The sequence below is a fragment of the Nicotiana tabacum genome, chromosome 12, assembly GCF_000715075.1.
Source record: "Nicotiana tabacum cultivar K326 chromosome 12, ASM71507v2, whole genome shotgun sequence".
NCBI lineage: Eukaryota > Viridiplantae > Streptophyta > Magnoliopsida > Solanales > Solanaceae > Nicotiana > Nicotiana tabacum.
The window spans coordinates 62,688,534-62,760,622 of NC_134091.1; positions in this window are offsets into that span (position 1 = coordinate 62,688,534).

A 72,089-nucleotide genomic window follows, 5' to 3' on the forward strand; every position below is an offset into this window, starting at 1 on the left:
CGGGCTCTTACTTTGAACACTTCTCACTTTTAACGTAGTGCTCCAATAACTTTAACTCGTGTTCACTTTTAACATAGATGGATCCATTTTTTTAACCAATACCTACTTTACTTAGTTTGTCAAGAAAATTCAGGCCAAAAGGGGAGAATTCTTAGATTTTATCCTGATTTTCTTTTCATATTTGAATTTTACCTTTTCTTGAAGGAGGAAAAAATAATTTACCATAATTGATTTTACTTTTCCTAAAAGAAAAATATAGATCTCTTTCATATTTGACAGATCCCTTTCTTGGAGGAAAAGGTTGTGGACCTCTGTAAATTGAGGATCCCTCATTTGCATAAAAACAACATAGAATCCACAAGTTCTGTTTAGGGGGAGAATTTATTCCCTCATAAGTTTTTTTTTTGTTTACATTAGTAAATCATATGTAGGTCACCTCACTTGACCAAAATATATCAATTATTTGTGCACATAACGCCTTGTTATTTTCTATCCCAACAAGATTATCCTTGAATTCTATAAGAATCATAATAAGAATCCTTGGCACTCCCCAAAAGCAAGAAAAGTAAGAAATAAGAGCTTTTATTTATTTATTCTTTGAAAATAAAGAAGGATGTTTTGAAAAGAAACCTGAGATGTTTGTTTTTATTGTTGATAAAAAGTTTTTATTTAAAATAAAACATGATCGTGCATGCATACTTCTTCCAAAGTCTCGTTCTAACTTTAGTGGGAGGATTATTTGTCACGATCCGACCGGTAGTTTTGAGAATTTGCATTCAGTCCAGTGGCTTGAGGTCATGATTAGCTTTATATGGTGTATTATGACATGCATGTATCGTCAGTATTGGTTTTCGAGTGGTTCGAGATTGATTTGGAAGAATGATTTTCATTTTGAAGGCTTTAAGTTGGAAGAGTTGACCAAGTTTGACTTTTATGTACTTGATCTCGGATCAGAGTTTTGACAGTTCCGTTAGGCGCGGATGGTGATTTTGGACTTGGGCATATGATTGAATTTGTATTTGGATATTTCTAGAAGGTTTCGACACTATTTGGCGAGAGTTGGTAATTTGAAGGTTGGAAAGTTCAAAAGTTTGACCGGGAGTTGAATTTGATGATGTCGGGTTCGGATTGTTGATCCAAGAGTTGGAATAGGTTTATTATGTCATTTGAGACTTGTGTGCAAATTTTGAGGTCATTCCGAATTGATTTAATATGGTTCGACACGAGTTTAGAATTTAAAAGTTCAAAAATTTATTAAGTTTGATTAGAGGTGCGATCTATGGTTTTGATGTTATTTTGTGTAATTTGATGCCTCGAATAGTTCCGTGCTATATTTTGGGACTTATTGATATGTTCGGATGGGGTCCCGAGGGGCTCGGGTGAGATTCAGATCATTTTGGTACATGTTGGTTAATGCTGGTTTTTGGCTGAGATCTGGTGTGACCACACCTGAAAAACTTTGGGCGCAGGTGCAAAACCGCTGATGCGGAACTCAAAGCGCACAAGCAAAATCTCGAGCTGGGGGCAAGAGACTGAAAATGCGAAAATGTTAGCACATCTACGATAACGCAGATGCGGTCTATTTGGCGTAGAAGCCAGTCGGGCGTAGATGCGGAGCATTCCTTGCACCTCTGATGTCGTAGAAGCAGAGTATTTTCCGCAGGTGCGAGAGGTCGGGGCTTCAGTATGTTTTCACAAAAGCAGAGCTTTGGTCACAGAAGCGACGCTGCAGAAGCGGCTGTTGGTTCGCATATGCGAAAATGCCTGGGCAGAACCCACGAATTGTATTTAATTCGAGGGTTTGTTCATTTTATCACATTTGGAGATCTGGAGCTCGGTTTCGGGCGATTTTGGAGAGGATTTTCACCACATGCATTGGGTAAAGTATTTTTGACTCGGTATTGATCATATTGCATGATTCTATCTTCGATTTTGGTATTTGATTGATGATTTTAAAAGAGGAATTGGGGGTGGGGGTTTGTCTAATCTTTTCTTAATAGAATAATTCAATTTTGAACATCGATTCGGAGTCAGAATTGGATGAAATTAGTATGGTTGGAGTCGTATTTGAATGGATTGTCAGAATTTGTGAGTTTTGTTGGGTTCCAAAGTGTGGGCGTGGGTTGACCTTTTGGTTGACTTTGAGTTTTTGATTAAAGATTCGACCTTTTCCATTTGGGTTTGTTTCCTATGGCATTATTTGATGTTTTTGAGTTAGTTTTTGGTTAGTTTCGAGCTTTTTGGAGGTTGATTCGCGCAAAATGGCATTTCTAGAGTATTATTAGACTTTCTTTGTATTTTATTTGGCTTGTTCGAGGTTAGTAACATATCAAAACTTGGATTGAGGGTAATTACACTTGAGAACTATGATATTTGAGATAGGTTCGGGGTGACACACGTGATAGGTGATAAACGTGTGTTCGTGCACCGAGGTATTCATGATCCGAAAAGTTCTTAGGTCATTATATGCCTCGTTTTGCTATTATGCTTCTTGATATCATGATTCTCCATTTGTATGACTACGTGAATTGCTATTCATGCTAGAAATAATGTCTAGGCTATCTGATTTACTGTTTGAGACCCGATAGGGCTATTTTGCCATGTTGAGCTATTTGCCTTCGCTGTAGTCATACTGTTTCAATCATGATAGTTATAGCCGCATGTTATATAACTTCCTCAGTGCATTCTTGATATGCTATCTCACATTTTATTTGTGTCTTTGCACATGACACAAGTCTGAGCTATATTTGTGGCACATTGTGGTATTCTGTGTTATATGATTGCATTATGTTTCTGTGATGTATTTTCATATAAAGACTTGAGCGAATTAATTACTGATATGGGTCGTAGAGCCATTTTGTGTGTTATGTTTGATTGGGTTATATGATCAAATGGTTATATTGATATTTGGGTGGCACATATGCCACACTCCATATTGGGCTAGGTGTTACAGATTTTGAGGCTACGCGTGCACCACGCCCCACATGTGGGCTATGTAATTATGATAAGTGCTTGGTCAAGATCCGCCCCTACAGAGTCTGACATATCAGTAGTGGGCACATGCACAATGTTTTATATACGTGCTTTGATGAGGGCATTTATGCCAGACACCCATACAATGCTAAGTGTTGATGTGTGTGGTGATTAGGGCCTTATGCCAGGCACCGTGAGCATAATAAGTGTGATTATTCTTGATGGTTTCACTGTGATGGTATTGAGTTGACATGAATATTTGACATGTAGGCATAGAGATGAATATTCCTCATGCTAGACTATTACGCCTCGACCTCGGGGAGTGCAACCGACGCTCAACCGAGTTAACCTGGTTAAGCAAGCCTATACAATGCCTTCTACCCAGACTCACCCATGAATAAAGAGAAGGTATATTTCATTAATTAGATAATGAGAAGGTTACATGAACAATCCAATTTTCATTACCATTATAACTTCATTCAAGATTTCCCCAAAATATTACATTACACGTTTATAGTTTAGAAGTGGAAACATATGATACAAATACAAAATTTCTAATTTGATTTCCCAAAATAAAGGTACCACCCACGCTATGTCGACAGAGCCACTAATAGATATAAAAGAGTTGCATGATGGTGTCGGCAACAAGGCTCCGGCTATACCTCAAAATAATATACACAAAGGACAAGAGATACAACACCCCGAAATGAAATGGGGCTCACCAAGTCAGTTGAGGAGAGGGTGTGTGTCACGACCCAAAACTAACCCCTGTCGTGATGGCGCCTATCGTGGAACTAGTCAAGCCGACTCATTTCCAAAGAAAACCGATATTTTCATTTTAAAGATAATTTCAAGTTTATTTAACATTAAAACCTTCATAAAGGAGTTCCAATCAAAATAAAAGTGCGAAAGGAAAAGCCCGACATCGGGGTGTCACTAGTCATGAACATCTACTATAATCTATCTAACAATATCAAGGCTATCTCAGCCTAGAAAATAGCTAAATAAAAATAGAGGAAGATAAGAGGGAGAAGAGCAGGGGCTGCGATCGCCAAACAACTACCTTGCTATCTCCAAAAAAATCTGCAACCAGAACACTCAATAATCGCTACCATGACCAGCTACACCTGAATATGCACACAAGGTGCAGGGAGTAATGTGAGTATGCCAACTCAGTAAGTAACAACAATAAATAAAGACTGAGCAGTAGTGACAAGCAATAAAGCATATAACATTCATATCGGTAAATCTCAATAAAATACCACATGCTTTTAAAAATAAGGATTTGAATCAAAACATCTCGTTTAACCCAGTTCCAGTAAAAATCATTTAAAGATATTTTTCAACAGTTTTCAGACAGAGGAAAAATGCAAAGGTAAGCAAAAATGATGAAATCATAAACAGCCCCTCGGGCAAACCTCATAGTCACTCGTGCCACTCGGGCATACCTCTCAATCACTCTTGCCACTCGGGCATACCTCACAATCACTCATGCCTCCCAGTTACTCAGCACTCGGTACTCGGTAGGGAGAGCATAGAAACGGGCCTGACCAGCCCCTGATCTTCCTCCCTCTCTAGGGCAACCCCTAGCTGACTCACCTCTACCCCGAGCTGACTGGGCGGGTGGTGAGGAAACTGGTGCTGTAGTCGGAGGCTGACTCTTCTACTGAGATAGACCTCCTTGACGATGAGGACAATGCCTCCATATATGCCCAAGCTCCCTACACTCAAAACAACTCCCTGGTGCTGGCGGCGGAAACTGAAGGGAACCCAGAGCACCGGGATGACTGGTAGAAGAACCTGGTAGGGAAGAGCCCTGAACAGGTGGAGCACGGGATGAACTCTGAACTAGAAGGGAACTAAGTGATGAGTGGCCCTGATGAGAACTGTGAGAACCATGGCCAGATGATGCACCCCGATGAAATGGCCGAGCTGACTGAGCCTGCCTGAAATGACGACCTCTACCATGCTGGAACTGACCCCCAAAAGGAGCACCGCTGAATCCACCCTGACCACAAGGCCTCTTGGCCTCTCTCTCAACCCTCTCCTGACCGTGAACCATCTCAATCTGCCAAGCAATGTCGACAACCTCATCAAAGGTAGCACCCAAAACCCGCTCCCTGGTCATGAGCAACTGTAGCTGATAAGTTAGGCCATCAATAAACCTCATGATCCTCTCTCTGTCCGCGGGAACCAACCAGATAGCATGACGGGCCAACTCAAAGATCCGCATCTCATACTGTGTCACAGACATATCACCCTGGCGAAGCCGCTCAAACTGTCTGCACAGCTCCTCTCTGCGGAATCGAGGCACGAACTTCTCCAAAAAGACCACGAAGAACTGCTGCCAAGTAAGGGGTGTTACACCAACAAGCCTACGCCTTTCGTAAGTCTCCCACCATCTGAGTGCAGCCCCAAAAAACTGAAAGGTAGTGAATGAGACCCCACAAGTCTCTAGAATACTAGCAGTACGGAGTATCCTCTGACACATGTCCAAAAAGTCCTGAGCATCCTCTCTCTCTATGCCACTGAAAGGTGGTGGCTGAAGTCTCCCAAACCTCTCCAACCTACGCTGATCATCCTCAGGTATAGCAGGAACCACATAATCCTGAGCAACAGCAACCGGCTGGGCTGGTGGTACCTCCAGTGTCTGAGTGAGGAGTTTCCTAAAGGTCTACAGCCTCCTGAAGATAAGTACAGACGTCTCCATACCGATCCGCAAGACTCTACTAAACCCGCTCATGAATCGTGAGACCTATGTAACCTAGGCTCTGATACCAATCTGTCACGACCCAAAACTAACCCCTATCGGGATTGCGCCTATCGTGAAACTAGGCAAGCCGAATCATTTACAAAACAAACCGATATTTTCATTTTAAAGATAATTTCAAGGTTATTTAACATAAAAACCTTCGTAAAGGAGTTCCAATCAAAATAAAAGTATGGAAGGAAAAGCCTGACATCAGAGTGTCACTAGTCATAAGCATCTACTACAATCTGTCTAACAATATCAAGGCTAACTCATCCTAAAAAATAGCTAAATACAACTAGAGGAAGATAAGAGGGAGAAGAGCAGGGGCTGCGATTACCAATCAAGTACCTTGCTATCTCCAAGAAAATCTACAACCAGAACACTCAATAACCGCTACCGTGACCAGCTACACATGAATCTGCACACAAGGTGCAGGGAGTAACGTGAGTACGCCAACTCAGTAAGTAACAATAATAAATAAAGACTGAGCAGTAGTGACGAGCAATAAAGCATATAACATTCATATCGGGAAATCTCAGTAAAATACCACATGCTTTTAAAAATCAAGATTTGAATCAAAACATCTCGTTTAACCCAGTTCCAGTAAAAATCATTTAAAGAAAATTTTCAACAGTTTTCAGACAGAGAAAAAATGCAAAGATGAGCAAAAATGATGAAATCATAATTAGCCCCTCGGGCAAAACATCACCCATAAACAGACCCTCGGGCAAACCTCACAGTCACGCATGCCACTCGGGCATACCTCACAATCACTCTTGCCAATCGGGCATACCTCACAATCACTCATGCCTCCCAGTCACTCAGCACTCGGCACTCGCACTCAGTAGGTACCTGCACTCACTGGGGGGGTGTACAGACTCCGGAGGGGCTCCTTCAGCCCAAGCGCTATAATCTGCACGGACAACTCACATGCTGCACAGATAACTCACGTGCCATAATAATAAAGTATGTTGCAGGCGGGCAGCCCCGATCCACACTCATCCTCACAAATTAGGCCCTCGGCCTCACTCAGTCATAAACCTCTCAAGCCACTCGGGCATTTCAGTAAAACAGGCCATTCGGCCCAAAATATTCATATGCATCAAAATAGAGTCATAAAATTGAGTTATGCGGTAAACAAGTATAAACATGACTGAGTATAGATTTTCAATTGAAAACAATGAGAGGATGGTAAGAAACAGCCCCTAAGGGTCCAAACAGCATGTGCGCAAGGCCCAAACATGGCATTCAGCCCAATTTACAGAAATTCTTCCTAAAACATATAAGTATCATATGGTTTCAACAAAGTATGAAACTTTACAGATGCTACGGGATGGACCAAGTCACAAATCCCCAACAGTGCATGCCCACACGCCCGTCACTTAGCATGTGTGTCACTAAAAATAGTAGAATGATACAAAATCCGCGGTTTTATACCCTCAAGACTAGATTTAGAATTGTTACTTACCTCAAACCGGTCAAATCTCAACCCCGCAATGCTCTTACCTCTGGACTCGGCATCCGAATGCTCCAAATCTATTCACAATTAGTACAATACCATCAATATACGCTAATGGAATGAATTCCACAAGAAAAGCTTCAAAATTAGACCAAAATCTGAAATTGGCTCAAACCCGGCCCCCGGGCCCACATATCGAAATCCGACAAAATTTAAAAAACTAGAAAGCTCATTCACTCACGAGTCTAACCATACCAAATTCATCAAAATCCGACATCGTTTGGTCCTTCAAATCCTTAAATTACTTTCCAAAAATTCCAAGCCCTAACCCCTCATTTTCACTAATTACCATGATTAAACAACAGGAAATCACCATATATACAAGTATTAGGGATCAAGGAACTTGCCTCAACAAAACCCCCTTGATTCCCTCTTCAAATCTCTCCCAAAAGCTCCAAAAACTGAATAGAAATGGTGAAGAATGCACCAAAATCGCGAAGGGTTCTATTTATGGTTTCTGCCCAGGTTTTTCGCACCTGCGGCCATTTTCTCGCACCCACACGACCGCACCTGCGGTCCAAGGAGCCGCACCCGCGCAATTCACTTAATCTCCCAGCTTCCGCACCTGAGGACACCTTTCTCGCACCTGCGGACTCGTATCTACGGTCCCTGGTGTGCATCTGCGAAACCAGCCCAAAATTCTCATCTCCCCATCTGCGCTCAAGGCCTCGCGCCTACGGGCTCGCAGATGCGGCCAATTCTTCGCACCTGCCTTCCCAGCCTTGGCCCAGCGTTGCCCGCACCTACGCACTCCCCACATGCACCAGCGGCCTCGCACCTGTGAGGTTTCTTCCGTAGGTGCGAAAATAGCAGTAGCAGCAGCTCCAGCTACAAATTCCAACTTCGACAAATCCGTTAACCACCTGGAATCACCCCGAGGCCCTCGGGACCTCAGCCAAAAATACCAACAAGTCATATATCAATATACAAACTTAGTCGAACCTTCGAATCACTCAAAACAACATCCAATCATCAAATTACCCTCGGATTCAAGCCTAAGAACTTCTAAATTTCCAAATTCGGCAACCGATGCTGAAACCAACCAAACCAGCGTGGTGCGCATCTGCGAAACCAGCCCAAAATTCTCATCTCCGCATCTGCGCTCAAGGCCTCGCACCTGCGGGCTCGTAGATGCGGCCAATTCTTCTCACCTGTATTCCCAGCCTTGGCCCAGCATTGCCCACACCTGCGCACTCCCCACGCGCACCAACGGCCTCACACCTGCGAGGCTTTCTTCCGCAGGTGCAAAAATAGCAGTAGCAGCAGCTCCAGTTGCAAATTCCAACTTTGACAAATCTGTTAACCACCCGAAATCACCCCGAGGCCCTCGGGACCTCAACCAAAAATACCAACAAGTCATATATCAACATACAAACTTAGTTGAACCTTCGAATCACCCAAAACAACATCCAATCATCTAATTGCCCTCGGATTCAAGCCTAAGAACTTCTAAATTTTCAAATTCGGCAACCGATGCCGAAACCAACCAAACCTCGTCTGAATGACCTTAAATTTTGCACACACATCAAAAATGACACTATGAACCTACTCCAACTTCCGGAATTCCATTCTGACCCCGACCGAAATCGCCAAATTTCCAATTTCGCCAATTCAAGTCTAATTCTACCATGGACCTCCAAATCACATTCCGGATGCACTCCTAAGTCCAAAATACCTAACGGAGCTAACAGAACCATCAGAATTCAAATTCGAGATCGTTTACACATATGTCAACATCCGGTTGACTTTTCCAACTTAAATTTCTACTTAAAAGACTAAGTGTCTCAATTCACTCTGAAACCACTTCGGTCCCAAACCAACTAACCCGACATAATAGAATATAGCTGAATAACACAAAAATAAGTAGAAATAGGGAAAACGAGGCTATAACTCTCGAAACGACCAGTCGGGTCATTACAGTGTACTGGTATCACTGATCAATACCACCTGCATCCATTAAATATGCAGCGGCCCCGACAAAGGGGACGTTAGTACATATGGAATAATACTAGTAGGTAAAACTAAACACCCTCTCAATAGAACGAGTAACAGAAAAAGGAGAAGGAAATATAAAATCAATAAGAGCCTCAAATAGTATCAAGGGGTCAAGTTAGGAGAAAAGTAAGTTTCAAGTAAGTTTCAATGTTTTTAAGTTGGGAGATCTTTATTACAGATTTACCATTGTGCTTTTAGCACAGAATCCGATCTCAGCCCGATCGTCTAAGCCATCTCACCGAGAGACATCCACTCACAACACCACCATGTGCGCGACATGGCGTCCGATCGGCTAAGCCATCTCACCACAATGTCGTGTGGGTCGACATCACATCACATATTTCTAGCAGTAATCTCATCCCATTTAAGAGAAAATATCTCAACACATCAATTTCATCCCATATAAGGGAAAACAATCTCATCACATCAACACGGGGGTTTACCCCTCAATCACTCCTACACCGGCACGTGTAGTTTCGGGGTTAGGTAATTTTGTCCTTTCCTCGGTGACTAAACGATACTCACAAAGCATTTATTTTAAAGGATTTACAACTCATTTCATAATCTCTCACACGTCTTTCCATTTTAGTGGCACTAATGGCCACAATTGTAATATCATTCTTGGCACGTCGACCGTATTTCATATTTCATACTCAACCCTATAACTTTCAAACGTTACCATAGATTATCATCAATAAGAGAATTTTTTAAATCAAGACTTTAAGTACGCATATGGGCAAACAAGAGTTTTAAGCACATTGAGTTTCTCTACCACGATTAGGCATGCTAGCTTGTAATTAAAACATGGTTTTTTTTAAATCATAACCCCTTTGATACATTGATCCTACTACATTACATTCTTGGAGGAAATCATGATATGATAGGAACATTTGGAGAACATTTTGGGTGCATACATATTTCAACACAACACTCATTTTAAAACAACCAAATCTATTAGGAAGGGCTCGGAACATGAGACATAAGAAATTCAGCCAATCATGATCGCAACTTACAAGGACATCATGGAAGTCGATTCTACAAGAGGAGTTTAGCCAACATACCTCACTTTAAGCTTCGTTAAATTACTACAATGTTCCAAAAATCTTAGCAACTTCGATCTATTTAGAAACATAACAAAATCAAACACAAATTAGGAGAGTATTCGTGGTTTCAGCTCATTTGAGCATTTTATCAAACACTAGGTGGGCATTATGATTTCAAGGCCCTCCTATGTGGATTCCTTCATCCCGCAAACCAAGTCTACCCATTTGAGTTCAACAACCTTCCCACAAACCCTGATAGTACATACATGCATAAATAACAATCTCACACCCAAAAATCGCACTCCCTATTAAGCATCTTCTACCCCAAATTCGAAATTGAAACTAGGATATGGAACCTTACCTCTTGGATGAAGAACTTGTGAGTTTTACTTGTGGATTCTCTAACTTTTGAGCAAGTATTGATGACAAATTAGCGTAGGAACTCCCCTCTCACTATAGAGCATTTCCTCACTCTAAAATATCATATTTTTACCTTACAAATGGTCCTTAACGTCTATATATTGAAATAGGGCCGGGTTATAAAAACCAGAAAATGGACCCTCCGAACACAGCTCTGTGATCGCATAGTAGACCACAGATCAGGTTTACGGCCCGCAAAATAGACCGCAGAAATAGTCCCAAAACCTGGGCAGGTCTGGTCCAGTCTGCGGCCTGCTTATTAATTGTGCGGCCGTAGAATGGACCACAGAATCTCTCTTCGGAAATATTCATGTTGGTTCTGCGACGGATGTGCGGCCTACGAAATGATTATGCGGTCGCATGTCTTGTTGATTTTGGTGGTAAAATTTGGACGCGACTGTCATATTTGAAAAGCATGTCTATTTTTCGTAACTGTGACTGAGCTGAGCATAATATTTTCCTGAGTTGTTTACTATTTTTGACCTTTATCATATCTCATGTTATTATCGATTATTGATGTTGGACTCCGACTGTCTTCTGAGTTCGTCACTACTTTCAACATGAGGTTAGGTTTGTAACTTATTGAGTACATGGGATCAGTTGCACTCGTACTACACTTCTGCACCTTGCGTGCAGATCTTGGAGCCGATGTTGTTGTGTATGGCAGGAGCTGCCACTTATCCTTGGTAGATTTAGATTTGCAAATCTATTTATGTATATTTTGAATAGATGATGTATTTATTTCGTACTAGCTTTGTAAATTTTAAGTTAGAAACTAATGATTTATACTACCAATCCTTGGGGTTTGTGTAGAAATTCAGTTATTTTACTCATTGACTCTTATTATTTTCATTTGAGTTGTGTTAAATGTTATTTGGCTTACCTAGAGGGTTGGGTTAGGTGCCATCACGAAAAGATGGAATTTTGGGTCGTGACAAGTTGGTATCAGAGCTCTAGGTTTATAGGTTCTACGAGTCATGAGCAAGTGTCTAGTAAAGTCATGCGAATTGGTATGATATTGTCCCTACCCATCTTCGAGAGGCTATAGGGCATCTAGGATAAAGTTCCCACCTTTCTTTCCTTATCGTGCGACATTGATTCAGCTTGAAGCATATCTCTTTGAATTCCTTCCACTCACTCGTATGTTATATGAGCTCTCGGTATCAGCTATTCATCGATAGTTTGTGATTCTGTCACCACCCAAAATCACGTGACTGGCACCCGGCACACTACCAGACTCGAGCGAACCAAACCATATGATGCACCCAAATCATTTGCAAGAAAACCAATTTAACTACGGAAGCTCCTTGAAAATCATATACATTTTCAAGTTAAATGATAAAATATTTTTCAATTCAAAATCATACATGACTCCTTTCATGATAATAACAATGGGACTAGGTAAAATAAATATACTTTCATGTATGTCGTGTACAATCCTGTTACTACAACCTTTCACAACTATCTATGGAGCCTCTATACCAAAGAATAGAACCAACGGTTGTAGTAATTCCAATAAAATAAATAAGGAAGAACATGATAGCTACCACGAAATAAAAGTGGTGCTTCATAATACCTCGGAAAGAGAGTCACCCTAGCCTGACCACATGCCACGCATCATACATCATCCTGAAACATGTAAAGTAAGCAGGGCCCTAGAGGGGGGCCCCTAAGGGCTGAGTACACCACATCAGTACTCAATAAGTGTCATAGACTCTCTCTAACTTAAGTTCTTGGGACAAACTTTATAAAAGCAATGCACCAATATTTGATATAAAACGATAAGAAATTTTATCAATTCACGACCCTTGTTATTTTAAATAACAACCAAGTGAAATATAACACACAATATAAATTTTTAAAAACATTTACATCAATTCAAGATTTTGGATAAACTCATACAAAATCATTCCATTTGCTTTAAGTTTTCGAAATCACTTTCGGCTCCTTAGGCCTAAACATAAGAAAATCATCCTTACCTTTCACTGGGAGTACTATACCATCACCGATATAAGAAGGTTAACTAGGTTATGTACCTAGCGGAAATAATCATATACCCTACTTGCTCAGGTCGTCTCATCGTAGTACTGTACAAATCGACTCAGCCATGCTAATAATAGCACAAAATAGTACTCTCTCGAGGGAGAGCACTCTGTCGTAGTCTATACCACAAAGTGGCCATCTACGCCTACACCGACACGTGTAGTTTCGTGACAACGAACACGATATATCGGAAGCTAATCTCGGTTAACACAAGTAATTCCCAAAACATTTGATACTCCAAAAATAGATTCATAGCATAGTAGCCTCAAAGGATCTATTTTTATCAAATCAAAGCATTTATAGAAAATCTAAATCATTTGAAAAAAATTTAAATAAATAACCTTTTACATACTAAAGCCTTTAGAAATTTAACACCAATATTTAAAAGATACCACAATTACCATTCTGTTAGTCAATTTCCAAAAGAAATAATTTCCACGAAAACTTATCTTTAGCACTCAAATATGTATGCTCTTGTAAATACGTAAGTTTTGATTAAAACTTATAACATTTACCTTGAGTGTCATTTTGCCAACAAGATTTAAAATAAAATTTTATAAAAGAGTATGACACTACATATGCAACATAATATTTTAATACATGGAGACATCCGTACTTGTTTGTCCCCGCAAGCACGAAAGCACATTTGCAAACAGCTTAAGTATTAACTCGAAACATGCTTTTAGAGAAAGTCCCTCAATAAGAGTAAGTTTTAATCAACTTACCTCGCTTTCGCTTTATTAAAATTTACAAGCTTTCAATCCTCCTCCATCATTCCAATGTTGATTAAAATGCTCAACATCACCAACAAGTCGATATCTACAATTAGATATCCTAATTACATCAGAATATGACCTAAGATATTGATCAACATCCATATATGGCTCATAAGTTGGATACAAGCCTCCAACAACTCAAATCGCCAAATAGATTTACAAGCTAGACCATTCAACTTCATTCTTATATTTTAATACCCGTTCGGAATCACTAATGATACTACATCAATTGTCCAATGCCACCAAGTTACTATTCATTGTGTTTCATAATCAACACTTGCAAAATATACAATTCGGGTAATTACTTAGTTGATCACTTCCAACTTTTGCTAACAAATAACTCCATAGGTTCATTGTATTCATCAATTTCATCAACAAGATTACTACTCATCTTCTCTCTTATAATCTCAAAAGTACTATTTATGCCATGAACTAGAGTTTTATAATCCAATCTTTCAACCATTAAAACTTGTAACAAGTGCTTCAAATACTTCTAACTACTCATAATAAATGAGTTGAAGCATTGGAATTACCTCTAGTAAATCAATCTCAAAAAATCACAACTTTGGTGATTTTTGTGTTCTTGAGGATTTGATGATGAAATCTAGCATTTAGATGCAAGAATTATATTAGAACTCATCTATATTAAGTAAGAATCAACCCAAAACATATTTAACAACTTACCTTGGTTGATTGGACTTGATTTGAGCTCATAATCGCCCCTTCACCTCAAGAAACCTAACCCCCAAATACCCAAAATACTCTCCTCCCCCGACTTTGTATTTATAGGCCTAGATTTCTGGGTTTCGGATGCGGCCTCGAATGCTTCGCATCCCCAATTCACTCGTCTTCGAAGCTCGGATGCGGACCTAGATGCTATGGCAGCACTTCACTGCCAGTCTTTTTTTCGGACACGGCCCCGGATGCTTCGCATCCGCAGACTCCTCTGCCAGCCTTTGGTAATTTGATCATAACTTCTTGTAGGAATGTCCAAATGACAAACGGTTTGAAGCGTTAGAAACAAGATCGAAGATCTTTAATTTTATAGCTTTTAAATCACATAACTCCTTATATATATGTAGATATGCTCGTCAAAAATTTGGTCTTGTGCGTACTCATTTGGAACTTTAGCCTACCATGAAATTTCCAACTTGACTTGGACTTAGGGAGATCCTTAGACCCCACATCACTTATAATATGCCTCGTACACTTATTATCATATCCAATTGATATCCATCATATTAATAGTACTCGTCTACATACAAAATAATATAATTGGCGCACAACAACTTTCTTAATAGCACTTAAGTACTTCAAAATTTTCCGGGGTGCTATAGATTCCATGGATGAGGTGCTAGATGTGCTATCGGTGTTGTGGTTATGGGCCAGTCTGGAAGACATGAGGCTCGGTTCAGACCGCAGCTTTGGCTCAGTAGTTTCAGTTGTGTGAGTATGTGCATTTGGATTTATATGTCCGGTATCATCCCTAGAAGTGGGAGTGATGGATCAGTGAGTGGTTGTATAGCTATATGATAAGTATTATATGATTTAGGTATGTGCATAGATAGTTAATATATGACGATAAGAGTTTACTTGGGATGTGAAAGGACTATAGATGCTCGATTTTTGTGGTGATGTGTTGTACAATTTTGAGTTTTAAGTGTTTTGAGAGAATCTTTCATGTTGTTCATTTGTGAAATGAAGTAGATTCTTATGTCTTGATGATGAGTTTAGACTCGGGATGAATTGCTGATTGCATAGTAGTTGTGCCCATGATAGGGTGTGGAGAGATGTCAGTTTGAGGCTAAGCAAATGGGTTATCACCTGCGGGATGTTCTGAGGTTATGTGATCCTTATGATTTTATATGAAGAGTTTTGTTTCTATCAGTGGGTTATATGTGTTTCTATTTGAGTTTGGATCGCTTGAAGAAGTTGTATTGACTGCCACGAGGATGAATGTGAGCTTAGAAGATGATTTGAGGTATTTTATGATTGGTGTTACATGAACTTATGAAGGATTTAGTTAAATTATAGTGCGAAATCATGGCAGTTAGAGAGTAAAGATACTGCGGGTTTTCAGATATTATGTTCTATGGTTTTGATCCAAGTGGGGGAGTCTACTATCGATGATCAGATTGTATGATTATGTGTTGTAATGGTTTTGTACTGAGGCATGTTTGTAGATAAGTTATAGCTTGAAGAGGTTGGTTTTGAGGATGACTCGAGTAAGGAAATTTCTGGATGCATGAAGTATTGCACTTTGCAGATATATGGAAATCTTGGAATGGTTTAGATTTGTGTTTCATGATGGATGTAATATGCTAAGAAAAGGGAGTCACTCAGTTTCGTTAAGGTGGGGTTACTTTTTTGGGTGTTGGTGTGCTAATGGGGCATAAGTCATTTGGATCGTATTGGAGGTACATTTGAGATTAGAACAGAGTGGATGGCTCTCGAGAAGATTCTAATGAGTTCATGATTCATATGTGGTATTTGAGGATTTTTTAGATTATGTATATGGTTAGGATCTGATATTTTCAGTAGGTGGTGTCAAGACTTGCAGTATGTCTATAACATTTGTGATTCTACATGTCAGTATCAGAGAGGTTAAATATATAGCTTCAGATTCACAGAAGGTCTCTTCGGAGTGGGTACTTAAGAGGGAATACAGTGGCTTATGGGCTTTAGGGCGACGTGGTTTCATGCTAGGATCACTTGTGATGAGAGTTAGGTTAAGGGTCGTTGTGTACTAGCAAGGAGAAGTGATAACTTGAAGGCAATTCGGAAGGAACTCGAAGAAATAGGTCAGTTTGATAGTGGTTTGGTATCAGCATGGTAATAGAAATGATCGTTTCTCTTTGTTCTTCAAAGGTTGTGAGGTTTTACCTATGTTTTGTGGCAATACTCCTGGGTTTGGCGATATGCATGATTTTGTAGAGTAAGAGGGATTCAGTCTGATGGTTCGGTTGTGTGCAAATGGATTTCGAAGAGTTCTCGACAGTGTCGACCACAGCTTGGGGCGGATGTCTTCTATAGGCATCAGGAGTGTGTTAGGTGTTGTCATTTTCTTTTGGATTGGGGTTGAGTGGAAGGTTTTTTGGCCGTGAAGTAAGTGTCCTGCTTGTGATTCAGAGTTGATAATGGGATTCTCATATTTTCATATGATGGTATGATATAGGTGGTGCGACGTGTGAGATGTAGATTTGCATGTACAAATTTGTCTTTCAATTTCAAAGGGAAGATCATGAGTTCTAGACAACATGGATGGTTTCTGATGTTTAGAAGAATGCTGGCACTACTTTGATATCACCATAAAAGAGTGTTTATTTTAGAAAGGCGCACTGTGTTTTAACTTGCAGATGCTTGATTGGTATTATGGTAATCGCCTGGTTGATCGGCTACTGATGTTCAGATTTTACTATGTGGCACGAAAGAATTATGAAAATATTTCTCGTGGGATGATTGCATATGAGGGATCTATTATTCATGCGAGTGGTGGAGTTAGGACCGGATATGGTGATTCATGTATTCTAGGGATTTGGAAACTGGGAGTTCTCAAAGGCAGATTGTTTCTTGGTTACGGACTGTGAGTGTATGGCCAAAGTAGACATCTAATAGTATGTGATATGGTTAGGTTATTGTGGACTTTTATAGGGTTATTTATCTACTTGTGGATGGCCGTAGTTGATTTAGGGGCCATTAGTAGGCCTAATGAGGATGTGCATTCTACGTCGTCTCGTATTTATTAACTCAACACTACTATTGTTGAGGGGTATGTCCTTCGGTTAGAGTTGAGCTTGTTCATGTATTGATATGTTTTATGTGTTACTCTTCTAGGCTATGATGGGTTGTCATCTGTTGGTAATTGAGCGTTTTTGTTTGGGCATTGTGGAAAAATTCGAGCAAGATAGTTCTTGGGGTGTTGAATGGGTGATTGCGCCTTGGTTATGGTCTTTCCTGTTTGTGGTATATTGTGTTATTCATTTCTCCATGATTGTGGTCATGCACTTCGTGTGTTTATTGTGGGTTGTATATGGTGGTAGATTTTGAGCATTATGGCTCAAGTTATTCATATGGACCGGTATTTGGTTGGGGTCACGCATCACAGCAATGTTATGTTGGGATGTGGTCCTTTGTGTTGATTCCATGTGTTTTGTTTCTCCTTTGGGTGATGGGTTCATATATTTGTGGTTGTGATGGCATCTTTGAGATTGCGGAACAGTCCTCTCAATTCGTTCTTCTTTCATCATTAAGTATATCCGAGTTGTTTCTTGTTCGGCCGGATTACATGGTATGTGGCTCTAGGTGGTGTTGGCATGGCATGTCGGTTGAGCAGCTTGCACTGGATGAGATGAGATTTTGGACCTGGAATTAGTGCTATCGGATTTGTATATGGTATATTTGGAAGAATAATGTTAGAAGACAACTTATAATTTAGTAGTGGTTCTTGACGGGAAAGAGAGCTCCATGACTTGTTTATCTGATGAGTGGTTATGAGTTTCTGTGTATTTTTCATTATTGGCAGCTTGACAAGTTTTAGAACAAGGTTTCATTTGAGATGAGTTTTGTTGCTGGTACCGAGTTTGTTATTGGGCAGTTGTTGTGGTTGGAAGTTATTACTATGAGCATCTAAGTTATGTGGTATATCATATGGTTACATTTTGGATAATGATTATGGCTTGATTTGGCTTGTTCAGAAACGGGTCTTGTAATGGATTCTAGATATTAGAGATTTGATTATAAGGTTTATGGCTAAGGTTGAAGTAAGGATCTTTAGCTAGGTTGTGTTATCAGGCTTATATGGATTAGGGTGACATGGGATCACCCGCGGGTATGTGCACGGGGAGGTTATATGGTGATTTGATGGCTTTGGAGTGACTCTTGGCACGTTCGAGGATGAATGTATGTTTAAGTGGGGGAGAATGACATGACCCGACCGGTCGTTTTGAGTATTTCCATTCAGTCCGGTGGCTTGAGGTCATTAGTATCTTCATATGGTGCATTATAACTTGCGTGTATCATCGGTTTTAGTTTTCGAGTGGTTCAGGATTGATTTAGAAGAATGGTTCTTATTTTGGAGGCTTTAAGTTGCAAGAGTTAACCAAGTTTGACTTTTGTGTATTTGACATCAGAATAGAGTTTTGACGGTTCGGTTAGGTGCGGATGGTGATTTTGGACTTGGGCGTATGCCCGGATTTGCATTTGGATGTTTCTAGAAGGTTTCATCACTATTTGGTGAAAATTAGCAATTTGAAGGTTTGGAAAGTTCATAAGTTTGACCAGGAGTTCACTTTGAGATGTTGGGTTAGGATTGTTTGTCCGAGAGTTGGAATAGGTTCATTATATCATTTGGGACTTGTGTGCAAAATTTGAGGTCATTCCGAGTTAATTTGATGTAGTTCGGCACGAGTTTAGAAGTTGAAAATTTAAAAGTTCATTAAGTTTGATCTGAGGTGCGATCCGTGATTTTGAAGTTGTTATGTGTGTTTGAGGCCTCGAGTAGGTCTATGCTATGTTCGGATAGGGTCCCGAGGGGCTCAAGTGAGTTTCGGGGAAGATTTGGATCATTTTGGTATATGTTGGTTAATACTAGTTTTTGGCTAAGATCTGGTGTGACCTCACCTACGGAACTTTGATGCGGCACCCGAAGCGCAGAAGCGTAATCTGGAGCTGTGGGAAGGAGACCATAAATGCTGAGATTTCAGCACCCCTACAATAATGCAGAAGCAGTCTATTTGGCGCTAAAGCGAGTTAGGTGCAGATACGGAACATTCCTTGTACCCGCAATGTCGCAGAAGCAGAGTATTTTCCGTAGGTGCTAGAGGTCAGGGCTTTAGTGTTGTTCCGCAAAAGCAGAACTTTTGTCGTAGAAGCGACGCTGTAGAAGCAACTATTGGTTTGCATATGCGAAAATGCCTGGACAGAACCCTCGAATTGTATTTAATTCGAGGGTTTGTTCATTTGATCACATTTGGAGATTTGGAGCTCGGTTTTGGGAGATTTTGGAGAGGATTTTCACCACATGGATTGGGGTAAATATTTTTGACTTTTTACTGATTATATTACATGTTTCTATCTTCGATTTTGGCATTTGATTGATGATTCTAAAAGAGGAATTGTGGGTTTTTGTCTAAACTTTTGTTAAGAGAGTAATTGGGTTATGAACATCGATTCGGAGTCGGACTTAGATGGCATTAGTATGGTTGGACTCGTATTTGAATGGGTTGTCAGGATTTGTGAGTTTTTTGGGTTCCGAGGTGCGGTCCAGGGTTAAAGTTTTGGTTGACTTTGAGTTTTTGAATAAAGATTCGATCTTTTCCATTTGGGTTTCTTTCCTATGGCATTATTTGATGTTTCTGAGTTGCTTTTGGATAGTTTCGAGTCGTTTGGAGGTTGATTCGCATGCGATGGCATTTCTAAAGTATTGTTTCGCTTGCTCTGTAATTGAGTTGACTTGTTCGAGGTGAGTAACATATCTAAACTTGATTGAGGGTAATTACACCTGAGAACTTTGATATTTGAGATGGTTTGGGGGTGACGCACGTGCTAGGTGAGGTGCGTGTGTGCGTGCACTGAGGTATTCATGATCCGGATAGTTCTTAGGCTATTATATGCCTCGTTTTGCTATTATGCTTCTTGATATCATGTGTTCTCCATTTGTATGACTACGTGAGTTGTTATTCATGCGAGAAATCATGTTTAGGCTATCTGATTTACTGTTTGAGACCCGATAGGGCTATTTTTCCATGTTGAGCTATTTGCCTTAGCCGTAGTCATACTGTTTCAGTCATGATAGTTATATCCGCATGTTATATCTCTTCCTCTGTGCATTCTTGATATGCTATCTCTCATGTTATTGGTTTCTTTGTATATGACACGAGTCTGAGTTCTATTTGAGGCACATTGTGGTATTCTGTGTTATATGATTGGGTTATGTTTCTGTGATGTATTTTCATATGGAGACTTGAGCGGATTAATGACTGATATGGGCCATTGAGCCATTTTGTGTGTTGTTATGTTGGATCGGGTTGCACGCTGTAACGATTATATTGATATTGGGGTGGTGCGTATGCCAGGCCCTACATTAGGCTAAGTGTTGCTAATTTTGAGGCTACGCATGCACCACGCCCCATGGTTGGGCTATGTGATTATGATTAGCGCTTGGACAGGATCTGCCCCTCCGGAGTCTGACATATCAGCAGTGGGTGCAGGTACATTATTTGATATAAATGCTTTGATGAGGGCATTTATGGCAGGCACCCGTACAATGCTAAGTGTTGATGTGTGTGCTCGTTAGGGCCTTGTGCCAAGCACAATGAGCATGCTAAGTGTGGTCATTCTTGATGGTTTCAGTGTGCTAATATTGAGTTGACATGAATATTTGACATGTAGGCATAGAGATGCATATTCCTCATGCTAGACGGTAATATGATATTTGATTATTTGACATGTATATTTGATATATAGGCATATAGATGTATCTTCCTCATGCTAGACATTAATATTTTATTTTATGATTTGCTGACATGTATATTTGACATATAGGCATAGAGACGTATATTCCTTATGCTAGATGGTAATATGATATTTGATGATTTGGCATGTATATTTGACATATAGGCATAGAGATATTTATTCTTCATGCTAGATGGCATATGATAATAAATGACTTGACATGTATATTGACATGTAGGATTATAGATGTACTTTCCTCATGCTAATTGGTAAATTGAATTTTTTTGACTATGTTATGTCATTTATTAGTTTTAGTTAATAGTGGATTTGTTTTATTCTGTTAATCTCATCATGTATTAGGCTTACCTAGTCTTAGAGACTAGGTGCCATCACCATTCTTAAGGTGGGATATTGGGTCGTGACAGGCTGGTATCAGAGCTCGAGGTTCATAGGTTCTACGAGTCATAAGCAAGTTTAGTAGGGTCTTGCAGATCGGTATAGAGATGTCTGTACTTATCTTTCGCGAGGCGATACAACTAATAAGAAAATTCCACTTATTTCATTCCATATCATGTGTATTTATTGATTTCAGAATTTGAGCCTTTGTCTTTCTATTCTCTTACATATGGTGAGGACATGAGCTTTAGTTACTGACGATGTTGCCCCTAGTGTCAGTGTTGCTAAAGGCCGGGGCAGAGACCATGCTAAGGCCGCGACCGAGGAGCCACCACTAGCTCTGGTTGGGAAGCAGGCTCTTGTTGCTACTCCTGGACTTCAGGAGACTTTGGCATATTTTCTCAGCATATTTGGTACCTTGGCTCAGGCAGGGTTTATCCTAAATGCACCAGCTACTTCTCAGGCTGGGGGAGGAATTAAGACTCCCGCCGCACGTATTCTAGAGCAATGGGCTCATGTTTATCAGGCTCTAGGAGTTATGCCGGTGCAGAGCGTGATTGCGGTTCAGCATGAGGTTAGGCCAATGGCGTAAGAGGAAGAGCAGAAGAGGTTAGAGAGGTTCAAGAAGTATTTTCCTCCTACTTTTAGTGGTGTAGCTTCTGAGGACGCACAGGGTTTTCTAGACCAGTGTAACTGTATTTTGCGCACTATAGGCATAGTGGAGGTAAGCGGGGTCAACCTCGCTACTTTCCAGCTGACAGCGTTGGCATATAGGTGGTGGCAGGATTATGAGGAGAGTAGGCCAGTTGGCGCAGCGCCACTTACTTGGGCACAATTCATTGATCTATTTTTGAGGGAGTTTATTCCACAGACCCTCAGGGATGCATTGCGCATCGAGTTCAAACAGTTACACCAGAGGACTATGACTGTGTCCGAGTAAGCTATGAGTTTTAGTGAGTTATCATAATAAACTTGCTTTGGTTTTTACTGTTAGAGAGGGAGAGTCTGCAGATTTATTAAGGGACTTGGTTATGTTCTCAGATTTGGGATGGCACGACAGTTGGAGACTGATACTCCATTTCAGCAGGTTGTGGAGATTGCTAGGAGGTTGGAATGCATCCGCAACCAGGAGAGAGGGGATACGGAGACCAAGAGGCCTAGTGAGTTTGGACAATTTAGTGGTTCATGCTCTGTAGTTTTAGCTCGTCATGGCAGAGGTTATATAAGTCGAACATTTTAGTCAGCACTTCAGGTTACTCGCAGTGCTCCAACTATTCAGGGACCTCAGAGTACTTATTTTAGGCAGTCATCTTCCAGTGCACCTCCTGCACGTGGTGCCTACAACGGTTATTCTAGTCGTTTGAGTCAGACAATATTGGACTTTAATGTGATTTTGGGCATGGATTGTTTGTCACCCTATCACGCTATTCAGATATGTCACGCTAAGAATATGACATTTGGTATGCCGGGGTTTCCGAGGTTGGAGTGGAGAGGTATATTGGGTCATGTTCCTAGTAGGGTGGTGTCCTTTCTGAAGGCACAACGGATGGTTGAGAAGAGGTGCTTGGCATACTTAGCTTTTATGAGGGATGTTAGTGCTAACACTCCTACTGTTGAGTTAGTTCCAGTAGTGAGAGAGTTTCTAGATGTGTTCCCAGTAGACCTACCGGGCATGCCACCCGATAGGGATAATGATTTTGGTATTAACTTGGTGTCAAACACTTAGCTCATCTCTATTCTACCATTTCGCATGGCACTAGTGGAGTTGAAGGAATTAAAGGAACAACTTCAGGAGTTGCTTGATAAGGGTTTCATCAGATCGAGTGTCTCACCTTGGGGTGCTCTAGTCCTATTTGTGAAGAAGAAAGATGGCTTTATGAGGATGTATATTGACGACAAGCAGCTGAACAAGGTTATAGTCAAGAACAAGTACCCACTACCACGTATTGATGATTTATTTGATCATCTATAGGGTGCTAGGGTATTCTCGAATATTTCTTTGAGGTCGAGGTACCAACAGTTGATGATCCGGGCTTTAGATATTTCGAAGACGGCTTTCAAGACCCGCAATGGCCACTATGAGTTTTTGGTGATGTCATTTCGGCTGACCAATGCCCCAGCAGCATTGATGCACTTGATAAATAGCATGTTCTAGCCATAACTTGATTCCTTCGTCATTGTGTTCATTGACGATATATTGGTGTATTCTCACAGCTGGGAGGATCATGAGCAGCACTTGAGAATCACGCTAAAGACTTTAAGGGAGAAGAAACTATATACTAAATTCACCAAGTGTATGTTTTGGCTTGTTTCGGTGGCATTTTTGGGCCATGTGGTGTCTAGTGAGGGGATTAAGGTGGACCCAAAGAAAATTGAGGCAGTTCAGAGCTGGCCCCGACCTTCTACCGCTACTGAGATCTGGAGTTTTCTAGTCTTGGTTGGTTATTATCGCCGTTTCGTGGAGGGTTTTTCATCCATCGCAACTCCTATAACTAGATAGACTCAGAAGGATGCCCCATTTAGGTGGTCTAACGAGTGTGAGGAGAGCTTCCAGAAGTTCAAAACTGCCTTAACTAAAACTCTTGTTCTGGTTTTGCTTTCATCATCAGGTTATTTTACAACCTATTGTGATGCTTCATGGATTGGCATTGGGTGTGTGTTTATGCAGGAGGTTAGAGTGATTGCTTATGCTTTGGGTCAGCTGAAGCCCCATGACAAGAACTACCCAGTGCAGGATTTGGAGTGAGCAGCCATTGTTCACGCGCTTAAGATTTGGAGGCACTATCTTTACGGCGTGTCATGTGAGGTATTCACGGATCACAATAATCTACAACACTTATTCAAGCAAAAAGATCTAAACTTAAGGTAACAGAGGTGGTTAGAGCTACTAATGGGCTATGATATCACCATTCTTTATCATCTCGGGAAGGCCAATGTGGTGGCCGATGCTTTGAGCCAGAAGGCTAAGAGCATGGAGAGTCTTTATTTTATTCCATGTTGGGAGATAACATTAGCTTTGGATGTTCAAGCTTTGGCCAACGGGTTTGTGAGGTTGGATGTTTCGGATCCTAGTAGGGTTCTTGCTTGCATGGTTTCATGATCTTCTTTGTTTGGGCGTATCAAGGCACGCCAGTATGATGATCCCTACTTTCTTGTCCTTAAGGACATGGTAAAGCATGGTGATGCCTAGGAGACTATTGCTGATGATGGGGTGTTGAGGCTTCGGTGCCGGATTTGTGTGCCCAATGTTGATGGGTTGCAGGAGTTGATTCTTGAGGAGGCCCATAGTTTGCGGTATTCCATTCATCCGGTCACCGCGAAAATGTACCATGATTTGAAGCAACACTACTGGAGGAGAAGAAAAGAAAGATATTGTGGATTATGTGGCTCGGTATTTGAACTGCAGCAGGTGAAGTACGAGCATAAGAGACTGGGTGGTTTGCTTCAGAGACTTGATATTCCAAAATAGAAGTGCGAGCGTATCACAATGGATTTTGTTGTTCGACTTCCACAGACATGAGGAGGTTTGATGTTGTGTGGGTCATTGTGGACAAAATGACCAAGTTTGCGCACTTCATTCTAGTCATGACTACCTACTCTTCTGAGCAGCTGGCTCGGATTTATCTTGGTGAGATTATTCCCCTTCGTGGTGTGCCGGTATCTATTATCTCGGATTGAGGCAGGAAGTTCATATCACATTTTTGGAGAGTCGTACAGCGTGAGTTTGGCACGCATGTCAAGCTTAGTATGGCATTTTATATATAGACAGACGGGCAGTCAAAGTGCACTATTCAAATTTTGGAGGACATGTTACATGCCTCTGTTATTGATTTCGGGGGTTGATGAATCAATTTCTACCACTAGCAGTGTTCGCCTACAACAACAGCTATCAGTCGAGCATCTAGATGGCTCATTATGAGGCTTATATGGAAGGCGATGTCATTCTCCGGTTGGTTAGTTTGAGCCTGGGGAGCATAGGTTGTTGGGCACTAAGTTGGTTTGAGATGCCTTGGAAAAGCTAAAGTTGATTCAGGATTGACTTTGTACAACGCAGTCCAGGCAGAAGAGTTATGCTGATCGGAGGGCTCGTGATGTGGCCTTCATGGTGGGTGAGAGGGTCCTACTCAGAGTTTCACCCATGAAGGGTTTGAAGAGTTTCGGGAAAAAAGACAAGTTGAGCCCTTGATGTATTGGTCCTTTTGAGATTCTTGAGAGAGTTGGTGAGGTTGCCCACAGACTTGCATTGCCATCCAGCTTATCAGGTGTTCAGTCAGTGTTTCATGTTTCCATTCTCCGAAAGTATTACGGTGATTTATCATATGTGTTAGATTTTAGCTTGGTGCAATTGGGCAATGATTTGATTTATGTTGATGAGCCAGTGGACATCTTTGACAAGAAGGACTGGAGTTGAGGTGAAAGAATATTTTATCAGTGAAGGTTCAATGGAGAGGTCAATCGGTCGAGGAGGTGACTTGGGAGATCGAGTATGATGTGTGGATCTGTTATCCTCATCTTTTTCGCACTTCAGGTATGTTTATATACTTGTTCGAGGATGAATATTTATTTAAGAGGGGGAGAATGTAATGACTCGACTGGTTGTTTTGTGTATTTGAGCCCCATTTCCCTTTATGGATCTTCCCGCATGTGTATTTGAGGTTTTATGACTTGCGGGAACGGTTAGTTTTGTTTCGGGAAGGTTTTGTGTTGAATTGGATCAATTGGTTCTTAGTTTGGAAGTTTAAGTTAGAAATATTGACCGAGGTTTGACTTTAGTGAAAATAACCCCGGAACGGTGTTTTGATAGTTCCAATAGGTTGGTATGGTGATTTTGGGCTTAGGCGTAGATCGAAATTGAATTCGGAAGTTCCTAGGTTGATTTGGCTCTTTTTTCCTGAAGTTGGTAATTTGAAGGTTTTGAAATTTCCTAAATTTGACCATAGGTTGACTTTATGGCTATCGGGTTTGTATTTTTGTTTCGCAACTTGGAATATGTTTGTTTGGTCATTTGGAACTTTTCTTCAAAGTTTGGTGTGATTTTGAGTTGGTTTGATATGAATCGGATGCTTGGTTGTTAGCAATTCTTGAGTTTCATTGTGAATTCTATCGGTTTTGGTGTCTGATTCGTGATTCCGGATGTTACATTGTTTTTTTGAGGACGCGAGCAAGTTCGTATGATATTTATGGACTGGTGTGGATGTTTGATGTAGAGCCCAGGGGCTCGGGTGAGTTTCGGACGCGTTTTAGAGCATTTTGAGAAAGTTCAGATTTTGTTGTTGGAGTGCTGATGTTGCAGGTCTCGCAATTGCGAGATCCTATTCGCATTTGCGCACCTCGCATTTGTGAAGTGGGCTTGGGGGCTGCAGTGTTTGCATTTGCGATCTTTTGATCCCTTTTGCAATTGGGACCTGGGCAGGGGTATCGCTTTTGTGATCATAGGATCGCTTGTGCGAAGGGGCTGTGAAGTCAGGTTCTTATTTGCGACATTTCCTGGGATCAACAGGTGCTGCTTTCACGATGGTCTTTTCGCATTCGAAAGTGTTCGCATTAGTGAACCTCAGGTCACATTTGCTACATTCGCAGCTAAACAAGGTTGGGATTTCGGGACTTAGTCTCATTTTATCTCATTTTGGAGCCCTAGACTAGGTGGGAGGCGATTTTAGGAGGATATTATCATACAAAGCTATTGGGTAAGTGATTTTGACTTAATATTTATTATATAACGTGAATATTTATGAATTTTAACATCTAGATCATGAGAATTTAAGAGAAATTTTGGGGAATTTTGACTATGTTTTGAAAAATAAAAATTTGAGATTTGAGAGTCGAATTGGACTAGGATTTGAAAACCAAATACATATATGGACTCGTGGGGTTATGGGAAGTCGAGACCTACTGTCATACCCCAAACTTGGAAAGCGCGACTGGTGCTCAACCGAGTGAACCCGGTCACGCAAGCCTGTTAGATACTTTCTACCCAACTCACCCATGATCAAGAGAAGACATAGTTTCCTTAATTAGACAGTAGGAAGATCATGTATACAATACTAAATCATTTCATTAATTACATCAATTTTAAGTCTCAAAATACACATATTCTTGTGGTTTGAGTGGACCAAGTGATCAAGCTACAAAATAATTTGTTCGACTTATCTAGCACCTATGTACAACCCACATTGTGTCTATGGAGCCTCTAAAAGATACAAAAGAGTGTTATGATAGTGTCGGCAACAAGGCTCCACCTATACCTCAAAAGGTAATAATAATATAAACAAAAGATACAATACATGTCCCCAGGATGAAGTGGGGCTCACCAAGTCTACTGGGAAGAGGAGGTACCACTATCGCTGATCAACACTGTCTGCTATGGAACCACCTGCATCCATTTAAAGATGCAGCGCCCCCGGCCAAAGGTACGTTAGTACTGTCGAATAGTACTAGTATGTAAAACTAAACACTATCTCAATAGAATGAATAATAATACAAGGGGGAACATTCACGAATTCAATAAGAGCTTAAAATAATACTAAAACATCAAGTTAAGGATCACATAAGTTTTCAAGTCAACTTCCATGTTATTAGGTTGGGTGATCTTTAGTGGCGATATACCATAATTGACAATACCACTGTATTCTTACACGGAGTCCGATAACGACTCGATCGTCTAGGTCGTCTCATTTGAGACATCAACCATAACCACAATTTCAATTATAATTTCCAGCACAGTCACCACCACATGTGCGGCATGGCGTCTGATCGTGGCCCGATCGGCTAGGCTGTCTCACCCGAGAAATTACCTTTTTCAATCAATCATCTCACTTCATACCCCTTTCACCTCTTTTCAATTCATTGGCACAAGTGGCCACAATTATAAAGTCATTCTTGGCACTTGGCCGTATTTCATAATTCCAGTTCCCCTTTCCACATTCAAACATCATTATCATCATCAACAACAATAAGGCTTTCTATTGAAGACATTAGATACACACATGAGCAATTAGGGAATCTTAGGCACATAGAGGCTTTTCATACAATTTGGCATAACATCCTTTATTCGATCTTGACTTGAAGTCTTAACATTGTTAACACATATTCCATATTTTGAACACATATTCAAATGATAAGATTACATGATGAAGCATTTAGAATACATATTGAAAATATATCCTTCAATACAAGCACATTCAGAATAGCCAATACTGTAATGTTAATTTGGGACTTACAACAATCACACGAACACTATGGGAGTCAATTCTAAGAAGAAGGGGTTTAGCCAACATACCTTAATTGAGCTTCCTTTAAACTCTAAAATATTCTGGAATTCTTAGCAACTTAATCTATTTTAGAAATATAACAAATTGAACCAAAATTCGGAAGATGATCATGGTTTAAGCTCGTTTGAGCATTTTATCAAACACTAGGTGTACATTAAGGTTTCAAAATCCTTTTATGGAGGATTCCATCATCCCACAACCCATTCTTTATCATTTTATCTCAACAATCTTCCTATACCCCTTGATAAGACATGCATGCAAAATAAACAACTCCCATACCCAAGAATTGTCTTGCTGATTACCCAATTCTAGGCAAAATTCGAAATGGAGGGTTAGGGTGTAGAATCTTACCTATAGGATGAACACCTTGTCAGTTCTCCTTGTTAATCTTCCAAAATTTGAGCAAAGATTGATGAAAATTAGCCTAGGGTTTCCCCTCTCTCAAAAACATCAAATTGTTTGCTCAAAAATGATCCTTTACGTGTATTTAACGATGTAGGGTCGGGTTATAAAAACCCAAAAATAAAGCTTCGGAACAGGGTATGCGGTCGCATATGCGACTGCAAAATGGATATGCGGTCCGCATATCGGCCGCACAATTTGGTGCCCAAACCTGGGGAAGAATTTGCCTGGGTCTGCGGTAGTTATGCGGCCCGCAAACCTATTTTGCGGTCGCATAATGCACCGCAGAACTGGTATGCGGTCGCATAATGCACTGCAGACTTTCGCCCAAATTGCCTCGCCCCTGCTTCATTCTGCGACCATTATGCGGTCCGCAGAGTGATTCTACGGCCGCATAGCGGGCTGCATAAATGTATTTTTCTGCCCAAATTTTTCCTTCACTCTCATGTGCATTATTCAACCCAAAAACGTCCGAGCCACCTAGTCCGGCACCACGAAACATTATTTTTCCTTTGCGAAATTTTATGAGGCCTTACATTCTCCCCAACTTAGGATCATTCGTCCTCGAATGAAGGTCAAAATCTGTTATTAGCATCAAATGTGGCCCAACAATTAATTCACACTCACCAGTAGTTTTAAAATTTGGCTAACTCCCTAAATTTCCAAAATTTTTGCCAGAGTCTCCCTTGTAACTGGGCCTATCCACCTGTCATAGAATCCCAGAAACACATCCTAACAACATATACATAATCCAAGGATGTAACATAACACAAAACAACACCAACTGTGGCCTCACAAGCAATATATTACCAGGAAAGGAACACCCTTAACATCAGCTGTATAAATGATACATAATTCATAGAAAATATCTCTTAGAATTTTCATAAATCACAATTTTATAAATACATGGCTATTCAAACAAATAAGGATACTTTTTCTTCATTTCTTCCTTGACTTCCCAAGTAGCCTCTTCAACCTATTGGTTTCGCCATAGCACTTTCACGGATGCAATTTCTTTATTTCTCAACTTTCGAACTTGCCGATTAATAATAGAAACTGGAATATCTTCGTAAGTCAATTTCTTATTAACCTTAATAGTCTCAACCGGAACAATGAGTGTCGGGTCTCTAACTACTTTCTTCAACATGGACACATGAAACACCAGGTGCACTAATGACATCTCAGGTGGTAGCTCAAGTTTGTACGCCACCTCACCGATCCTCTGAATGAGTCTGTACGGTCCGACATACCTCGGACTCAATTTTCCTTTCTTACAAAATCACATTACACCTTTCATGGGGGAAACCTTCAAGAATACCCAATCATCTTCTTTGAACTCTAAATCCCTACGACGAACATTTGTATATGACTTCTGATAACTCTGAGCAGTCTTCAACCGCTCCTTGATGATTTTATTTTTTTCCATAGCCTAATGTACGAGGTTTGGACCTATCAACTCTGCTTCCCCAATCTCGAACCACCCAATGGGAGATCTATATCTCCTTCCTTATAAAGCCTCGAACGGTGCCATCTGAATGCTAGCATGATAACTATTAATGTAAAAAAATTCAATAAGTGGCAAATGATTATCCCAGCTACCTTTGAAGTCTAGGACACAAGCGCGCAACATATCCTCGAGCATCTGAATAGTATGCTCTGTCTGCCCGTCTGTCTGCGGGTGAAAGGCTGTACTGAAATTCACCTGAGTACCCAAACCTTGCTGAAATTTCTTCCAAAATTTTGCCGTGAACTGAGCCTCTTGATCGGAAATGATAGAAACTAAAGTGCCATGCAGTCTGACCATTTCCTTGATATACAACTGAGCATACTATTCCACTGTGTCAGTAGATTTAACTAGCAAGAAGTGTGTTGATTTCATGAGCCGATCCACAATTACCCAAATTGAGTCAAACTTGCGCGGTGTGCGTGGTAATCCTAACATAAAATCTATATTAATCATTTCCTACTTCCACATTGGAATTTCTATGTTCTGTGCCAACCCACCAGGCCGCTGGTGTTCGGCCTTCACTTGCTAACAATTCGGACATCTTGCCATAAAGTCCGCCACATTCCTTTTCATGTCACTCCACCAATAGACTTCCTTAAGATCATGATGCATCTTCATAGAACCTGGGTGCACAGAATACCTAGAGGTGTGAGCCTCGGTCATGATTCTTTCCTGTAGACCATCTACATTTGGAACACACAGTCGTCCTTGGTACCTTAGTGTACCATCATCCATGCCAAGAGTAAAAGCCATATTTTTATGTTTTTGAACCCCCTCCTTCAGTTGTACCAACAATGGATCGTCGTATTGCTTCTCTTTGACATCCACGACAAGCAATGATTCAGCCCTATTTTGCACAATTACCCCTCCTTCACTAGAGTCTGCAACACGAACTCCCAAACGAGCTAACTGGTGAACCTCCCTGGCCAACGGCCTTTGACATGCCTCGAAGTGAGCCAAACTACCCATAGATTTCCGGCTGAGATCATCCGCCACAACATTGGCTTTCCCATGGTGATATAGAATATCGATGCCGTAATGCTTGAGTAACTCAAGCCATCTTCTCTGCCTCAGATTCAGCTCCTTTTGTTTGAAAATATAATGAAGACTCTTGTGGTCCGTGAATACATCCACATGGACCCCATACAAATAATGACGCCAAATCTTCAATGCAAAACCCACCGCCGCAAGTTCTAAGTCATGTGTTGGATAATTCTTTTCATGATTCTTGAGTTGCCTAGAAGCATAAGTTATAACCTTTCCGTGTTGCATTAACACACACCCAAGTCCGATTCTCGAAGCATCACAATATACTACAAACCCATCTGTACCGTCTGGTAGAGTCAACACTGGTGCCGTAGTCAATCTCAATTTCAACTCCTGGAAGCTCCTTTCACAAGCATCTGACCATTGGAACTTAATTGCCTTCTGCGTCAATTTAGTCAACAGAGAGGCAAGAGTAGAAACCCCTTCCACAAACTTTCTGTAACACACAGCTAAGCTTAAGAAACTGCGAATCTCTGTTGGAGTTGTAGGCCTCTGCCAATTCTTCACAGCTGCAATTTTTTGAGGATCAACCTCAATTCCTTCACTACAGATGACATGACCCAAGAATGTGACAGACTTGAGCCAAAATTTACATTTTGAAAATTTCGCGTACAATTAGTGTTGATGAAGAGTCTGCAAAACTTCCCTGAGATGATCGGCATGGTCCTCTCGACCTCGTGAATACACAACAATATCGTCAATGAATACTATCACAAAGGAATCGAGAAAAGTCGTGAAAGCCCGATTCATAAGATCCATGAAAGCCGTCGGGGCATTTGTTAGCCCAAAAGACATTACCAGAAATTCAAAGTGCACGTACCGGGTCCTAAAAGCTGTTTTCAGAATATCCTGCTCCCTAATCTTCAATTGGTGGCACCCAGATCGTAAATCAATTTTGGAGAAGTACCTAACGCCATGTAACTGATCAAACAAATCATTTTTTCTTGGTAATGGGTATTTGTTTTTTGTTGTGACTTTGTTGAGCTGCCGGTAGTCAATACACATCCTCAGTGATCCATCTTTCTTCCTCAAAAAGAGAACTGGTACGCCCCATGGTGACACACTCGGTCGGATGAAACCCTTCTCTAACAAATCCTTGAATTGTTCCTTTAGCTCCTTCAATTCTGCTTGTGCCATCCTGTAGGGCAGAATAGATATAGGCTGCGTGCCTGGCATCACATCAACCCCAAAATCAATCTCCCTGTCTGGCGGAATCCCAGGGAGCTCATCAGGAAAAACCTCTGGAAATTCATTCACGGCTGGCACATACTCAAGTGTAGGTGCCTCAGCATCAGTATCTGTAACCCAAACCAAATGATAGATACACCCCTTATTAATCATCTTCGTGGCCTTAAGGTAAGAAATAAACCTACCTTTTGGCATCACATTATCCCCATTGCACTCAACAACTGACTCATTTGGAAATTCAAACCTTACATTTCTAGTTCGGCAATCGAGTTTGGCAAAGCATGAATAAAGCTAATCCATTCCCATAATTACATCAAAATCGACCATTCCCAATTCAATGAGATCGGCCACGGTGTCCCGACCATGCACCGCGACAACACAACCCCAATAAACCCGTGCGGCCATAATAGACTTGCCAACCGGAGTAGATACAGAGAACGGCTCAAGAAGCTGTTCCGGTTCTATCCCAAATTCCATAGCAACATATGGGGTAACATAGGACAAGATGGAACCAGGATCAATAAGAGCATATACATCATGAGATTGGACAGTCAACATACCTGTAACAACATCTGGAGAAGCCTCTGAATTCTGGCAACCACTCATAGCATAGAAACGGCTAGGTCCTCCTGAACTCTACGCACCACCCCTAGCTGCACCACGCCCTGCTGGTGCTGGAGTACCTCAAGCTAGAGGGGGTGCTAAAGATGTAGCATCTGCAGAACTAGATGGCTGTGTTGTGCCCCTGCCCGCACCCTGGTGGGATGATCGACACTCCCTCTGAATATGGCCCCTTAATCCGCACCCGTAACATATAGGTAGGTCCATGTAGCAGATCCCCAAGTGCATCCTCCCACACCTGGGGCATGGGGGCCTCCGCTGCTACTGGAATCTCCCTCCTGATCGGCCTTGCTGGTGGGGTCCCCTGCTGCCCTGATTGGGCCTAAAACGACTCCCCTACTGCTGACTGCGCCCTGCTGGCGGTGTAGTGGCTGAATAATGAGCAAAAGACTGGGATGGCCCTGATAACCCTCCCCTAAAAGCTGATCTTCCCCCAACAATGACTCCCCAAAGTTGCCCGCGGACCGGGCCTTGCTGCTACCCTCTCGCTCCATTTTGTTCTTCAACTTACGTTTCTCTTTAGCTTGAGCAAATATTACCATCTTCCCATAGTTCATTTCAGAATTCAAGGCAGTTGTAGCGGCCTTATTGATAACCAAGGGGATAAGGCCCTGCACGAAATGATGCACTCTAGTCTCCATAGTCGGTAACACGTGAATAGCATATTTTGACAGGCGCGCGAACTCCATGTGATACTCCCACACACTCTTACTACCTTGTTTAAGGTTCTCAAACTCTGTGGCATGGGCTGCCCTAGTCTCGGAAGGCATGAAATGGTCCATAAAAGCGTCAGCAAACTCACTCCACCTCGCTGGAGGGCTCCTTCCTCCCGAGAGTCCTCCCATAGCTCAAACCAAGAATAGGCCACCCCTTTCAGGTGTAGGTGGCCAACTCCATTCCCTCCGTCTCAGTAGCGCGCATAACCCTGAGAGTCATATGAATCTCATCAATGAAGTCTTGTGGGTCCTCTTTGGGATTAGCACCTGTGAACACCAAATGATCCAATTGAAGAAACATGTTCACCCTAGAACCAATAGAATCCCCTTGTTGTCTATAAGAAGTGGATGCAACATTTGATCTCTAGGCCTGAGAAGCCACTATCTGTGTCAGCAACAGGCTGGCTCCCCTAATATCCCCGTTAGAAATACTAGAATCGGAAGCTGAGGCTGGAGGTGGAACCAGAATATCAGTTGGAGGAACCGTTGCACCCTCAGTAGGTGCAGGAACTGGTGTGGCCTGGTCAGGTGTAGTGGAATCAGGCAGTGTAGCAATCGGGGGATAATCATCGCCCCTCGGGTATTCACCCGCATCATCAAATAAAGGGTCAACTCCCACTCCTGAGGAAGCATTGACTCCTTGGCCAGTTCTTGCTCTATTCTTAGGTGCCATGTACTTAAAGTTAAAGGAATGCACAAGTTAGAGGAGGAACAGTTTCACAATCAGTTTCATCGCACGATCCAGAATATCAAAGAAAGGTATTATTCCTAAATGTCCAAGTAGCCTCCAACTTATAGATGTGGTCGATAACACACCGATAAAGAGGACTCTACTAGACATGGCTCCGAGACATCCTAGGACACTTTAAAACATTAGGCTCTGATACCAAGTTTGTCACACCCCAAACCTGGGAGGCGCGACCGGCGCTCAACTGAGTGAACCCGGTCAAGCAAGCATGTTAGATACTTTCTACCCAACTCACCCATGATCAAGAGAAGACATAGTTTACTTAATTAGAAAGTAGGAAGATCATGTATATAATACTAAATCATTTCATTAGTTACATCAATTTTAAGTCTCAAAATACACACATTCTTATGGTTTGAGTGGACCAAGTGATCAAAGCACAACATAACATGTTCGACTTATCTAGCACCTATGTACAACCCACATTGTGTCTACGGAGCCTCTAAAAGATATAAAAGAGTGTTACGATAGTGCAGGCAACAAGGCTCCGGCTATACCTCAAAAGGTGATAATAATATGAATAAAAGATACAATACATGACCCCGGGATGAAGTGGGGCTCACCATGTCTGCTGGAAAGAGGAGGTACCACTATCGCTGATCAACAATGCCTGCTATAGAACCACCTGCATCCATTTAAAGATGCAGCGCCCCCGGCAAAAGGGACGTTAGTATTGTCGAATAGTACTAGTATGTAAAACTAAACACCATCGCAATAGAATGAATAATAATACAAGGGGAAACAGTGGAGAATTCCATGAATTCCATAAGAGCTTCAAATAATACTAAAACATCGAGTTAAGAACCACATAAGTTTTCAAGTCAATTTCCATGTTATCAGGTTGGGTGATCTTTAGTGCCGATATACCACAATTTCCAATACCACTGTATTCTTACACGGAGCCCGATCTCGACCCGATCGGCTAGGTCATCTCATTTTTGACATCAACCATAACCACAATTTCAATTATAATTTTCAGTACAGTCACCACCACATGTGCGGCATGGCGTCCGATCACGGTCCGATCGGCTAGGCTGTCTCACCCGAGACATTACCTTTTTCAATCAATCATCTCACTTCATACCCCTTTCACCTCTTTTCAATTCATTGGCATAAGTGGCCACAATTATAAAGTCATTCTTGGCACTTGGCCGTATTTCATAATTGTAGTTCCCCTTTCCACAATCAAACGTCACTATCATCATCAACAACAATAAGGCTTTCTATTCAAGACATTAAATACACACATGAGCATTTAGGGAATCTTAGGCACATAGAGGCTTTTCATACAATTTGGCATAACATCCTTTATTCGATCTTGACTTGAAGTCTTAACATTGTTAACACATATTCCATATTTTGAACACATCTTCAAATGATAAGCTGACATGATGAAGCATTAGGATACATATTTAACATATATCCTTCAAGACAAGTACATTCGGAATAGCCAATTCTATAATGATCAATTTGGGACTTACACTAATCACACGAACATCGTGGGATTCAATTCTAAGAAGAAGGGGTTTAGCCAACATACCTCAATTGGGCTTCCTTTAAACTCTAAAATGTTCCAAAATTTTTAGCGACTTCAATCTATTTTAGAAATATAACAAATTGAACCAAAATTAGGAAGATAATCATGGTTTTAGCTCATTTGAGCATTTTATCAAACACTAGGTGTGCATTAAGGTTTCAAAGTCCTTTTATGGAGGATTCCATCATCCCACAACCCATGCTTTACCATTTTTAGCTCAACAATCTTCCTACACCCCTTGATAACACATGCATGCAAAATAAACAACTCCCATACCCAAGAATTGTCTTGCTGATTATCGAATTCTAAGCAATATTCAAAATGGAGGGTTAGGGTGTAGAATCTTACCTCTAGGATGAAGACCTTGTGAGTTTTCCTTATTAATCTTCCAAGATTTGAGCAAAGATTAATGAAAATTAGCCTAAGGTTTACTCTCTCTCTAAAACACACTCTCTTCTCTCTAAAACATCAGAATCTTTGCTCAAAAATAGTCCTTTGCGTGTATTTAATGAAGCAGGTTTGGGTTATAAAAACCCAAAAATGAAGCTCCAGAACAGGGTATGCGATCTCATATGCGACCGCAGAATGGATATGTGGTCCGCATATCGGACGCACTATTTGGTTCCCAAAACTGGGGAAGAATCTGTCTGGGTATGCAGTAGTTATGCGGCTCGCAGACCTATTCTGCGGTTGCATAATGCACCACAGACTTTCGCCCAAATTGCCTCGCGCCTGCTTCATTCTGCAACCATTATGCGGTCCGCAGAGTGATTCTGCGGCCGCATAGTGGGCCGCAAAAATGTATTTTTCTGCCCAACTTTTTCCTTCACTTTCCAGTGCATTGTTCAACTCAAAAATGTCCGAGCCGTCTTGTCCGGCACCACAAAAAATTATTTTTCCTTTGCGAAATTTTACGGGGCCTTACACCTACCCTTCGACTCGGGTTTTGACAGGGCGGGCCCAGATTTAACTTTTGTTGACTTTTTGGGAATTGCATAAAGATCCTAACTTTATTAATTGGAATTGGTTTCTCTTGCATTTTTTGATATTATTAAGTCATATTTTGGCTAGATTTGAGCCGAGCGGAGGTGAATTTTAAAGGAAAAGCATTTTTAGATTATTAAATTGGCTTAATTGAGGTAAGTATCTTACCTAACTTTGTGTGGGGGGAGATTCCCCTTAGGATTTGGTCTAATTGCATTAATTGTATTATGTGGAACTACATGTACATAAGGTGACGAGTGTGTACACGGGCGTATGTGTGGTAATTGACTGGATTAGACCTTAGGCTATTAATATGTCTTGAATTGGAATTGTTTGTTATTTAAAGCACTCTTATTTGTTCATTCCCCATACCTTAGTGTTATTATTGTGATTCTTTTACATGTTGTTGTAGATTCATGGGCTATGTGTTGTTAAGGCATTTGTATTGTTGTTTGGTGATGTTGTGGTACATGTGCATGTGTGGTGCGTATTGATTGTTGTGTTGGGAATGACATGAGCATGCAGCGACATAAGGGTGGTGTGTATATTGATGTGCATGCGGCAAGATAAGGGGGCTTATGCGCATGTTGCTAGTAAGGGGGAATACTTCATTGTGATGCACATGCGGTGAGATAAGGGGGATTGTGCACATGAAGCTATTTAGGGAAAATGTTTTAAAATTAAGTCTCACACAACGTCATAAGGGTGATTTGTGATTTGTTATGTGGTACATCAGGGAGATTCTTGTTGTGATTCTCGTGTTGGAACAGTTTGGTGATTTGAACATGTCTTTGCTTTTCTTAAATGATTTCACTTTGTGTTTTGCATGCTCTAGTTAATTTTGTTGTATTTTCACTTGCCTGTTCTTTCTTGCTATTTAATTGGTTATTGTCACGCCCCAATCTTGGGGAGCGCGACCGGCGCTCAATCGAGATAACCCGGCCAAGCATGCTTGTACAATGCCTTCTATCCGAACTCACCCATGAATAAAGAGAAGATACATTTCATTAGTTAGACAGTGAGTAGGATCATGTAAACAACATCAATTCATTTTCTTTAGTCACACCATTTTTAAGTCTCAAAATACAAAAACTTTCATGGTTTGAAGTGGGACATATGGTACAAATACAACATCACTAGTTTGACGTTCCCAACACCAACATACCACCCACACCATGTCTATGGAGCCTCTAATATATACAAAGGAGTACAATGATAGTGCCAGCAACAAGGCCCCGGCTATACCTCAAAACTAAATGCATAAGGAGCAAAAGATATACGACCCCAAAATGAAGTGGGGCTCACCAAGTGAGCTAGGAAGAGGGTGCACCGCTATCACTTATCAAAACCGCTTGCTGAGATACCACCTGCATCCAATAAAGATGTAACACCCCCCTCCCCCCAAAAAAGGGATGTTAGTACTTGTCGAATAGTACTAGTATGAAACCCAAACACCCCCTTCAAGGATTGGAAGAGCAACATGAATGTGACGAATCATGGAAGCAATAAAAGAGCTTAAATAGCCATTAAAAACCATAGCAAATTAATTTAAATCTTTCAATAACATTTATAAATTTCAAGTTGGGAATCCTCTATATGACCTCTACCACAATGCCACAATCTCTACACAAAGCGGCCCTGCCACCTCACCCCAATGTGTACGGGGGAGGTGTATTCACAATCAAAATCTCTACACAAAGCAGCCTCGCCGCCTCACCCCAATGTGTGCGGGTAGAGGTGTATTCACAATCACAATCTCTACACAAAGTGGCCCCGCCGCTTTACCCTAATGTGTGCGGGTGGAGGTATATTCACAATCACAATCTCTATATAAAGTGAGCCCGCCGCCTCACCCCAATGTGTGTGGGTGTAGGTGTATTCACAATCACGCTTCAAATTCCCAAAACGATATAGTTTGCACAAAAGATTTCTTTTCAAATCAACTATTTGGCAACAAGTATAATTCGTAAAATTTCATCATATGAGAAATAAGATTTTGATCACATTGAGTTCGTACAAATTTTTTCTTCCCAAAAAGGGGTATATAACATAATTAAGTCAAAATAAAGAATCATTAACACCTGAGGGTTTGGACACATTATGCAATTTGAGAATCAATTTACTATCTTGAATATCCCACCTTAACAGTGTTTCAAGTTCAAACTACACACGAGGGAGTCTTGTAAGAATACGGGAATTTCGATACTAGAATAAGAGTTTAGCCTTCATACTTCGAAAGAGCCTTCTGTGGTGTAACAATAATGTCCCGACACTCCTAATGATGCCAATCTATAGAGGAGGAGAGAATTACAAGCACGATTAGAGGTATACGTATGGCAAGAGCTTCTACAATGACAACCCAACCTTCCTTCAACCAATTCAACAACAAAACCACCCAAGATTGTCCAACAACTTCCCCATAATCCCTATTAGCTCATGCATGTGATATGTCTACTCTCATCACCCATAAACAACCCAGAATTCAAAATTGGAGAATTGGGGGAAGAAATTATTATCTTTTTGAAACCATTGCAAGTTCCTTTTGATGAAATTCCAAGGCTTAATCCAAGTTGAGTAGTGAAATCCTTGAATCCTCCCCTTTCTCTCTCTAAAATAGCTCTCTCCTCTCTCTAAAATACCATATAACCCCTCAAAAATGACCCATATGGCTAAATAAAATGAAATTGGGTCGGGTTATAAAATGAGAAAAATGAAGCCCCGATGCAGATTTGCGGTCGCATAACACTTATGCGGTCCGCAAAATGGACCTCATAATGGCCCCCTCGGAACTGGGCATTTCTGTACAGGTCTGCGACCGGGCTGCGGTCCGCAGACCAATTCTGCGGTCACATAAAGGACCGCAGAACCTCTTCTGAAATTTCTCATGCTGACTTCTGCAACGGATGTGCGGCCCGCGAAACGGTTATATGGTTGCATAACGGGCCGCAAAATAACTTCCAAAATTTGCCCATTTCTCTACTTCGCTCTGCGGTAGATTTACGGTCCGTAGATCAGCTCTGTAGTCACATAATGGACCGCAGAAATGCCCTGTTCTGCAATAAGTTTTCTTCAAATTCCCAAGTACATTTTCCCACATCGGCACCATGAAATCCTGGGTTTTAGGTGAAGTACTTACGTGGCCTTATAGTTATGCTTCTCATTCTTCTCTTTATATTGAAATTCTGCACAGGTTATTGTCTAGTGAGTAGATTGACTTGAACCTTGTCACTACTCTACCGAGGCTAGTCATGATACTTAATCGGTACCGTTTATGGTGTAATTCTACGCTTCTGCACTTTTTTGTGCAGATCCAGGTAACTCATAATGTGCTAGTCTCTAGAGTATTGATTTGAGTTGTGGAGACTTCAAGGTATACCTGTTGTTTCGCTCGCATGCCTCGGAGTCACCTTCTGTTGTTTCATTGCTATTGTTTATTGTAATTCCAAACAGTGTTGTATTTTGAGATTTCTAGTGTACTCTTAGTAGAGCTTATGATTCCTTACTACCAGTCGCTTTGGGATGTATGACTGTTGATCAATTTTTGACTATGTTATGTCATTTATTAGTTTTATTTAATAGTAAAGTTGTTTTATTCTGTTAATCTCATCATGTGTTAGGCTTACCTAGTCTTAAAGACTAGGTGCCATCACGATCCATAAGGTGAGATTTTGGGTTGTGACAGGAAAGAGGATACAAGTAATAGAACTATCCAAAAAGTTCAACAGATATAACAATAGAAGCACAACGCTATAGATACATCCCATAAGGGAGAAACAAAACACACGAGATAAGCACAAGGAGTCATATCCTAACATAGTGTTGTTATGGTGTGCAACCCAATCCTACATACCAATCCACATGGAATACCCATCGATCCATAATGCTCATAATCAAAAAACACATGTGCATCAACATCAAACACACAAAGTGCATACATATAACCATGGGGGGACGGATTGCATAATGCGCTACGAAAAGGCAACCACAACTACGGTTCGGTAAGCAGGTTAACATCTCATGAGCCATCTCGCTCATATATTGCCACAAGACCTAAACAAGACCACAATAAGAGTGTAATAATCAAGAAATCTTACAACCCATCATAGCATAAGAGAGAAACACGGAAAATAGATCGGGTCATGAATAACATCCATTCTGTCTAATGACACACTCACAGTAAATGTGGCCCATGAATATACAAATACATTCCGGTGTAGAGTACACACTCAAATTATGCCCACCAATAGGATCCCGACCGTTTCAAACCATTCCAAAATAGGTAAGTAGCCTTCTAGAGGTCCATAATGACCTACCCATAACACATAAAATCAGATGTCTGGTCCTGAACACATTTTCATAATCTGCAACCAAAGGAATAGTCTGCCTCTGAGAACATCCAATCTCTAAACTTCAACATTCCGAAATCTCCATACCTGATCACTAAATACCCCACTTACATGAATGACACATCACACATACTCAATTCCATCATGCAAAATACTTCCATAACACTTCCGTATCAAGTAGTAAAATCTAAACATCAATGGTTACCAACCACAAGATTTTTGTAGTACTAGTCAAGAATCTGTAACTCAATACTCAATGTGTTTTCTACAACATATATCCTTCTTAGGAAGTACAAGATAGGGCTAGAATTCTCTTAAATATGTTGATCTCCAATGTTGTCTAGAACTCATGAACTTCCTTCCAAATTGAACCGCAACCTCACCCATTCTGTAACGACCCGACCGGATGTTTTGAACTCTAGCATCTCGTTCGGTGGTTTGAGACTATGAGTAGCTTCACTTCGGGTATTATGACTTGTACGTGTGGTCGGAATTGAATTTTGGGAATTTCGGAGTTGATTTGGAAAGAAAATTCTAATATCGGAAGCCTTAAGTTGGAGGATTTGACTTTGGAGTAAATGACCACAGAATAGGGATTTGATGGTTCAAACAGGTTCGTATGATGATTTTGGACTTGGGCGTATGTTCGGATCGGATTTTGGATGACCCGGGAGCGTTTCGGCGCCTATTGTGGAAATTGGAATTTTGGAAGAAATTCATAAATTTGGGTTGAAGTGCATTTCAATGATATCGATGTCCGTTTGGGATTCCGAGTCTGGGAATAGCTCTGTATGGTGATCCTGGTATTGGGAGAGGGCCCAGATGTGGATTTGGAGCTCCGTAGGTCATTTTAGAGTCGTTTGGCGAAAGTTAGAAATTTGAAGATTTTTGAGAAGTTTGACCGGAAATGGACCTTTTGATATCGGGGTCGTATTTCGATTCCGGAAATTGGAATAGGTCTGTAATGTCGAATGTGACTTGTGTGCAAAATTTGAGGTTAATCGGACGTGATTTAATAGGTTTCGGCCTCGAATGTAGAAGTTTTAAGTTCTTAAGTTCTTTAAGCTTGAATTGGGGTGCGATTCATGAATTCGACGTTGTTTGATGTGATTTAAGGCGTCGAGCAAGTTCGTTTTATTTTTAAACTTGTGTGGGTGTTTGGTTTGGAGCCCCGGGGGCTCGGGTGAGTTTCGGAGAAACTTCGGAGTGTTTTGTAAAGAGGTTGTATTGTTGGTTCTGGTGTGATCGCATTTGCGATGTAATGGTTGCAAATGCAAACATCGCATTTTCGAGGAGGGGTTCGCATTTGCGAAGGGTGGGAATTTTCTGAGGGGTTCGCATTTGCGAATAATTTATCGCTTTGCGGATCTGTCCCCTTCGCATTTGGGAATATCTTTGTCTTAAATGAGACCTGGGCAGGGGCAGCTTGGCTTCGCATTTGCGATGTATTTATCGCAAATGCAACCATCACATTTGCGAGCAAGATGTCACAAATGCGACATCTGCGACTAGAGCCAAGGGCTTTTTATTCCGAGACTTAGCCCATTTCCCTCATTTCCCAATTGAACTTAGGCGATTTATGAGAGCATTTTGAGAGGGGGTTCCATCATCATCAAGAGGTAAGTGATTTCTTCTAGTTGTGAGTTAAATACAAGGTTTATATATGAATTTAGACATGAAAATTGGTAGAAATTTGGGATTTAGAAGAAAAACCTAGAAATTGGTATTTTTGGATATTGACCACGAATATGGGCATGGAATTGGAAATAAATTATATATTTGAGTTCATGGGGTTATGGGTAAAGTTTGTCTTTGAAAATATTTGAAATCCGGGCACGTGGGCCCGAGGGTGATTTTTATCAACTTTTCGAACGGGGTTGGAAATTATTGTAAATAGGATTATAATGAGTATTAAAGTATATATTTATGGAATTGCTCATTTATTGACTAGTTTGGGAACGTTGGGCATCGATTTGAGTTGTTTGAAACGCTTGGGAGCCGGCTATGGAACTTCGGAGCGAGGTAAGTCTCCTTTCTAACCTTGTAAGAGGGAATTAACACTCATAGGTAAAATAATTCAATATGTGCTTCTATTTGTGGGGGCTACGTACGCTCGAGGTAATGAGAGTCCGCAAGTGGGCTCGCAGATACGAGACTTTGCCCGCAGAAGCGGGAAGGGAAGACTTGCGCATGATCCGCATCTGCGAGGCTTGGTCCGCAGAAGCGGATCCACAGATGCGGCCATGGAGCCGCAGAAGCGAATGTGCTGGAGGCAGTGAGGTTCATTTAATACGGGACTTAGTCCATTTTTGACTAATTTTTTCACTTCTTGGGAGATTTTGGAGCTCTTAGAGAGAGGGTTTCACCTAGCTATTGGAGGTAAGTAATTTCTATCCGATGTAAGATAAATACATAGATTATGGCTAGATTTTAACATGAAAAATTGTGAAATTTTGGGTTTAGATGAAAAACCTAGGTTTTGCTAAATATGGGATTTAACCGCGAAAATGGTTATGGAATTGGGTGAAAAATTTATATTTGAGTTCGTGAGGTTATGGGTAACAATTATCTTCGAGAATTTTCGGAATCCAGTCATGTGGGCCCGGGGATAAATTTTAGGAATCTTCCAATTGGGGTTGGATAATCACTCTAATAGTTAGATTATGAACTTTTGAATATGTATTGATTAATTTACAAAATATTTGACTAGTTTCGGATTGTTCGGCACCGAGTTGAGGCTTTAGAGTGAATTTGAGGCCGGAAAGCGATCTTTGAGACAAGGTAAGTCTTATGCCTAACCTTGTAAGAGGGAATTTACCTCATAGTAGATTTAAATTACTATTTGATTCAAATTGTGGGGGGGGCTACGTATGCACGAGATGACGAAAATCCATGCGTAGCTACTAATTATGCTTATGTCCTGGTAGTGTACAACCCAAATCATGAAATATTTGTAAAGTTTGCACCCTACTTGTTAATTAAAGTGCATAAACTATATTGGAACTTGATAAAGGAACTGTAAAAGACCGAATTTCACTTACTTGAGCTTTGGCGAGTTAGTTGACCATTAATAGGAATTGTGCTTCTTCGTGTATTAGCCTTGTAATAGCTTTTAAATTGGATGTTCATAAAGTATCCTCTCTTCTTGTGGAGCGGGCCGAACGCCTCGGCAGTAGAGTAGATGCATCTATGGTTCATGCCGCTCGACACTCGGCAGTGTACACATTATTCTGGATCGGGCCGTATGACCTCGACATAATCGTGCGTGATAATACTCGGAGCTTAATTATAATTGATATTATTTTATGGCCTGAGAGGTTAAAAATTATATATGACAAAAACTGACTTGGGAGTTACCATTTGTGAAAGAATTATTTATTTTCTGCTTGTTATTGAGATATTATTATTATTTACATAAAACATGCTCATTTAGAATTTCTGTATTTTTATTGTTAGCCCATAGTAAGTGTCGATGTCGACCCCTCATCACTACTTATTCGAGGTTAGACTAGATACTTACTGGGTATGCGTTGTTTTCCATACTCACGCTACACTTCTGCACTGATGTGCAGGTACGATCTGAGGCAGGTGCATCTGGCAGTCATACCGGCGCGCACCCCAGTTACCCTGAGGCCTAGTGGTGAGCTGCTTCCTGAGCCGTTCTGCAACACCTAGAGTCTCTCTTTTGCACTTACTTTTCTATCTACTTTTATTTCAGACAGTAGTTAGAGTTTTGTATATTCTACTAGTTGCTCATACACTTGTGACAACAGGTCTTGGCACATACACTAGTAGACTTTATGGTTTGGAGTATTTATATCGCTTGATTGCCACTTACTTGCCTTTGTTTTATTTATTGAATTTTCTTCTACTTAGTTTCTTAATAAACGAAATTTAATTACTTGGAAACTTATTAAAAAGAGCAATCATATGGTTAGTTTACCGTTGGCTTGCCTAGTAGTGACGTTGGGCGCCATCACGGCCTATAGGAGAAATTGGTTAGTGACAACATGGTATCAAAGCACTAGGTTCACGTAGGTCTCACAAGTTATTTGCAGGCCTAATAGAGTCTTGCATATCGGTGCGGAGATGTCCATACTTATCTTTGAGAGGCTATAGGGTGTTAGGAAACTACTCTTTATTCATCTCCTATCGTGCAGTTGATGTTGTGCTAAGTATCTTTCTCTTATTCTCTCACAGTTGGTGAGAACGCGTGTGGCAGATGTACTCGATCATGGAGGAGTTGCTCTTTCTATTGCTAGAGGCTCGAGGGAGGGCTCCAGCTCATGGTAGAGAACGAGGGCGTCCTAGAGTTGTTCCAGTCATACCACCAGTGGATCCAGTAGAGGATCCTATTATTGAGGAGTGGGGTGAGGTGCCTGCAGCAGAGCCAGCCCTGGTGGATTTCATGTCCGCACCGGGATTCCAGGAGGTCATGGGTCGTATGCTGCGGTTCATGGATTCTATGACTCAGGCTGGTTTATTTCCAGCAGACCCAGCCACATCTCAGGCGGGAGGGGGAGCACAGACCCCTACCGCTCAGGCTCCAGGGCATGTAGATGTCGTATATCAGACCCCAGGCGCACAACCCGTGGGTGGAGCTCAGCCAGTTACAGCAGCTATATCTGAGCCCAGACCAGCTGCGGCCGGCGATTCATAGAAGCTATTGGACAGATGGACTAGGCTACATCCTTCTGTCTTTAGGGGTGAGCGGCGTGAGGACACCCAAGATTTTATTGATCGGTGAAGGGACATACTGCAAAACATAAGGATATTGGAGTCCCACAGGGTGGACTTTACCACCTTTCAGCTGGAGGGCAGGGCCCGTAGATGGTGGCAGTCCTACCTTCTTGGCAGACCAGCAGGTTCTCCTCCCATGACTTGGGATCAGTTCATATTCCTCTTCTTGGAAAGATATATTCCACTCTCTCAGAGGGAAGAGTTGCGGTTTCAGTTCGAGCAACTCCAGTAGGGTCAGATGATGGTGACCGACTATGAGGCGAGATTCTCTGAGTTGTCTCACCATGCACTTATGATATTTTCTACCGATGCAGAGAGAGTGCGGAGCTTTGTTGCAGGGTTGCACTATGGTATTCAGGCCACTATGGCTCGAGACATTGAGATGGGGACTTCTTACGGGCTAGTTGTGGAGATAGCTCAGAGGATCGAGGGTGTCCGTCAGCGAAGCTGAGAGCAGGCGACGAGGGACAAGCGGTTTCGATATTCTGGAGAATTTAGTGGTGCCCCGGCTAGGGGCAGGGTTCAGTTCGTGAGGGGCCAGTATAGCAGGCGCACTTATCCAGCATCGTCGCCTTCTCGGGGTGTTCTAGTGTGACCTTATTTTAGCGCCATGTCAAATAGTTCCTACCGCCGACCAGCTATTCAAGGTTCCTCCAGTATCATAGGTCAGACTTTAGGTCAGCAGTCCACCATACTGAGAGGTTGTTTCGAATGTGGGGATCTTAGTCATGTGCGGAGGTTCTACCCCAGGCTTCGAGGTAACGCAGTGAAGCAAGGTCATCAACCTATGATTACAACACCAGCTACCCCACCAGCCGTCCGACCGCCTAGAGGCGGAGGGCAGTGAGTAGGGGCTGTCCTAGAGGTGGAGGCCAGCTAGGTGGCATTCTATCCAGACAGATACAGTAGCCTCATATGCCATGATCACAAGTATTATTTTTGTCTGCGGTAGGGATGCTTCGGTACTATTTGATTCAAGGTCTACATATTCATATGTTTCATCTCTGTTTGCTCATTTCTTGGGAGTTCCTCGTGAGTCCTTGGGTACTCCTGTTTATGTGTCCACTCCAGTGGGCAATTCTGTTGTTGTGGATCGGGTCTATCTGTCCTGTATCATGACTTTATGTGCTTATGAGACTAGAACGGATCTTCTGTTTCCTGATATGACCGGCTTGGAGGTCATCCTGGGCATGGATTGGTTGTCCCCATATCATGCCATACTTGATTGCCATGCCAAGACTGTTACCTTGGCGATGCCACAGCTTCCTAGATTGGAGTGGAAGGGTTCGTCTGTCAGTGCATCTAGTCGAGTTAGCTCCTTTCTGAAGGCTCGACATATGGTCGAGAAGGGTTGTTTGGCTTATCTAGCCTATGTCCGGGATACTACCACAGAGACTCCAGCGATTGATTCAGTGCCCGTGGTCCGGGAGATCTCCGATGTGTTTCCTTCTGATCTTCCAGGCATGCCACCGGATCGTGATATCGATTTTTGTACTGACTTGGCTCCAGGTACCCAGCCTATCTCTATTCCACTGTACCTTATGACGCCAAAAGTGTTAAAGGGGTTAAAGAAACAGCTTGAGGAGTTGCTTGCTAAGGGGTTCATCAGACCAAGTGTATCACCTTGGGGTGCACCAGTATTATTTGTGAAGAAGAAAGATGGGACTATGCGGATGTGCATTGATTACCGCTTAGTTGAACAAAGTTACCATTAAGAACAAGTACCCGTTTTCGCATATTGATGATTGGTTTTACCAGTTGTAGGGTGCTAGGGTGTTCTCTAAGATCTACTTGAGATCGGGGTACCATCAGTTGAAGATTCGGGATTCGGATGTTCCGAAGATGGCTTTCCGGACTAGATATGGCCATTACGAGTTTCTAGTGATGTCCTTTGGTTTGACTAACGCCTCAGCGGAGTTTATGGATTTGATGAATCGGGTGTTCAAGCCATATATTGACTCGTTTGTCATTGTATTCATTGATGATATTTTGATCTACTCGTGTAGCATGGATGAGCACGAGCTGCATTTGAGAGTGGTGCTTCTGAACTTGCGAGAACAGAAGCTATATGCTAAGTTCTCCAAGTGTGAGTTTTAGTTAGATTCTATGGTATTCTTGGGACATGTTGTATCAGGCGAGGGTAATAAGGTAGATCCTAAGAAGATCGAGGCAGTTCAGAGCTGGCCTCGTCCTACCACAGCGACCGAGATCAGGAGCTTCTTGGGGTTAACAGGTTATTATAGTCGGTTTGTGGAGGGTTTCACATCTATTATAGCACCTCTAACTAGGTTGACCCAGAAGGGTGCTCCGTTCCTATGGTCCGATGATTGCGAGGCGAGCTTTCAGAAGCTCAAGACCGCATTAACTTCAGCACCTATATTAGTGTTGCCTTCTAGTTCAGGGATGTATATTGTGTATTGCGACGCTTCATGTGTTGGTTTGGGTTGTGTATTGATGTAGGAGGGGCGAGTTATTGTATATGCTTCACGTCAGCTGAAGCCCCACGAGAGGAATTACCCCGTACATGATTTGGAGTTGGCCGCGATTGTTCATGCTCTCAAGATCTGGAGGCATTATCTTTATGGGGTATCCTGTGAGGTTTACACCTATCATCGCAGCTTGCAGCATTTGTTCAAGTAGAGGGATATTAATTTGAGGCAGCATAGGTGGCTTGAGTTACTAAAAGATTATGATATTACCCTCATTTACCATCCGAGCAAGGCGAATGTAGTTGCGGATGCCTTGAGCAAAAAGGCGGAGAGTATGGGTAGTTTGGCATTCATTTTAGCAGAGGAGAGGCCATTAGCTTCGGACATTCAGTCCTTGGCTAACAGACTTGTGAGGTTGGATATTTCAGAACCCAGCTGAGTTCTTGCATGCATCGTCGCCCAGTCTTCACTATTCGAGCAGATCAAGGCTCGTCAGTTTGATGATCCGCACTTATTGGTTCTCAGAGAGACGGTGCTACACTGTGGTGCCAAAGAGGTTACTATCGGTGAGGATGGTGTTTTGCGACTCCAGGGTCGCCTATGTGTCCCTAATGTTGATGGATTGAGGGAAAAGATTCTAGAGGAGGCACATAGTTCTCAGTATTCTATTCATCCAGGGGCTACGAATATGTATCACGACCTGAGGCAGCATTATTGGTGGTGGCGGATAAAGAAGTACATGGTTGATATGTAGCGAGGTGCCTTAATTGCCAGCAGGTTAAGTACGAGCATCAGAGGCTAGGTGGCCACTCCAGCAGATGGTTATACCTAAGTGGAAATGGGAGCGCATTACTATGGATTTTGTAGTTCGGTTGCCGTGGACCTTGTAGAAGTTTAATGCAGTTTGGGTCATTGTCGATAGGTTGACCAAGTCGGCACACTTCATTCCGGTAGTGACCACGTATTCTTCAGAGAGATTGGCCTAGATTTACATTCAGGAGATTGTTCAGTTGCACGGTGTGCATGTCTCCATTATATCAGATAGAGTCCCTCGATTTACTTTGCATTTCTAGAGGGAAGTACAGAGTGAGTTGGGGACCCGGGTAGAGCTCAGCACAGCCTTTCATCCACAGACCGAAGGACAGTCGGAGCGGACAGTTCACATCTTGGAAGATATGCCCAGAGCATGTGTGATTGACTTCGGAGGGCAGTGGGATCAATTCTTTCCTTTGGCTGAGTTTGCGTACAATAATAGTTATCAGTCCAGCATCGAGATGGCTCCATTTGAGGCTTTATATGGTCAGCGATCTCGTTCGCAGATCAGATGGTTTGAGCCTGGCGAGGCTAAGTTATATGGTACTAATCTAGTGAGGGATTCCTTGGAAAAGGTAAAGTTGATTCAGGAGCGACTTCGCACAGCACAATACAGACAGAAGAGTTACGCGGATCAGAAGGCACGTGACTTATCATTTATGGTGGGCGAGAAGGCTCTCTTGAAAGTCTCGCCGATGAAGGAAATCATGAGGTTCGAGAAGAAGGGCAAGTTGAGCCCAAGGTTTATAGGTCCATTTGAGGTGTTGAGACGGGTTGGGGAGGTTACATATGAGCTTGCTTTGCCTCCCAGTCTAACGGGAGTTCATCCGGTCTTCCACGTGTCTGTGCTCTGGAAGTATCATGCCGACAGGTCGCATGTGTTAGACTACAGCACGGTTCAGTTAGATGAGAGCCTGGGTTATGAAGAGGAGCCAATTGCCATTGTTGGCAGGCAGGTTTGCCAGTTGAGGTCCAAAATGATTTCTGCTGTAAAGGTTCAGTGGACGGGTCAACCAGTCGAGAAGACGACTTGGGAGACCGAGGAGGACATGCGAAGCAGACATCTACACTTATTCAGCACTCCAAGTACGATTCTAGACCCATTCGGGGACAAACGTTTGTTTAAGAGGTGGAGAATGTGACGACCCGACCGGTCATTTTGCTTTCTAGATCCCCGTTCCCCTAAATAAGACTCCTCATTTGTGATTTTACAATTTTAGGACTTGCGGGGATGGTTAGTAAGGGTTTGGAAGGATTCGGGTTGAAATCGGAACACTTAATTCCTTATTATTGGCTTTAAAGGGGCTAAGTTTGACTTGGGTCAACATTTCTAGTAATTGACCTCGAAACTAGGATTTGACGGTCTCAATAGGTTTATATGATGATTATGGACTTGGGCGTGCGTTCGGATCGGGTTTTGGATGACCCGGGAGCGTTTCAGCGCCTAAAGTTGAAAGTTGGTTTATTGAAGGTTTTAAAGTTCTTTAAATTTGATTTGGAGTAGGTTTTGGTTTTATCGAGGTTCGTTTGGAATTCCTAGCCTGGGAATAGATCCATAAGGTGATTTATGACTTGCACGCAAAAGTTTGGTGTCATTCCGAGTAGTTTAAGTATGATTCGGCGCGTTCAGAGCAAGTTGGACGAACATGAAGTTCATAAGTTGATTCAATTTGGTTTGGATTGTGATTATTAAATTTGTTGTTGTTTTTCATGTTTCGTAAGGTCGAGCAGGTCCGTTTTATGATTTCAAACTTGTTTGTATGTTCAGGGGGGCTACGGGGGGGCCCGAGTGCCATTCGGACGAGGCACGGAACTCATTTGGACTTGGAAAGAATAGCTGGAGCATTAGAGTTCTGGTGCAATCGCACCTGCGGAAGACCAACCGCAGGTTCAAGCTCGCAAAAGCGAGCCAATGGCTATAGAATCGAGAAGGAGAGGGCTGCCCAGTGATCACAGAAGCAAGGAGAGGGGCCGCATCTGCGAAGACGCAGATGCGAGGAAGGGATCGCAGAAGCGGGCTGGAGCGGCGCTCGTGCCACTGAAGTGGGCTCGCAGATGCAAGACTTTGCCCGTAGAAGCGGTAAGGGTAGACTTGGGTATGATCCGCATGTGCGAGGCTTGATCCGCAGAAGCAGAGCCGCAGATGCGGCCATGGAGCCGCAGAAGCGGAAGTGCTGGAGGCAGTGAGGTTCATTTAATACGGGACTTAGGACATTTTTGACTCAATTCTTTCACTCCTTGGTTTGCTTTTGGAGCTCTTAGAGAGAGGGTTTCACCTTGATATCTGAGGTAAGTAATTTCTATCCGATGTAAGTTAAATACATAGATTATGGGTTGATTTTAACATGAAAAATTATGAAAATTTTGGGTTTAGATGAAAAACCTAGGTTTTGATAAATATGGGATTTAACCACAAAAATGGTTATGGAATTGGGTGGAAAATATATATTTGAGTTCGTGAGGTTATGGGTAACAATTAACTTTGAGAATTTTCGAAATACGGGCACATGGGCCCAGGAATAAATTTTAGGAATCTTCCAATTGGGGTTGGGTAATCACTCTAATAGTTAGATTATGAACTTTTAAACATGTATTGATTAATTTACACAACATTTGACTAGTTTCGGATTGTTCAGCACTGAGTTGAGGCTTTAGAGTGAATTTGAGATCGGAAAGCGAGCTTTGAGACAAGGTAAGTCTCTTGCCTAACCTTGTAAGAGGGAATTTACCGCACAGGTGATTTAAATTACAGTTTGCTTCTAATTATGGGGGGCTACGTACACACAAGGTGACGAGAGTCCGTGCATAGCTACTAATTATGCTTATGTTCGGGTAGTGTACGACCCAAATCATGAAATATTTGTAAAGTTTGCACCCTACTTGTTAATTAAAGTGCCTAAATTATATTGGAACTTGATAAAGTAACTGTAAAAGATCGAATTTCACTTACTTGAGCTTTGGTGGGTTACTTGACCGTTAATAGGAATTGTGCTTCTTCGTGTATTAGCCTTGTAATAGATTTTAAATCGGATATTCATAAAGTATCCTATCTTCTTGTGTAGCGGGCCGAATGCCTCCGTAGTAGAATAGATGCATCTATGGTTCGTGTCGCTCGACCCTCGGTAGTGTACACATTATTATGGATCAGGCCGTACGACCTCGGTATAATAGTGCGTGATAATACTCGGAGCTTAATTATAATTGATATTATTTTATGGCTTGAGAGGTTAAAAATTATATATGACGGGAACTGACTTGGGAGTTACCATTTGTGAAAGAATTATGTATTTCCTTCTTGTTATTGAGATATTATTATTATTTACATAAACCATGCTCATTTAGAATTTCTGTATTTTTATTGTTAGCTCATAGTAAGTGTCGATGTCGACCCCTCGTCACTACTTCTTCAAGGTTAGACTAGATACTTACTGGGTGCATGTTGTTTATGTACTCACGCTACACTTTTGCACTAACTGTGCAGGATCTGAGGCAGGTGCATGAGCTGTTCCACAGCACCTAGAGTCTCTCTTTTGCACTTACTTTTCTGTCTACTTTTATTTCAGACAGTAGTTAGAGTTTTGTATAATATACTAGTTGCTCATACACTTGTGACACCAGGTCTTGGCACACACACTAGTAGACTTTATGATTTGGAGTATTTATATCGCTTGATTGCCACTCAGTTGCCTTCGTTTTATTTATTGAATTTTCTTCTACTTAATTTCTTAATAAACGAAATTTAATTACTTGGAAACTTATTAAAAAGAGCAATCATATGGTTAGTTTACCGTTGGCTTGCCTAGTGGCGACGTTGGGCGCCATCATGGTCTATAGGATAAATTGGGTCATGACAGTCGGCTTTCCTAGTACCACGTTAGGCGCCATCACGAGAGGCTAAGTTTTTGGTCGTGACAAGTTGATATCAGAGCCTAGGTTACATAGGTCTCACGAGTCATAAGAAGGTTTAATAAAGTCTTGCGGATCGGTACTGAGACGTCTGTACTTATCTTCGAGAGGTTGTCGAACTCTTAGGAAACTTCACATTCTTGTATTTTTGTCATGCTGACTTGTTGATTTCGGTAACTAAACTTTTGTATTCTATTCTCTCACAGATGGTGAGGACACGTGCTACTGGATAGGACGGACAGCCACCAGTACCACCAGCTAGGGCCACGAGAGGCCGAGGTCGCGGCAGGGGCCATGGTAGGGGCAGAGGTGCAGCTCGTACAGCAGCTAGAGCAGCACCTGCAGATCCACCAGTTGCTCCAGCTCAGGAGCACGTACCAGATACGGTTGAGCCAGTGGGGCCAGCACAGGCACCAGATGTGCCTATTGTGATTACAGGCCTTCAGGAGTCCTTGGCTCAGATTTTGTTGTGCACCAGCCTTGCTCATGCGGTCTCTAATTCGGCCGCAGCAGCCATTGCTCATGCCGGGGGAGGTACTCAGACTCCCACCGCCTATACACCAGAGCAGGTGATACGGGGACTTCAGACACCGGGGGTACTACCAGCCCAGCCGGTTGCAGTTGTTCAGGCCTAGGTGGGTCCCGTTATGACTGATGATCAGTAGAGGAGATTGAGAGATTTGGGAGGCTCTAGCCTCCAGCATTCAGTGGGGCCGAGTCTAAGGATGCCCTGGACCTTTTGGACAGGTGCCATCGGATTCTTCACACGGCAGGTATTTTGGAGACCAGTGGGGTCTCATTCACTACTTTTCAGTTTACTAGGCTGCCTTCAGATGGTGGGAGGCTTACAAGAGGCACAGGTCAGTCGATGCAGCACCACTTACATGGCGTGAGTTCTCCGTTCTTTTCTTAGAGAAGTTCGTGCCACAGTCTCGTAGGGAGGCAGTGCGTAGACAGTTTGAGCAGCTACATCGGGATGGCATTTTTGTGACTCAGTACGAGATAAGATTTTCCGAGTTGGCCCATCACGCGGTTTGGTTGGTTCCCACAGATAGGGAGAGGATTAGAAGGTTCATTGATGGCCTCACATATTAGTTGCGGTTGCTTATGACTCGGGAGAGGGTATCTGGTGCTACTTTCGATGAGGTGGTTGATATTGCTCGGCAGATAGAGATGGTCCGTAGTCAGGAGCATGAGGAGAGGGAGGCCAAGAGGCCTCAAGGTTCGGGTGGTTTCGGTGGTGTTCCTTCTGGAGGTCAGTCTTACCACAGCCGGGGTCATCCTTATAGGCCCGCTTAGATGGCTCGCCTAGCTCACCGTGGTGCATCATCCAGTCATGGTTCATATAGTGCTCGTCAGAGTCAGTCATCTCTCAGTGCACTTCCAGCTCAAAGTTCGTCCCGTGCTCCATCGGTTCAGCGTTCATCTATGACAGGTCCTTCTAGCAGTTATCTCGGTACTCGGGGCCCCTTCAGTCCCCACCAGCAACACCAGCGAGTTTCTTGGAGTGCGGGGAGTTTGGGCATATATGGAGGCAGTGTCCTCATCGCCCAGGAGGTCCAGTGTAGTAGAGGAGTCAGGCTACGACTTCCATACCAGTTACTTCACCATCCACCCAACCAGCTCGGGGTGGGCCCCAATAAGCTAGAGGTCACCATAAAGGGGGAGGCCGATCAGGTGGCGGTCAGGCCCAATTCTATGTTATTCCTTCCAAACCAGATGTTGTCAGGTGCAGTGATCATAGGTATTGTCTTAGTATGCCACATGGATGCCCATGTATTATTTGACCCTGGTTCCACTTATTCGTATGTATCATTGTATTTTGCTAATTATCTGGATATGCCCAGTGAGTCCTTAGTTACATCTGTTCATGTATCTATGCCAGTGGGCGATACTATCATTATGGACCGTGTATATCGGTCATGTGTAGTGACTATTGGGTCATTGGAGACTAGATTTGATCTCATATTGCTTAGTATGGTTGATTTCGACGTGATCTTGGGTATCGATTGGTTGTCTCCATGTCATACTATTCTGTATTGTCACGCTAAAATCGTGACGTTGGCGATGTAGGGGTTGCCAAGGATTGAGTGGAGAGGTTCTCTAGACTATGTTGCCCGAAGAGTGATTTCATATTTGAAGGCCCAGCGGATGGTTGGGAAGGGTTGTTTATCTTATTTGGCCTTTGTGAGGGATGTTGGTACTGATACTCCTACTATTGATTCTATTCCGATGGTGAGAGATTTTCTAGATATGTTTCCTACAGACTTGGTGTCGGGCACTCAGCCCATTTCTATTCCACTGTATCGTATGGCACCAGTTGAGTTGAAGAAATTGAAGGATAAGTTTCAAGAACTTCTTGATAAGGGGTTTATTAGACCAAGTGTGTAGCCTTGGGTTGCACCGGTCCTGTTTGTGAAGAAGAAGGATGGTACTATATGGATGTGCATCGATTATAGACAGTTGAACAAAGTTACAATCAAGAACAAGTACCCTTTGCCACATATTGATGATCTATTTGACCAGCTTCAGGGAGTGAGGGTGTTCTTTAAGATTGACTTAAGGTCTGGGTATCACCAGTTGAAGATTCGGGACTCAGATATTCTAAAGACAGCATTCAGGACCCGTTATGGTCATTATGAGTTCCTTGTGATGTCTTTTGGGCTGACCAACGCCCCAGCAGCATTCATGCATCTGATGAATAGTGTATTTCAGCCTTACCTCGACACGTTTGTCATAGTATTCATTGATGATATCCTGGTGTACTCTCGTAGCTAGGAGGAGCATGCCCAACATTTGAGGATTGTGTTGCAGCGGTTGAAGGAGGAGAAGCCTCATGCCAAGTTCTCCAAGTTTGAGTTTTGGCTTAGTTCAGTAGCGTTCTTGGGGCACGTGGTGTCCAGTGAGGGGATTCAGGTGGATAGAAAGAAGATAGAGGCGGTTCATAGTTGGCCTAGACCGTCCTCAGCTACGGAGATTCGGAGCTTTCTCGGCTTGGCCGGTTATTATTATCTTTTCGTGGAGGGTTTCTCATCTATTGCATCGCCCTTGACCAAGTTGACCCAAAAGGGTGCTCCTTTCAGGTAGTCAGATGAGTGTGAGGAGAGCTTTCAGAAGCTGACCACAGCTCAAGTTCTAGTTTTGCCTTCAGCTTCAGGCTCTTATATAGTGTATTGTGATGCTTCTCGGATTGGTATTGGGTGTGTCTTGATATAGGAGGGTAGAGTAATTGCTTATGCTTCGCGCCAGTTGAATCCCCATGAGAAGAACTACCATATTCATGATTTGGAGTTGGCTGGCATCGTTCATGCATTAAAGATTTGGAGGCATTATCTCTACGGTGTTTCTTGTGAGGCATTTACGGATCATCGGAGTCTCTAGCACTTGTTCAAACAAAAGGATCTAAATTTGAGGTAGCGGAGATGGTTGGAGCTGCTAAAGGACTATGATATTACTATTTTGTATCATCCTGGGAAGGCCAACGTGGTGGCCGATGCCTTGAGTAGAAAGGCGGTGAGTATGGGTAGCCTTGCATTCATTCATGTTGGTGAGATACCTCTTGCAGTTGATATTCAAGCCTTGGCCAACCAGTTCGTTAGATTAGATATTTCGGAGCCCAGTTGGGTTCTAGCTTGTGTAGTTTCTCAGTCTTCCTTATATGATCGCATCAGAGAGCGCCAGTATGATAATCCTCATTTTCTTGTCCTTAAGTACTTGATTCAGCACGGTGATGCCAGAGACGTTACTATTAGGGATGATGGGGTGTTGAGGATGTAGGGTCGGATTTGTGTGCCTAATGTAGATGGGCTATGTGAGTTGATTCTTGAGGAGGCCCACAGTTCGCGGTATTCCATTCATCTAGGTGCCGCGAAGATGTATCAGGACTTGAGGCAGCATTATTGATAGAGGAGAATGAAGAAGGATATAGTGGGATTTGTAGCTCGGTGCCTTAACTGTCAGTAGGTGAAGTATGAGCATCAGAGACTGGGTGGATTGCTTCAGAGGCTTGAGATTCCAGAGTGGAAATGGGAGTGTATCACTATGGATTGTGTAGTTGGGCTCCCATGGACTTCAAGGAAGTTTGATGCTATTTGGGTGATTGTGGATTGGCTGACCAAGTCCGCGCACTTCATTCCAGTTGGGACTACTTATTCTTCAGAGTGGTTGTTTAAGATTTACATCCGCGAGCTTGTTCGCCTTCACGGTATGCCAGTGTCCATCATTTCAAATCACGGCACGCAATTTACATCGCAGTTTTGGAGAGCCGTGCAGCGAGAGTTGGGAACCCAGGTTGAGTTGAGTACAGCATTTTACCCTCAGACGGACGGACAGTCTGTGTGCACCATTCAGATATTGGAGAACATGCTACGCGCTTGTGTCATTGATTTTGGGGGTTCTTGGGATCAGTTTCTGCCGCTCACGGAGTTTTCCTACAATAACAGCTACTAGTCGAGCATTCAGATGGCTCCGTATGAGGCTTTGTATGGGAGACGGTGTCGATCTCCGGTGGGTTGGTTTGATCTTGGGGAGGCTAGGCTATTGGATACTGACTTGGTTTGGGATGCTTTGGACAAGGTTAAATTGATTCCGGATCGACTTCGCATGGCACAATCCAGACAGAAGAGTTACGTGATAGGAAGGTTTGTTATGCTGCTTTTAGCGTTGGGGAGAAGGTACTGCACATGGTTTCATCCATGAAGGGTGTTATGAGGTTTGGGAAGAAGGGCAAGTTGAGCCCTCGGTATATTGGGCCGTTTGAGGTACTTTAGAGGATTGGAGATTTGGCTTACAAGCTTGCCTTGCCACCTAGTTTGTCGAGTGTGCATTCAGTGTTTCATGTTTCTATGCTTCGGAAGTTTGTCGGTGATCCGTCTCATATTTTGGATTTCAGCACGGTTCAGTTGGATGGTGATTTGACTTATGATGTGGAGCCGGTGGCCATTTTGGATTGGCAAGTTCGAAAGATGAGGTCAAAGAACATAACTTCAGTGAAGGTGCATTGGATAGGTCAGCCAGTTGAGGAGGCTACTTGGGAGACCGAGCGGGAGATGCGGAGCAGATATCCACGCCTATTTGAGACTCTAGGTTTTCTAGACCCGTTCGAGGATGAACGTTTGTTTATGAGGGGGAGGATGTAATGACCCGGCCGATCATTTTGAGAGTTGTAGCCCCATTCCCCCATTTACTACTCATTTTGTGCCTTACAGTTGTTATGTGACTTGTCGGGGTAGTAGGTTAGGGTCCGGAGATGTTTCGGAATGAATTGAGACACTTAGTCTCAAGGTTGAAAGCTTAAGTTGAAATGGTTGACCGGATGTTGACTTATGTATAAACGACTCCAGAATGGAGTTTTGATGGTTCTGTTAGCTCCGTTGGGTGATTTTGGACTTAGGAGCGTATTCGGATAGTGATTTGGATGTCTATAGTTGAATTAGGCTTGAAATGGCAAAAGTTGGAAATTTGAAAGTTTGACCGGGAGTGGACTTTGTAGTTACCGGGCTCAGATTGGGGTTCCGGGAGTTGGACTAGGTCTGTGGTGTCATTTCTGACTTATGTGCAAAATTTGGGGACAATCGGACGTGATTTGATAGGTTTCGGCATCGTTTGTAGAATTTGGATTTCCTTAGTTCCATTAGGCTTGAATTAAGGTGTGATTCGTGTTTTTATGTTGTTTGATGTGATTTGAAGGCTCGACTAAGTTCGTATCGTGTTTTGGGACTTGTTGGTATGTTTGGTTGAGGTCCCGGGGGCCTCGGATTGATTTCGGATGGTTAACGGATCGAAAATGGGACTAAGTGCATTGCTGAAGCTGGGAGGTTCTGGTGTGATCGCACCTGCGAGGGGTTGGCCACAGGTGCGATGCCGCAGGTGCAGCTGGAGTGACGCAAAAGCGATAACTTGTATGGCCTTGGGTGTATCGCAGGTGCGGACTCGCACCTGCGCGTGGGGGATTGCAGAAGCGGAAGAGAGCTTGGGGAGGCTGTTTTGCAGAAGCAGACGACTTGCACAGATGTGCACCCGCAGAAGCGTGATTTGTGACCGCCGAAGCAGTTGGTCGGCATTAGTGACTTCCATAGATACGGATGGTTGACCGCAAAAGCGATGCCGCAGAAGCGGCTAAATGAGCCGCATAAGCGAAAAGGCTGGGCAGAACATTTAAATTCAAGGATTCGCGATGTTTCTTCATTTTGGACATTTCAAGCTCGGGATTGGGCGATTCTTAAGAGGATCTTCAAGGGGTTTCTTGAGGTAAGTCACTTGTGCTCATTTTTGTTCGATAATCTTGTTCCCCCATTGAATTTCCCACCTAGTTTGTGTGTATTTAAGGTGGAATTTGGGAATTTGAGGCTAGGGATTTGGAGAGGTTGATTTGGGGTTTTGGGTGGCGATTTGGTGTCGGATTTTGGTAAATTTGGTATGGTTGGACTCGTGGTTGGATGGGCTTTCGGGTTTCATGATTTTTATCATATTTTGAGACGTGGGCCCGGGGGCCAGCTTTTGAGTCGACTTTTGACTTTCGATTAATAACTTGGTATTTTCTTATGGAATTGATTCCTTTAGACCGTGTTGATTATATCGAACTATTTGTGGCTAGATTCGAGGCATTTGAAGGCCGGTTCACGAGGCAAAGGTGTGTTGGAGGTGTGCAGATCCAGGTGCTTCTGGTCACAGTGGGTGTTGATTTCCTTGCGCAGCTTGATCGTTGGAGATTCCAAGGTAGCTGCCCGGCGTTCGCAGACCTTGTCTCTCCTTCCCTATCTTTCCGCTTTATGTATTTAGTTTTAGTCTTTCATCGACATTACTTCTAGACTGGTGTTGTATAGATGCTCATGTACTTAGTGACACCCCGATGTTGGGAATTTCCGTATTAGGTTTTGACTTTCTATCCAGTTTTTGAGAGTTTTAATGATTTAAACCTGTGTTATTCTTAATTTTCATTTAAAAGTGTTGGAATTATTTTGAAGTGTTGGCTTGCCTAGAACCACGTTAGGCGCCATCACGACAGGCTATGTTTTGGATCGTGACAATAGTAATAGGATTAAAAGGACTAACTAGAAAGAATTTAGGAACTAAAGTATTGGTTGTAATATATGATGACAGATGGTCATATTTAAAGAAATCTATAATAGGTTTAACGGAAGTAGACATGACAAATAATGGAGGAATATTCTATATAAACCTAGACTTTATGATAAACCTTAGGAAATTTGGAAAAAATATTAAAATAGGGATACAGATTAAAGGATATGAAGAAACGAACAATGGAAATAATTTATTAATATGTGTAGGATTTATAGGAAAAATGGCAACTAATAGTAACACAAAATTTAAAATTAAGATCGATGATGTAGTAGAAGTAATAGGAAATAAAGGAATAAAATTGACAAAACCCATAAAGATAAACCCAGAAGAATATGCAGAATTAGAATGGAATTTAGAAGACTTTGCAAAACCAAAAATACCAAAACCAGAATCTCATTTAATATATACAAACTCTAAAGGTGAAACCTCAATTGGATTTACAGATTATAATTATACTACTCAGAAAGAACTAGATGATGAAACTGAAAGTATATTAGAAAATACTGAATTCATGAATATAGAAATAACACAGAATGACTTTGAAGTAGATACAGCCTTAGAAGAAGTACAAGAACTCACTAAATAATAAAAATAGGACTTTCCAATGTAAAGGATGTAAACTAGGGTGATTAACCTTAGGAGAAACAGAAGAATATTTTAAGAAATGTGAATTAAGGACAGATAATTGAGGATATAGAGTAGAAAATATTTCACAAAAATAAATTAGAAAGTTTTGATAAAATTTTAGGAGAAATGCAAGATAGTTATGAAGACATAGAAACAGATTCCTTAATAAGCCAAAAAGAATTAATGGAGTCAACTAGTCTAGTCCATTTCAGAGAACAACCCAACAAAATACAGTAGATACTAGTACATGAAATGTACCTAGAATAAGGGTATATAGAATAAGACAAAAAATAGATTAAAATATAAAACTATCAGGAAAAAGAATGCCTATAGAGGAACCTATTAGGTTATAAGAAGGATGTAATTGTAATGACCCGGCCTTCGTTTTGAGAGTAATAGCCCTGATCCCCTATTAAATTCTTTTCCCAAATCTATTTCTGCTATTATGACTTGCCGGGATGATTGGTTTTGAGTTTCGAAGTGTTTTGGGACACTTAGTCCCTAAATAAGAGCTTAAGCCTTATGATTTGGACCGTAGTCGGAACTGTGTGAAGACGACTCCGAAATGGAATTCCGTTGATTTCGTTAGCTCCGTTAGGTGATTTTGGGTTTAGGAGCGTGTCCGGATTATGTTTTGGAGGTCCATAGCTCATTTAGGCTTGAAATAGCGAAAGTCAAATTTTTGGAGTTTTGGGCCGGTAGCGGAAATTTTGATATCGTGGTCGGAATCTGACTCTGGAAGTTGGAATAGGTCCATGATATCGAATATGACTTGGGTGTAAAATTTGGGGTCAATCGGACGTGGTTTGATGGGTTTCGGCATCGGTTGTAGAATTTAAAGTTTCAAGTTCTTTAAGTTTGAATTGGAAGGTGATTCATGATTTTAGCTTTTTTGATGTGATTTGAGAGCTCGACTAAGTTCGTATGGTGTTTTAGGACTTGTTGGAATATTTGGTTGAGGTCCCGGGGGCCTCGGGTGAGTTTCGAATGCTTAACGGGTCGCTTTTGGACTTTGGAAGAAAGCAGATTTCTGGTGTTCTGTTGCAGGCATTTTCTTCATTGCGTTCGCGAAGGAGTCCTCGCGTTCGCGTAAGGTATCTGGGAAGGGCAGCTGAATTACTCTTCATGTCTACGATGTCGCTCTCGCGTTCGCAAAGGTGTGGAACCTCGAAGCTACGCGTTTGCGAAGAAGAACTGGAGTCAGGCGAGATTTCGTGCTTCGCGTTCGTGATGGAGATCCCGTGTTCGTGATGGGTCAAGATGAGTGGTCTTCGTGTTCGCGACATGTGCATCGCGTTCGCGATGGAGGATTTTGGGCCGAAGTAAACTGTACTTCGCGAACGCGAGGGTGTGGCCGCGTTCGCGAAGAAGGACGCGTCTGGGCAGTATTAAATTTCCAAAAAAACGGAGGTTATGCCATTTTTATCAAAACCTTTAGTTAGGAACTCGGATTTTGGACGAGGGATTGAGGGATTTTCATAGATATCGATTGGGTAACGATTCTTAACTCCTTTATGGTTATATTCCACTAATCTATGCTTGAATTCATCGTTAAATTTTGAATTTGGGGTAAAAATTGAGAAAAATTCTTAGGCAGAATATTTGGGGTTTTGAACGAGATTTTGGTATCGGATTTGAGCAATTTTGGTACGAGTAAACTCGTGAGTGAATGGGTGTTCGTATTTTGTGACTTTTACCCGATTCCGAGACGTGGGCCTTGGGTGACTTTTTGTGCATTTTTCCTAGTTTCACGCTTTAGCTTCGAATTAATTAGTTAAATTAGTTACTTGTAGTTATATTTATATTATGCAATTTATTTGAATAGATTCGGGCCATCTGGTGTCGGATACTCGTGGCAAGAACGTGTTATCGAGGTGATTTGAGTGGTTCGAGGTAAGTGGCTTGCCTAACCTTATGTTGGGGACTTTCCTCTTCGGATGTCTTGATATTATTTGGTGTGTGGGCGCCGTGTACGTGAGGTGACGAGTACGTACATGGGATGTTATTACAAAAATCTTGTTTATCCTTTTTAAATCATAAATTGCTTCTCTTATTAAATTGCATTAATATGCTTAATTGTTTAGTTTAGATTAGAAGAGCATGCTTACGTGTTTTAACTGCCTATTTAACATTCTATACGCCATGCTTAGTTAAATCCCTATTCCTTTATCTGTGTTCAGTATAAACTGTATAACTCGATGTCATACCTGCCATTTCATCTTGCGTTGCATATATAAATTGGGACTACGGACGTATTCCGGGAAGATCCCCCACCACTGTATATTTACTTTGGGACTACGGACGTATTCCGGGAGATCCCTCAGCACTGAATATTTACTTTGGGACTATGAACGTATTCCGGGAGATCCCCCCTGTACTGCATATTTACTTTGGGACTACGGACGTATTCCGGGAGATCCCCTAGCACTGCATATTTACTTTGGGACTACGGACGTATTCTGGGAGATCCCCCTGTACTGCATATTCATTCGGAACTACGAGACGGTATCCCGGGAGATTTCCCACTGTGTTTACCTTGTTTTGAGCCAAGGGCTCCCTTAACTGTTAAATTTTTGAGAATTTCTTTAACTATGTTACCGTAAATTTCACTTATATCTTTTACTGTTTTAATTTATTATATTTACTCCGGTAGGGCCTTGACCTGACCTCATCACTACTTGACGAGGTTAGGCTTGGCACTTACTGGGTACCATTGTGGTGTACTCATGCCCTTCCTGCACATGTTTTCGTGTGCAGATCCAGGTATGAGCTATCAGCCTTGGGGTTAGTGTGTGCTGCTGATTTTAGGAGACTTCAAGGTACTTCTGCTTGCATCCGCAGATCTTCGAAGTCCCCTTCTACTCCCTCGTCTAGAGACTTTCCTTATTATCTTTAGACTTTTGTATAGAGCTACATAGATTATAGCAGCTTGTGACTTAGTGATATTCCGGGTCTTGGGAAATTATTTTGTATATGCTGAGTGGTACTACTCTTAGCTATTTATAATATGTTGTTTATCTTTAAAATGTTGTGTTTTCTTTATATTTTTTTCAATATTAGGCTTACCTAGTCGTAAAGACTAGGTGCCATCACGACACCTTACGGAGGGTTAATTTGGGTCGTGACAAGTTGGTATCAGAGTACTAGGTTCATAGGAGTCACGAGTCATAAGCCAGTTTATTAGAGTCTCGCGGATCGGTACGGAGACGTCCGTACTTATCTTCAGGAGGCTATGTAACTGTTAAGAACAATCATATTTCTATTCTATTCTTTCTCACAGATGGTGAGGTCCAGTACCGAGAGGACCGACGATCAGGCACCCGAGCCCCCTGTTAGAGCCACCAGATGCCGGGGTCGGGGTAGAGGACGACCATATGGTGCAGCCGGAGCACATGCGAGAGCTGCATCAGAGGAGACCCCAGCAGCTCCAGCTGGAGGGCCAGCGCCGGAGATCCTTATTGCTACTCCAGCCCTCCAGGAGACTTTAGCTCAGTTCTTGAGCATGTTCAGCACTCTGGCTCAGGCTGGACTATTTCCGATAGCTCCCGCTACATCTCGGGCCGAGGAAGGGGCACAGACTCCCGCAGCCCGCACTCCTGAGTAGAGGGTCCAGGTTGATCAGGCCCCAGAGTATATTCCTATGCCCCCGGTGACTCCGGTTCAGCATGAGATCAGGGTAGCTGCTTCTGAGGCAGAGCAGCTCAGACTTGAGAGGTACAAGAAGTACCAACCACCTACTTTCAGCGGACTAGCTTCAGATGATGCTCTGTGTTTTCTTGAGGAGTGTCATCCTATTCTCCGCACTATGGGCATTGTGGAGACGAGTGGGGTTTCTTTCACCGCTTTCCACCTGAGGGGAGTAGCATATCAGTGGTGGCGTGCCTATGAGCTGAGTAGTGCGGACGAGGTAGCTCACTCTCTTGGACACAGTTTTCAGAGATGTTCTTGCGTGAGTATGTTCCTCAGAGCCTCAGGGATGCTTGGCGCACAGAGTTTGGGCAGTTGCGTCAGGGTGCTATGACTGTGTCGGAGTATGTAGTCCGTTTCAGTGAGTTAGCTTGCCATGCACCGGCTCTGATTGCTACAGTCAGAGAGAGGGTTCGTCTCTTCATTGAGGGACTCCACCCCAGTATTCGGACCAGTATGGCCAGGGAGTTAGCGATGGACATCACTTATCAGCAGGTAGTGAGCATTGCCAGGAGGGTGGAGGGCATGTTTGCCCTGGACAGAGAGGAGAGAGAGGCCAAGAGGTCTCGAGAGACTGGCCATTATTCAGGAGCTCGTGCACCAGCAGCATGCTATGGTAGGGGTTTTGTGAGCCGCCCTGTTCATTCAGCTCTTCCAGCAGCCAGCGGTGTTCCAGCTCCTCCTAGACCTCAGGAGCCCTATTATGCATCGCCAGTATCCAGTATGCCTCCTACTCGAGGTGCTATTACCGGCCAGTCCAGCAGGCCAGGTCCGAGTCAGTCTCAGTCGTCGTGCCCTCCGAGAGGTTGTTTTGAGTGTGGTGACACTCGTCACCTGGTTAGAGATTGCCCCAGAGCCAGGAGGGGTGCACCTCCACAGACTTATCAGCCTCCACGTGCTCCACCGGTTCCTCCGGCCATTCTTCCAGTACCAGCTGCCACCCCATCTCCTCAGCCAGCTCGAGGTGGAGGTCAGGGAGGTCGAGGTCACCCTAGAGGGGAGGCCAGGCCAGGTACTATGCCCTTCCAGCCCGATCAGAGGCCGTTGCTTCAGATTCAGTCATCACAAGTATCGTCCCTATCTGTCATAGGGATGCATCGGTATTATTTGACCGAGGCTCTACATACTCATATGTGTCTTCTTATTTTGCTCCACACTTGGGGATATCTCGGGATTCTTTGAGTTCCCCTATTTGTGTATCAACTCCCGTGGGAGATTCTCTCGTTGTGGACCGCGTATATCGGTCGTGTTTGATTGCTCTTAGTGGTTTTGACACCAGAGCCGATTTGTTATTACTCAGTATGGTAGATTTTGATGTTATCTTGGGCTTGGACTGGTTGTCGCCCCATTATGCTATTCTTGATTGTCATGCTAAGACCATGATGCTGGATATGCCAGGTTTGCCGAGATTAAAGTGGAGAGGTACCTTAGAATATACTCCCCACAGGGTCATTTTATTTCTTAAGGCTCAGCGAATGGTTAAGAAAGGGTGTGATGCGTATTTGGCCTATGTGAGAGATGTCAGTATTGATACCCCTATAGTCGAGTCAGTTCCAGTAGTAAGGGACTTTCCAGATGTGTTTCCAGCTGATCTTTCGGGTATGCCGCCTGATAGAGATATTTATTTCGGCATTTATTTTTTGTCGGGCACTCAGCCCATTTTTATTCCTCCCTAACTTATGGCTCCTCCTGAGTTGAAGGAGTTGAATGAGAAGTTGCAGGAGTTTCTTGATAAGGGCTTCATCAGGCCCAGTGTATCACCTTGGGGTGCTCCGGTCTTATTTGTGATGAAGAAGGATGGTTCTATGCGTATGTGTATTGATTATCGGCAGTTGAACAAGGTTACAGTGATGAACAGGTATCCTTTGCCTCGCATTGATGATTTATTTGATCAGTTACAGGGTGCCAGGGTGTTTTCCAAGATTGACTTGCGTTCTAGCTATCATCAGTTGAAGATTCGGGAGCCGGATATCCCGAAGACTGCTTTCAGGACCAGATATGGTCACTATGAGTTTCTTGTCATGTCATTTGGGCTGACCAATGCCCCAGCAACCTTTATGCATTTGATGCACAGTGTATTTCGGCCTTATCTTGATTCCTTCTTCATTGTGTTTATTGACGACATTCTGGTATATTCCCAGTCTCGGGAAGATCATGAGCAGCACCTGAGGACCGTGCTTCAGACTTTGAGGGAGAAGAGGTTGTATGCAAAATTTTCTAAGTGTGAATTCTGGCTTGATTCAGTGGCATTCTTGGGCCACATAGTGTCTTGTGATGGGATCAAGGTAGATCCGAAGAAGGTGGAGGCAGTGCAGAGTTGGCCTAGACCGTCATCAGCTATGGAGATCCTATGTTTTCTTGGTTTGGCGGGGTATTACCGTCATTTTGTGGATGGATTTTCATCCATTACCGCACCTATGACCATGCAGACCCAGAAGGGTGCTCCGTTCAGGTGGACCGAGGAGTGTGAGCAGAGCTTTCAGAAGCTCAAGACAGCTTTGACTATAGCCCCAGTATTAGTATTGCCTACAGGTTCGGGGTCCTACAGTGTCTATTGCGATGCCTCGAGGATTGGCCTTGGAGCGGTATTGATGCAGGACGGTAGGGTGATTGCCTACGCGTCTAGACAGTTGAAGATGCATGAGAAGAATTATCTGGTTCATGATCTCGAGTTAACAGCTATTGTTCATGCCCTGAAGATCTGGCGTCATTATTTGTACGGTGTTCCTTATGAGATTTACACTGACCACCGGAGTTTACAGTACTTGTCCAGGCAGAAGGACTTTAATTTGCGTCAGTGGAGGTGGTTGGAGCTACTTAAAGACTATGATATCACTATATTGTACCACCTAGGGAAGGCCAATGTAGTGGTTGACGCCTTGAGTCGCCGGGCACAGAGTTTGGGGAGTTTGGCATATCTTTCGGCAGCTGAGAGGCCCCTAGCCTTGGATGTTCAGGCCTTAGCCAGCCAGTTGGTGAGATTGGATATTTCAGATCCTAGCCGGGTATTAGCTTGTGTGGTTGCTCGGTCTTCTCTTTATGACCGTATCAGGGAGCAACAGTATGATGATCCTCATCTTCTAGTTCCTTGGGACAGGGTTCGGCGAGGTGATGCCAGAGATATGACTATTGGTGATGACGGTGTGATGAGGATGCAGAGACAAATCTATGTGCCCAATGTAGATGGGCTCCGGGAGTTGATTCTTGAGGAGGCCCATAGCTCGTGGTACTCCATTCATCAGGGTGCCGCGAAGATGTACTAGGACTTGAGGCAGCACTACTGGTGGAGGAGTATGAAGAAGGATATAGTTGGGTTTGTGGCCAAGTGTCTCAACTGTTAGCAGGTCAAACATGAGCACCAGAGGCCGGGTGGATTACTTCAGAGGTTAGAGATCCCAAAGTGGAAGTGGGAGCGGATCACCATGGACTTTGTAGTTGGACTTCCATAGACTTTGAGAAGGTTCGATGCTATTTGGGTGATCGTGGATCGCCTGACCAAGTCAGCTCATTTTATTCCAGTGTTGACCACTTATTCTTCTGAGAGGTTGGCTGAGATTTATATCAGAGCGATTGTCCGCCTTCACGGTATTCCAGTATCCATCATTTCAGACAGAGGTACACAGTTCACATCTCGGTTTTGAAGAGCTGTACAGTAGGAGTTGGGTACTAGGGTGGAGTTAAGCATGGCCTTTCACTCTCAGATGGACGGGCAGTCCAAGCCCACGATTCAGATTCTTGAGGATATGCTCTGTGCCTGTGTGATGGAGTTCGGAGGGTCATGGGACCAATACTTGCCACTTACAGAGTTTGCCTACAATAACAGTTACCAGTCCAGCATTCAGATGGCACCGTATGAGGCTTTCTATGGTAGGCGGTGCCGGTCCCCTGTGGGATGGTTTGAGCCGGGCGAGGCCCGATTGTTGGGTACATACTTGGTCCAGGATGCCCTGGATAAGGTGAAGGTGATTCAGGTGAGACTTCGCACAGCCCAGTCCAGGCAGAAGAGTTATGCAGACCGTAAGGTTCGTGATTTGGCATTTATGGTTGGTGAGCGGGTTTTGCTTCGGGTATCGCCTATGAAGGGTGTCATGAGGTTTGGGAAGAAGGGCAAGCTAAGCTGGAGGTTCATTGGTCCTTTTGAGATATTGCGGCGAGTTGGGGAGGTTGATTTTGAGCTTGCCTTGCCTCCCAGCCTAGCAGGAGTTCACCCGGTATTCCACATGTCTATGCTCCGGAAGTATCACTGTGATCCGACTCATGTATTGGATTTTAGCTCAGTCCAGTTGGACAAAGATCTATCTTATGTTGAGGAGCTAGTAGCCATTTTGGACAGGCAGGTCAGAAAGCCCAGGTCAAAGAATATTGCTTCAGTAAAGGTCCAGTGGAAGGGGTCTGCCGGTCGAGGAGGCAACTTGGGAGACCGAGCAAGATATGCGCAGCCAGTACCCTCATCTTTTCACAGTTTCAGGTATGTCTTTATACTTGTTTGAGGACGAACGATTGTTTTAAGAGGGGGAGGATGTAATGACCCGGCCGGTCATTTTGAGAGTAATAGCCATGATCCCCTATTAAATTCTTTCCCCAAATCTATTTCTGCTATTGTGACTTGCCGGGATGATTGGTTTTGAGTTTCGGAGTGTTTTGGGACACTTAGTCCCTAAATGAGAGCTTAAGCCTTAGGATTTGGACCGTAGTTGGAACTATTTCAAGACGACTCCGAAATAGAATTCTGTTGGTTACGTTAGCCCTGTTAGGTGATTTTGGGTTTAGAAGCGTGTCCGGATTGTGTTTTGGAGGTCCGTAGCTCATTTAGGCTTGAAATGGCAAAAGTCGAATTTTTGGAGTTTTGGGCCGGTAGTGGAAATTTTGATATCAGAGTCGGAATATGATTCCGAAAGTTGGAAGAGGTCCATAATATCGAATATGACTTGCGTACAAAATTTGCGGTCAATCGGACGTGTTTTGATGGGTTTCGGCATCGGTTGTAGAATTTTGAAGTTTCAAGTTCTTTAAGTTTGAATTGGAAGGTGATTCGTGATTTTAACTTTTTTTGATGTGATTTGAGAGCTCGACTAAGTTGGTATGGTGTTTTAGGACTTGTTGGTATGTTTGGTTGAGGTCCCGGGGGCCTCGGGTGAGTTTCGTATGCTTAACGGATCACTTTTGGACTTTGGAAGATAGCAGATTTTTGGTGTTCTGTTGCAGGCATTTCCTTCATCGCGTTCGTGAAGGAGTCCTCGCGTTCGCGTAAGGTATCTGGGAAGGGCAGCTGAATTACTCTTCGTGTCTGCGATGTTGCTCTCGCGTTCGCGAAGGTGTGGAACCTCGAAGCTACGCGTTCGCGACATGGTCCTCGCGTTCGTGAAGAAGAACTGGAGGCAGGCGAGATTTCGGGCTTCGCGTTCGCGATGGAGATCCCGTGTTCACGAAGGGTCAAGCTGAGTGGTCTTCGCATTCGCGACATGTGCATCGCGTTCGCGATGGAGGATTTTGGGCCAAAGTAAATTGTACTTCGTGAACGCTAGGGTGTGGCCACGTTAGCGAAGAAGGACGTGTCTGGGCAGTATTGAAGTTCCAAAAAAATGGAGGTTATGCCATTTTTATCAAAACCTTAAGTTGGGAACTTGGATTTTGGACGAGGGATTGAGGGATTTTCAGAGATATCGATTGGGTAACGATTCTTAACTCCTTTATGGTTATATTCCACTAATATATGCTTGAATTCATCATTAAATTTCGGATTTGGGGTGAAAAATTGAGAAAAATTCTTAGGCCAAATTTTGGGGGTTTTGATCAAGATTTTGGTATCGGATTTGAGCAATTTTGGTACGAGTAAACTCGTGAGTGAATGGGTGTTCGTATTTTGCGACTTTTCCCCTCTCGGCGTGACTTTTTGGGCATTGTTTTCTTAATTTCACGCTTTAGCTTCGAATTATTTAGCTAAATTAGTTACTTGTAGTTATATTTACATTATGCAATTTAGTTGAATAGATTCGGGCCATTTGGATTCGATTACTCGTGGCAAGAACGTGTTATCGAGGTGATTTGAGCGGTTCGAGGTAAGTGGCTTGCCTAACCTTATGTTGGGGACTTTCCCCTTCGGATGTCTTGATATTATTTTGTGTGTGGGCACCGTGTACGTGAGGTGACGAGTACGTACACGGGTTGTTATTGCAAAAATCATGTTTATCCTTTTTAAATCATAAATTGCTTCTCTTATTAAATTGCACTAATATGCTTAATTGTTTAGTTTAGACTAGAAGAGCATGCTTACGTGTTTTAACTGCCTATTTGACATTCTGTGAGCCATGCTTAGTTAAATCCCTACTTTCCTTATCTGTGTTCAGTATAAACTGTATAACTCGATGCCATACCTGTCATTTCATCTTGCGTTGCATATTTAAATTGGGACTACGGACGTATTCCGGGAGATCCCCCCTGTCTTGCATATTTACTTTGGGACTACGGACGTATTCCGAGAGATCCCCCAGCACTGCATATTTACTTTGGGACTACGGACGTATTCTGGGAGATCCCCATGTACTGCATATTTACTTTGGGACTACGGACGTATTCCGGGAGATCCCCCAGCACTGCATATTTACTTTGGGACTACAGACGTATTCCGAAAGATCCCACTGTACTGCATATTCATTCGGAACTACGGGACGGTATCCCAGGAGATTTTCCACTGTGTTTACCTTATTTTGAGCCAAAGGCTCCCTTAACTGTTAAATTTTTGAGAAATACTTTAACTATGTTACCGTAAATTTCACTTATATCTTTTACTGTTTTAATTTATTATATTTACTCCGGTAGGGCCTTGACCTAACCTTGTCACTACTCGACCCAGGTTAGGCTTGGCACTTACTGGGTCCCATTCTGGTGTACTCATGCCCTTCCTGTACATGTTTTCGTGTGCAGATCCAGGTACGAGCTATCAGCCCTGGGGTTAGTGCGTGCTGCTGATTCTAGGAGACTTCAAGGTACTTCTGCTTGCGTCCGCAGATCTTCGGAGTCCCCTTATACTCCCTCGTCTAGAGACTTTCCTTATTATCTTCAGACTTT